Below are 72089 nucleotides of genomic sequence, written 5' to 3' on the forward strand. Positions count from 1 at the left end.
ACAGTAGTACAAATATGTACAAATATGTAGGCATCAATATCCCCAAAATTCTCAATAGCCCAATTAATTACAATAACAAAAAAAACACTATCATATTTCACATAAGTTGCTGCATGGCATTTTTAAAGAAACTGGATACTTGTCACAAGTTTTTCAGATGTAGCAATGTTTCAACTTGGCAAATATATTTAAACAAAGTAAAACTTATTTTGGGTCTAGAACATCATCAAGAAATCTAGATATCATTAAAAAATGTGGCAGAGGAGTCTAGGAAAAACTCAAACCTCTGTATTGTTGATGTTGGGTAAAGTGAGCTGAAGAATTATAAATGAGAGATGTTCCTCTTTGGGGAGTCATCCAGAAGGGTACAATGCCCTGGGATTAACTTCCCAGCTCCTTTGGTATGAGATTGTGATGTCCCATCCGTTCACATTTTTATAAATATGGGAGGTGGGGATTATAATTGTATTTCACTTCAGCTACTAAAATGGACCTTACCTCCTGTTAGGGGCAGGCAAAATGATCAGAGATTGTTGAAAAAAACTCTAAAAATCATGTCTAAAGGACCCCTTAAAATCAATTTGAGATATTTAGCTCATTAAATTTTTCCAAAGGTTGTTATACAATTGTAATTAGTTTTTTATGAAGTCTAGCCATCCTTGACAATTTACAAATTCAAAAATAGAAAAGGCTGTTTTTATATATGGGCTTATTCAATAATATTAGTTCAGTATAGTTATAGCGGAAAAGCAACAGAATATAACAGTAGTTAAAACCCAATACATTAAAACAATTCAGTGTAACAGAATAGTATTGAATGCATGAATATATGAACTTAAAACCAACAAAATTAAATCTTAAACAAAACAATCAGCAAAATGCAATAAAATACAGAGATTTTTATAAAACATTGGAGTTTGAAAAGCCTTAAGAATATAACCTCCAGTCTCTCTAAAGTTCATTGGTTTTTTAAATTAATTGTCCATTTAGATGCCTATTGTCAGAAGGCAGAAGATTGGTAAGGGATAGGCAATTGGGTTCAAATGACTTGCCCTGGGTCACACAGCTAGGAAGTGTCTGAGGCCAGATTTTAACCCAGGACCTCCCATTTCTAGGCCTGGCTCTCCATCCACTGAGCCACTGAGCTGCCTCCCCATATAGAGGGTGGGTTTTTGGAATCTCAAATTGGGCCAAAGAGTTGCAGGGAGCTGAATTTCTCTCCTGAATCTCAGGTGAGGTAAATAAAAGGACCAGTGCACTCAAAAGATATCCTTTTAACTAAGCCACGATCATAACTTCCTGTTTGGAAAAGTCTCTTCCTTCTCCTCATTCTCCCCCACTGTGGTCCCCTGCCATCTGCCACGTGGGGGCTAATTGTAGCCTAAGGAAAGAACACCCCTGTTTTTACCAACTGGGCTGTTTGTGAGTCCTGAAGAAACTGGGGCAGCTACCGCAGTGTGGGTCCTGGGGCTGGGCCTGGGGCAATCTGGCTTGGAGGCTGCAGATCAGCTGGGGCCAGGGCCAGGGGCAGGACCAGGAGAGCAATCTGGGTCAAGCAGGTTTGGATTGCTGGAGCACAGAAGCAGGCAGCAGTAGCCAGGTGGGCAGGGCTGGGACCAGGTGAGTGATCTGAATCAAGAAGGTTCAGAGCAGATGGCTGGAACGAGCTGAATTAGAAACAGCTTTTCGAGGGTAGGCAAAAAGCCTTGGCCAGAGAAACGTGGCTTAAAAAGAATTATCTAGGCTATCTTTGTTTAAAAAAATTGAGTTTTTCTCTCATCCCTTTTGGTTGCCAACTGTAAAAATTTAATTTAGTTTCTAGTAATAGAAATATTATATTGTATGATGTTTATTACAAATTATTAGAAATCAAGGATACAACAATAATAAGCCACGTGTCTAGGGCTGATTAGCCGCCATTCAAACCCTACTTACTACATGTTGCAATATTTCAAGTCGAAGAAGAGTGAGGATAGAAGAAGAAGAAGAGGCTCTTGGGAGGCAGAGAGCCCATTAAATACTAAATTGTGATCTTGCCCAGATGGCGACACAGGTGAAATTATAGGCAATTCTGGGAAGTACTAAAGACTTCTGGGGATTGAAGTCCAGGGTTCAAATCTCCATTTTACAAATGGGAATTTATTCTTTCTGATAAGCTTTTCAAACACATGGCCCAAGTCCACCTTTCCCTATGGCCCCTGGATGATGGTCAGTGTCATATCAGGTTGGCTACAAAGGCTATTGTCTTTGCATAACCAAGCCTTCATTATTGTTTTTCCCCCCTTGTTTCATCCAAGGGAGCTCTAGATAGACTATGGCCTGCATTAAATCAGTAACTATAATGATAATATAATTATATAATAAAATAATAGTAGCTAAAATGATAGAGCAATTTTTTTAACCCTCACCTTCCACTTTAGAATCAATACTATGTATTGGTTGTAAGGCAAAAGGGCAGTAAGGGTTTGGCAATGGGGGTTTAGTGACTTGCCCAAGGTCATACAACTAGGGAGTATCTGAGGCCAAATTTTAATCCAAGACCCTTCTGTCTCCAGGACTGGCTTTCTATCTACGAGCCACCCAGCTTCCCCCTGACAGAGCTAGTCTTCAGTGACTCAGACCAAAAACTCAGTCCACTCAGAGGTCTCAGATATCTTTAGAAGATGAAGTTTCAATGTCCCATTTTTTTTCTCTGCAAAATTAAATAGACATCATATTTCCCACCATCTACATGGCTTCTATATTATTTTGACCTGAGGCAGAGTCAAGATGGTGGCCTAGAAGGAGCAGAAGTTCAAACCTCTGAATACCCTTCGTTACCGATCACAAACTGAATGCTCCTAGGGGGCTGAAAATCAAACCTAATAACAAGACAGAGCCAAGGAACCCTCTTGCTGGACTCAATTCAAAAGGTATGCCCCCCCCCCCAAGCCAGAATCTGAGAACACTTGGGTTTAAGGGGAAGGCAAAAGGAAGGTTCCACAACCCTTCCCCTCTGCCCACCTAGAGCGCTGAGACTTGGCAGCGGGAACTTCTGGGCAGGCAAAGGTGTTGGTCTGGAGGGTGTACCTTGTGGGCAGGGCTGTGCCAAGCTCAGAGCTTCAAACACAGATGGCAGGGAAGGAGCTAAAGAGGGAACATAGAGCTGGCAGCCTGGCCAGAGCTGTGAAGATCCTCCAAATTTGCTCCAGCCTTACAGGAGATGTTGGCCTCAGAGCACACCCAGCCCAACTAAGCTGAACTTAATCCCATCAAAAGTCTTCAGAACTCAGGGAAGTCCAGGTTCCATACCCCTTCCTCATTGACTGCTGAACTTTAATTCAATCAAAAGCTTACAGAGGACAAGGAAGCTCAAACCCCCAAAAACCCTCCCCCAGAGACTGCACCCAGAAATCTTCTGTCAAAGCTCCAAGAGGGGCTGACAGGAGCCCCCAAAACCAAAAAAATGAAAGGAGCAAGAGCACAGACAAATACGGGGACCAAAGAAGGGGTGGGTATGAGCAAACAACAGAAAAAGAAGAAAGAAATTACAATAGCTTCTATACAGCAAACGGAACAGAGGGGGAGGGATCAGCAAACGATAAATCAGAAATCCCAGCGAATTGCATACAGGCTTTGGAAGAACTCAAAATGCAATTCAAAACACAATTAAGAGAGGCTGAAGACAACTATATTATTTGGACCTCTCCATTATGCCTTCCTTCCCCAGGAAACTCATCACTGGGAAATCCCATTATGCAAAAGATGAAATCTAGCTGATATATCTCATTAGTATCTTCTACTCCTCTAACTGGAAGGCAGGGACATGGGTTCCAGGGCCTCTGTTTAAGGAGGGAGCTCAACAGTTTTCCTCTCCACTTACAAGTAACTACATTGCTTTTTGGACTTCTTTGGAATTTTCCATCATCTCCTCACATCTGGTACCTTCTTCACCACCACTCCCTCACAAATTTCCAGTTCATTTTTGTTTATAATCTTCTCCTCTTCAAAGACTGTAAGTTCCTTGAGGGCAGGAACTGCCTGGCATACATTTATTTGTATCTCCAGCACTTAGCACAGTGCTTGGTACATGGTAGGCACTTGATAAATGTTTATTAACTAATGTTACCTCGGTGTCTAAGTGGCATAGTGACGGGAAGATGTGAGTTCAAATCTTGTCACTTCCTAGTTGTGTGACACTGGTCTCTGTGCCTCATGTTTTCTCATTCATTAAACAAAGGAATCAGATTCAAAGGGATGGCCTCAGATCTCTTCTAGCTCTAATTTTATAATCCTATTACAGAAAACTGAAATGCCTCCCCTGTTTTTCCACCATCACTTTCTGCTTCTCTCTTAATAACTTCACATGCATTTCTAGTTGAAGACAATCCATTTTTAAAAAATGTTTTTTGTAAAAATTTCTCAATATCTTCTTAATAGATCTCTGCATCATTGTCCTCTGTTTGGCATTTAAAGCCCTTGACAACTGAGCCCAAACCCATCTTTCCAGCACACCACCCAAACTGATGTTCTAGGGTAGTGTTTGCAGGATGCCTACCTTATATTTTAGAAAACAGGGCACAGTAAAGAAGCACATTCTAATCAATCATTCTTTCTAGCCTAGAATTCAAATAATCTGATCTTAAACAAGTAGACTGCTGTCTCCCATTTGTAAGCAATTATGGCTAATTAACAAACTAAAACATTTTTTAAAATCAATGCATTAGTGTCTATATGCATTAGAAATGCATAAATACTATATATTTTAGAAAAATATAGTCCAAAAAGCCATTAAACAAATGAGTGCAGGCAAGGCACCCGGCAAAGATGGGATGCCAACCGAGGTGTACAAGGCCTTAAATGGAAAGGCGCTCCAGGCATTCCACATAGTGCTGACCAGCATATGGGAAGAGGAAGACATGCTCCCAGAACTCAGAGATGCCTCCATCGTAGCCCTATACAAGAACAAAGGCGCACAAGCAGCCTGTGACAACTACAGAGGCATCTCACTACTCTCCACTGATGGAAAGATCCTCACCCATGTTATACTCAACAGACTCCTGTCATCTGTTTCAGACCAGAACCTGCCTGAATCACAATGTGGCTTCCGACCAGATCGCAGCACCATCGACATGGTCTTCACGGTGAGGCAAATGCAGGAAAAATGCCTTGAACAGAACCTGAGTCTCTATATTGTCTTCATAGACCTGACAAAGGTGTTCGACACAGTGAACAGGGATGCATTGTGGGTGATCCTTGGCAAGCTCAGTTGCCCAGCAAAATTCGTCAAACTGATCCAGCTCTTTCATGTCGATATGACAGGGGAAGTCCTATCTGGTGGAAAGACTTCTGATCGCTTCAACATCTCCAATGGCGTGAAACAAGGCTGTGTCCTCGCTCCGGTACTATTCAGCCTATCCTTCACCCAAGTATTATGACATGCTGTGATGGATCTAGACCTGGGCGTCTACATCAAATACCGACTGGATGGCTCACTATTCGACCTTCGTCGCCTGACTGCAAAAACAAAGACAACAGAGAGACTCATCCTGGAAGCTCTCTTTGCAGATGACTGTGCTCTCATGGCCCACCAAGAAAATCATCTTCAAACCATTTTGGACAGGTTCTCCACCGCAACAAAACTGCTTGACCTGACTATCAGCCTCAGCAAAACAGAGGTGCTGTTCCAACCTGCACCAGGGAGGCCAACTAACTAGCCATGCATTACAATCGACGGCATGCAGCTTTCTAACGTCAACACTTTCAAGTACCTGGGCAGCACCATCACCAACAACAGGTGCCTAGACCATGAGATCAATGCCAGGATCCAAAAGGCCAGCCAGGCACTCGGGCAGCTGCGCTGCAAAGTCCTCCAACACAGAGGTGTAAGCACTGCAACGAAGCTCAAAGTGTATAACGCAGTGGTCCTCAGCTCGCTCCTGTACGGTTGTGAGACATGGACACTGTACTGGAAGCACATGAAACAGCTGGAGCAATTCCACCAACACTCCCTCCAGTCAATCATGAGAATCCGATGGCAGGACCGAATCACCAACCAGGAAGTCCTCGACAGAGCCAACTCCACCAGCATTGAAGTAATGGTCCTCAAAATCCAGCTACGATGGTCTGGACACGTCATCTGCATGGACCCACAGTGAATACCAAGACAGGTATTCTATGGTGAACTGTCAGTTGGACTCAGGAAACAAGGCCGACCAAAGAAAAGATTCAAGGATCAGCTAAAGTCAAACTTGAAGTGGGCTGGCATTACACCAAAGCAACTAGAATTTGCTGCCTCTGACAGAAGCAGCTGGTGAACCCACATTAACCATGCCGCCACCACCTTTGAAGATGAATGACGTCGACATCTTGCCGCTGCGCATGAACGCCGACACCAGGCCACAACCACACCTCCCGTAACAACTGGCGTCCCATGCCCCATGTGCCACAAACTGTGCGCCTCAGCCTTTGGACTTCAAAGCCACATGAGGGTACATCAATAGATGATAATGCACAAAGACAATAGTCATTCTTGGTCACCGAGAGACTACCACTAGTCTCTATATATTAGAAAAATGAATTTTAAATGCCGTTTCAAAAAAGTAAACTTGAAAATATTTTAAAATAAAATAGACTTTTCTACTAGCAGCAATGCAATGACCCCGGACAATCCAGAGGAACTTATGAGAAAGAATGCTACCCACATCCAGAGAAAAAACTGTAGAAACAGAAATGCAGAAGAAAAATATATGATCGATCACATAGTTCAGTAGGGATATGATTGGGGTTTTGATGTTAAAAGATCACTCTCCTGCAAATAGAATAACATGGAAATAGGTTTTGAACAATGATAAATGTATAACCTAGTGGAAATGCTTGTCAGTTTTGAGAGGTGGGGAGGAAAGAGTGGAGGTCGGGGTGAATCATGAATCATGGAGCCATGGAAAAATATTCTAAATAAAAAAAAAAAACAAACATGTGTGTACATCTATATGCATGTGTACATATATTTTTATACATAAAAATAATTTTTGGTGATATTAAAAGGTTTTTGCAACTTAAAATTTATAAAATTAAAAATATCACTTCATCTTTAACTTTTATCTTCTGTATGTTTATAATATACATAATATTGGTATAGTATATCATCTAAACATATACATATTGGAAGGAAATGCTAAAAATGTGTTTACTGATATTTATTGTGTTTACATGCTTATAAAAGTTCTGAGATTACTGTACTAGAAGCCTTCTTCCAAACTGACATTCAACGTGACATTCCAGGGTCTGGCCAGTTCTAAATTTACCTATTAACATATAGCCTAAAGGTGTCAAACACATGAACAAGGTCAGCCAGCAACCTTCCCAAGTACAGCTGGAAACAGGTTAAAATGTATTTGGGACATATTTAACAAAATTTTTTAAAAACATAAGATGTTAATACATCATGATTTTCTAAGTCAATATGCAGCCCACAGAACTCTCTTTGTACAGTTTTGTAGCCCCCATTTCTACGAGTTTGACACCACTAATCTAACTCATATCTCTCCATCCTGTCACAAGAATATGATGAGATTTTGCCAAATACTTTGCTAAAATCTAAATAAACTGTATCTATGGTTCCCTATGATCTAGTAACTTTCTCAAAAGCAGAAATTAGGTTAGTTTAGCATGGTGTATTGAAAAAGCCACATTGGCTTTTTTTGGTCTAAACATTCACTAACCATCCCTTTAAAACTGAATAATAACCAGGAATTAAAGTCAAGCCCACTAGCCCACAAAATATAAACTTCATTCTCTTCCCTTAGAAAAAAATCAAGGCAGTGTTCCTTCCTTTCGTTTCATGATCTTTCCATGACCAACCTTATACATACACCCTACTTAAAAATACTCAAATAGTATTTGACTTCATTAATTTTGGAGTTTTTTCCAATCATACAAATCACATCTTCATTTCTGCATCTTTTGGCTATATTTTCTATTCAGTTTGCTACAGGAGAATCCTTCCTTGATTTCTTCCCTATTGCCAGGTACCGGTGAGCACTCTACCTGTATGTTGCCCCTCACTCTTGCCTCTTCTCTTCCTAACATATATTCCTTTGATGATTTCCTTTACTCCTATCTATCTTTGGAATTCTTCATTAGTTATATTGCAGTCTGCTAATGTCTACCATGTACCTCACCACTATCCTCTGTGGGAAATTCATTTTTAGTTCTTTAGTTCTTCCCGAACAATGATGTTTCATATCTCACTACCATGTAACAACACTAATAAGATGTTAACATTGAAAAGGTAAATCTTTGATTTCTTGTGAAGTTGGAATCAGTAAAAGTCTCACTTGCCCTCCTTCCTGTTCAACTCTGGACCCAACTCATTGTTTCTCTATACAATGTGAATATCAAACAAACTCTACTAAGGAAGGTATTCCTCCCAAGACACTGAAATCTGAGGCTTCAACAAACATTTATAAAATAAAATATGTAATACAAAGCAAGGAGGCCTGGCCATACCAGATCTCAAATTCTACTATAAAGCTGTAATCATCAAATAATCTAGTATTAGCTAAGAAATAATGGAATAGATTAGGTAATCAACACATGGCAGTTAATGTCCATAGCAACTTGGTGTCTGATAAACCCAAAGATCCAAGCTTTTGGGGAAAGAACTCACTATTTTGAGAAAACCTACTAGTAGTAGTCTCTCGGTAACCGAGGATGACAATTGTCTTTGTGCGTTTTTGTGCACAGAGATACTTGTGCGTGAAGATTTAAGTGGAAAAGTTGATGCACAGAGACAGTCCCACTCTCTTGGCGTTGGAAGCCTGGGTCCAGTGGCACGAAAAATCGTTACACCTGGAGACTTCCTCAGCTGCATTGGGTGGCCGTGTTGTCCTTTGTGCTCCAACACGCCCTAAGCGTGTTGTGCCTTGCTGTATCGCCATCTCAGCCGTTGAACCTTCTTGTTGGTTTCTTCCGCCTGTTCTGCCGAAGCAGTCTTCACATGCTGGGTGAGCAAGGCCCTGGTTCACCAGGGGTCAACAACCCAATGGCTAACCTCACAAGGTTTAGCAGGCTTGTTGAAGCCGTTGCCCAGGGTGTGGCTGCTGCTGCGTGCTAGCAGCTACTAGGAGCCACAAGTGAGAGCTGGGTGTCAGGTGAGGGTCAGAGGCTGGAGAGCTGCCCTAGAAAGGCACGACAAGCCCTCCATACCAAAGATATTACTCCTCCCTGAGGAGCACCTGCTAGAAAAATGGAAAAACAGTATGGCAAGCATTAGGCAAGGACCAACATGTCACACCATACACCAGGATAAAGTAAAAATAGATATTTGATCTATAAATAAAGGGTGACATTGTAAAAAAATTAGAAACATGGAAAAGTTTACTTATCAGGCTTATGAATAGGAACAGATTTATAACCAAATAAGACATAGAGAACATTACAAAAGATATAATAGATAATTTTGATTACATTACATTAAAAAGGGAATGTGCAAATAAAACCAAAGCAACCAAGATTAGAAGGAAAACAACACATTTGGAAAAAAACGTATAGCAAGTGTCTGACAAAAGCCTCATTTCTCAAATATATAGAAAATGGAGTCAATTTTATAAGAATACAAAACAATCCCCAACCAAAAGTTGGTCAAAGGATATGAACAAGTAGTTCTGAGGAAGAAATTAAAACTATCCAAAGTCATATGAAAAATGCTTCAAATCACTATTGATTGGAGAAATGCAAATTAAAACAACTCTGAGATGCCACATCATACTTACCAGATTGGTTAACATAACCAAAAAGGAAAATGGTAAGTGTTGGAGAAGATATGGAAAAACTAGGACATTAATCTATTGTTGGTGGAACTGTGTACTGAAAAAACCATTCTAGAGAGCATTGGATTCCAGGACCTAGGTTCAAAGAGTCACAAAACAAATCATATCCTTTGACCTAGCAATACTTCTACTGGTACTGAATCCCAAAGAGATCATTGACAAGGGGAAAAGATCTACCTGTACCAAAATATTTTAGCAGCCCTTTTTGTAGTGGCAAAGACCTAGAAACTAAGGTAGTGTCTATCACTTGTGGAATGGATGAACAAAATGTGGTATATTGTTGTAATAGAACACTATTGAGCCATAAGGAGTGATGAACAGGATGAATTCAGAAAAACCTACTGAACTGACTACTGAACTATATGAACTGACGCAAAACGAAGTGAGCAAAACCAGAACAATGTATACAGTAACAGAGGTATTATATGATGATCAACTGTGAAAGACTAAACTATTATCAGCAAAGCAAGTTTCCATAAGGGACTCATGATGAAAATGCTCTCACAGCCAAAGAAGGAACTACTGGCATCTGAATGCAAATCAAAGCATGCCATCTTCCACTATATTTCCTTCATGAGATTTCTACTGCATGTGTGATATGTGTCTTCTATCATGACATGAGAATATGGAAATATGTCTTACATGAAAGTAGGGATATAAACTATATTAAACTATTCACCACTTCAGGAAGCTAGGGGGAGAGCAGGGAGAAAATCTGAATTTTAAAATGTCAAAAAAAAATTGCCAAATACTGTTTCTTCATGTAACTAAAAAAAAAAATCTTGGGAAAAAATATGTACTATATTTCAGGCACTGTGCTAAGTCCTAGGGACAAACAGATATTCATTTGGGAGGGACAACATCTATGCATACAAAGTAAGCTGAGGGGTTAAGGAAAGCTCTGATATCTGGATCATGAAAGGTTTCATGTGAAGGGAACACAGAATTTTTAAGGAAACCAAGGATTCTAAGGCAAAGGTAAGAAGGGAATGTCTTTCCAGCTCTAGGGACAGTCAGTGCAAAGACACTGAGTTGGAAGATGGAGGAACAGAAAGGCCAGTAGCCTATGGCACATGAAGCATATACAAAGGTACTATAACTATGGCATGGAAAGGTATTATAATTTGGGGCCAGGTTCAAAGAACTTTAAAAATGAAAAGAGTTTATATTTTATTTTAGAGGTTACTTTCAAATATTAAAAATGTAAGAAGTTTTGGGTTTTTTAATTGAGGCAACAAATAACAAAGGCTCTCTATACTTCTCCCAATTTACCTGGATAAGCATAGTAAAATCACTAGATCCTGATCCCACAGGCCCTCAATTTTTAGAGATCATGATACTTTCTACAAGTCCTACTACCCATATTCTAATGACTATGTGTTAAGTGCAAGCAGAGACTCCAATTTATCTTCCTAGGTAGTAATAACCTCTGGGTACAACAGTAGTTACTAGGCAGGAAGGCCCATAAGGGCAGGGACCATATTTTAGATAAAGGTTTTATTGTTCTTCTTTCCCATTCTAGTGCCTAACATAGCACCAAAAAAGTAGATACTTAACACCATTGAATTTTTTTTTTTAATAAGCCAGCTAGTAATTTTACTTCCTATCACTTTCCAGTTCTAAATTCGATCATGCTTATTGTTAACAAATAAAGTATGCCCTATTTTAATGCCCTGGAACCTTAACTGACTTAAAAGCTATTGAACCAAGAAAAAGGAGCTGAAATATTCCTCCTAATTCAATTCTAGTTTGGACTTAACTGTTTTTCAAAGGGAGATAGTTACCTTCTGTCTCCTACCCTTCAATTAAAGTGTAGGTAGTGTAATGCAGTAAAATGAACACTAAATGTGAAATCAGTCTGAATCCCAACTCAGTCACTTACCATTAGAATGAACTTGGGCTAATTATTTCCCTCCTCCGAGGTTTGGTTTCCTTTAGCTGAGGTTGAACACAAAAATGACCTCTAGGGTCCCTTCTTTCCTGTGTTGCTCAGTTACTTTAAGAAGTTAGGAGGGGAGGGAGACAGAGTTGAACAGGACCAAGCATGGTTATGGAAGCTCCCGGGCCCCATTTTCCTCATCTTCCCTGTTTGTTCTGACGGGTCAGCTCTCTAGTGATCCCTTTGTATATCCCAGGCATCTTGGTGTAAAATCCAGCCTTTTTGTCTGAACATCTCAGTTGAGGCTGGGAAGGTATTTGTGGTGAACTACCACAGGGGAAAGCACTACTGGAAAGCAGAGAGAGGGAATCTATTTAGAGGAAAGAACAAATAAACAGGCCTGGAAAGGGAGAGGCCAAAACAAACCCAAAGTAAAAAGGCCCATGACCACCACCTCAGCTGGGTCTCAGCCAAGAAGAGAGGAAGAATGAGTCAAGGATACGGCTGCACATACGTGCAGGGAGACACACTGTTTACAGATTCAGAGATTTGGAGTTGGAAATGACTAGTACAGAGGATATACCTCCTTCATTTAAGAATAGGAAAACAAGTCCCAGAGAAATTAGGTGACTTACCCAAGATCACAAGCCTCATCAGTCAAAAAACATTTATTAAGCCCCTTAACTATGTGCTCAGCAAGGGGATTACAAATAGAAGTGGAAAGATAAATCTTTTGAGGCAGCTAGGTGAGGCCTAGAAATGGGAGGTCCTACGTTCAAGTAGGACAATTCCTAGCTATGTAACCCTGGGCAAGTCACTTAATTCCCATTGCCCAGTATTGGTTCTAAGACAGAAGGTATGGGTTTAAAAAAGAAAAAGAAAAAAGAAAGATAGTCTTTGCTCTCAAGGAATTTATATTCTAGTGGAGTAATTGGGCATAGAAGACATAGAAGGGAGCTGGGAAAGGTAGGGGGCATTCTGTAGGGGCATGATAGAGAAAGTTCTGTGGAGATGGATCAATGGATCAGCAGTGCAGTCACAAGAGGAATGGACATCTTTGGCCCAGTAAACAGACCTAGGAGTCACTTCATCTTCTGTCACCAAGTTCAGTGTTCTTACCACTCTCTTCCTGTCCCTTCTGTTCTCACCTCCTGAGAAAGGATTCTTCTGGGTCCTGGATCTGAGTGCCTTGTTTTTAGGACAGATTTATTCCTTTTTGAAGACAGTGAAACTTAGGTACTTGTAGCTGTCACTGGGGCAGAGTGGGAATAACAATTAGAGACTAATTATCTAAGAGAGACAGCAGGGTAAAAAGGGTGCTAGCTTTGGAGTCAAATGACATGAATTCCAAACTTACTCTGCTACTTTGTACTATCCCATATCACCTTAAGCAAGTCACTCACTTCTCTGAGTCAACTATAATTGATTTGGCCTCTGGATTTCTTTCCACTCTAAATCTTGTCACCATGTATCCATAGGGAAGTAGCAACAAGAAGATTTAGTTGTCAACTTTTTTTTCAGGCACTTGGACAAAAAGCAACCATTTTAAAACAAATTAGGCAGAAATATTTTACTTTTCTCAGAGTCCTATTTGATAAAAGAGGGGTCTGCATCACAGATTTTCATAGTTGAAAGGAAATTCAGGTCATCTAGTTAAATTATACCTAAATAAGAATGTCCTCTAGAACAGGGAAGAACCTGTGGCTCACAGATCCCCAAAGGGTCTACTGATAGATTTCAAGATATTAATGAACTTGGATAAGAAAAAGTATACATCTTTATTTTTACTAATCTTTGATTTTCTTTATTTTTTGCCACTGTTCTGTGAAAGGGACCATAGGCTTCACTAAACAGCAGTATGGTCTATGCTATAAGAAAAGTTAGGCGTACCTACATTAGAATGTATTCAACAGAGTGGTTATTCAGTCTCTGAAGATATCCATCCATGAGATAGGATTCACTGTCTCCTATAATAATAACACTGCCTTTTACAGTGTGAAGATGGGATTAACTCTCCCCTGCCCACTTTTAGATTTAATCATATACCCCCACATTTCCTTAAGTGAGGGGAAGTCTGCAACCCATGTGTTAAATGGGGTGACAATTTAGAAAGGACTGACTGCCCCCTGGGCAGTCCCAAGAAAGTTCTAAATTGCGACTGGTCCTTGTAAAGTGGAAGGAAGACACAGGAAGAAATGCAAAGAAGGGTCTTTAAAAGTAGTTGTAACTTCCTGTGACCACCTCTTTCTCCTTCGAACTTGGCCTTGGAGGAGTTCTGGCTTGGGACCTTGTACTGCTTCTGGTAGGACTGCTCTTGAATCTTCTCTTTGAACTACCATATGGGTGAATGAAAAGGCTGAATCTTTTCCTGGCTCCTGGAGGGACTAGCTTCTGGAGAGGCCTCTTCTTGGGGGCCTCATGGCTGGAACCCTTGCTTTATTCACCACCAGCCCCTTCCATCCATGGTCTTCCAGTGGAGTTAATGAGCCCTGCCTGGTTCCAACCAGGCCAGAGTAATTATCTATTGTGATAGGATAGATACCTTCTCTAACCTCTTTCTCATTTCTCTACTTTCACTCTTTTCTTCTAATTTATAAATAAAACTACTATAAAGTCATTTTGACTTGAGATATATTAATTTTGGCTACCACATTCTCATATATTTAGTTCAACCTTTATTTTTTAACCCTTCCAACAGTTCTTCTCTGCCCCTGAATTCTCCATCTCCTCCTTCTCAGGGGGTAAGTTGTCATGGTCCCTCTCCTAGCTAGCACTGGAATCTTGGTTAGTCTGGAGCTAGACAGATATAGAAAATTAAGGTGATAGTTAACTACCAGCTATGCCAATGGGTGAACTCTAGAGTTGAGTAAAGTAACTCCCTCTATAGGGTGGAGTTAAAAGAGGTGGGAGGGCAATGGGTAAGAAACATGTTGGTTAAGTCCCATATCCTGAAGGGATGGTTGGATAGGGTTCCCACTGAACCCACAAGGCCAAGAAGAAGTGGATCCAATTCTAGGCCAAAAGTATCTTTCTAGCTCATCTGTTACACTAAAGCCTGGCTAAGGATGCTGGTAGAATTTTCATAGCCCTGGGATTAACTTCCTTTCAGTGCACCTCTAAACATTTCTGTCAGCAGAACACTTCTCTCTTTAGGTATTTAGCCCTTTTTTCCCCTTTCAGAGGCCCAAGGTAGCTTTGGCTTTTAAACAAGAATTTATTCATTACAAGGGAAACAACAAAAATCTACAAAAGCAACCCAAAAAAATTACAAGCCCTGAGCATCTAGTCTCAGCCTCATTCAGTGTCATAATACATCAGGCAGTGTTCTGTGGCCATCTTTCTTTCAGGTAACAGTCCCTTCCTATATACCTACTTAGTCTCAAACCTCAAAAGTCTTTCTCCCCAAGCTCAGCAAAGGGGCAAGACAACAGCTCTATCCCTCTTTTTTTTTTAATTAAGTTTATTTATTTAATTTAGAAAATTTTTCCATGGTTACAAGATTCATGTTCTTTCCCTCCTCTCCTCCCACCCCCTCCTGCAGCCAACAGGCAATTTCACTGGATTTTACATGTGTCATTGATCAAGACCTATTTCCAAAATATTAATATTTGAACTAGGGTGATCATCTAGAGTCTACATCCCCAATCATACCCCCATCAAACCAGGTGATCAAGCAGTTGTTTTTCTTCTGTGTTTCTACTCCCACATTTCTGTCTCTGGATAGCATTCTTTCTCATATGTCCCTCAGAACTTTCTTGAATCATTGTATTGCTGCTAGTAGAGTCCATTACATTAAACTGTGCCACAGTGTATCTCTATCCCTCTTCCAAAAAAGAGCCAACAGCTCATATGGTGGCCCTTAACAAAGATTCAGATTTACAAAGCACCTTCCTTAGGACTCTGGAAAGTAGAGAATACAAATATTATAATCTCCATTTTACAGATGAGGAACATGAGGCTCAGTGTTTATAGATCTCGCAGTCATGTAACCACTATCACAGCTAGGATTTAAGTCTAAATTTCTCAACTCTAAACCTAAAGTTCTTTCCACTATGTTATACTGACCTAGCATATGGAATCCCCATGAATAAGTCAATAAAGATGCTAATAAAAATGATAGCATATTCATTCTAACTGCACCTAGACTTGGTTCCCACCAAAACACACACACACACACACACACACACACACACACACACACCATTTTATCATACTCTCAAAATGCCTGTTGCTGTATAAATCCATTTATGACCTTAATTCTAATATTCTCCAAGTAACCCTCTACGGCTACAAATGTAGGGAAACTACTATCTCAAAAAAAAAAATGACAAACCAGGGGATAATGAAGAGGTGCAAGAGAGATACACAGATGCAGCCAGTGAGGGGGTCTATTAACAATACCAGTAATAAGAGGAGTAAAGAGAAATTATCAGGAACTGTCTTGAAAGCCAGTTATGCAACAAAAATGAGTGATGAGATTTACAATGAAGGTGGTGTCCAATTCTTCCACGCAAACCCCAACAAATATCTGAAAACAGCCGCAGAAAGACAAATGATAAAGAAATATGAAAAGACACAAACTCTATCCATTCCATAATTGAATAAACTTCTAAAGAAGCAAGGGACAAGCTCTATAAAAACCAGAATGAACTCTAGTAATTGGGTATAAGTCAGCAAAGGTAAAGAAAAATAAGGAATTGGAGAGAACAAAACAGGCTTGAAGTCAGTCAGCATTTTGAACAGGGGTGTCTCAAGCCAGTGCCTAGACTGTCAAAATGGAAGTGGGAGACAGAATTAGATCTAGCACTCCGCAGGAAGAAAAATTCCAGCATGCACTACTCAGAGCACTAGAAGCCAAGGAAAAAGACAGAATCATGCCCATTCAGCTTCTGTGTGGGGAGGATTATGCATCTTCAACATTACATTAATATTCACTTGGGCAAAAGCAGAGGACAAAAGCAATTCTTGATGAAGACCATGGAAAAAAGACCACCCAAGGCCAGAACCCATACCAGACCACCAGGAAACAGATTCAGACACCAGAAATTGAGGCAAAGGGTGGGGCCTAATACTAGCCATTCATTCATCTAGATCAGCAGCAGCAATGGCATCCAGATTAGATTGTTGCTATTGTTTAATCATTTCAAACATGTCCAACTCTTCATGACTCTATCTGGGGTTTTCTTGGCAAAGATACTGGAGAAATTTGTCATTTCCTTCTCCAGTAGATTAGAGAGGGGACAATCAAACAACCTACCAAAACCATCCAATAGTGCCAGAGAAGATTGAGCTAAGCATAATATCCCAAACAATAATTGAGGTTAAAAATGAATGAAGAGAAAAAAAAATTGATCACAACTAAGTAATACATGGGTTATACAAAGCCTAAGTTGAGGCCAACCCAGAAGAGAATACACAAGTATAAGAAGAGCCCCAGTGGATAAAAATGGCTTGGCTTTAAGTACCACAAGAGTAGGTGGAAGGAAGTAAAGCAATAGATGAAATGAGAGGAAAAAAAAATTTTAAGTGTGGGAGGAAAAAAGAAGTGTAAAACCTTACCCTAATAGTAGAATCTCTAAAACATGGAATGGAGCAAATAGATTTCAAAAACTTTAAAATAAAAAGATTTTTAAATATAGAAGAAAATTGGGAGCAGCTGGGTGGCTCAGTGGATTGAGAGCCAGGCCTAGAGATGGAAGGTCCTAGGTTCAACTCTGGCCTCAGTCACTTCCTAGCTGTGTGACCTTGGGCAAGTCACTTGACCCCTATTGCCTAGCCCTTACCACTTTTCTGTCTTGGAACCAATATACAGTATTGATTCCAAGATGGAAGGTAAGGGTTTAAACAAATAAATAATAAAATGTAAGGTGTCTATAATAAAAATCTGACATAGAAAACAAGTTGAGGAAAGATAATTTAAGAATCATTGGACTCTGAAATCCAAACAAAATGAAAAGTGTGTGCTCCATATTTCAACTAATCATAATGGACAAATGCTCAAGTCTTTTAGAACCATGGAGCAAAGTAAAAATACTCCTAAAAGAAATCCCAAACTGATAATACTCATGAACTCCTCATCACTAAAATCCAGAGCTTCAAAGTGGGAAAACAAACAAAAACCTGCAAGCATACAGTATTTGAAGTCAGTTCCTTCAAGTACCAAGGAAGTGACCATAGTTGCACAAGACTCAGGTGGAATTACTAGAAAGAACTGGAGTACAATATTCCCAAATGCAAAAGACAAATGATTATAATAAAAATAGCATTGCAAAAATGAATAAAATCCCACAGGAAGAAAAAAATCCTAAAGAGAGAAAAATGGATCTTTAATAAAACATTCAAGCTTTCCTAATAAAAAAACAAACCTGAATGGAAATTTTTACATATAATCAATAATAGCTACCATTTATATAGTCACTACTATATGCCAGATTTGTACTAAGCCCTTTATAAACAACTCTTTTGAGTCTCACAATAATCTTGTGAGGTAGGTGCTATTATCCCCACTTTGCAGTTGAATAAACCCAGGTAAAGAGGTTAAGTGACTTGCCTAGTTTCAGACAGCTAGTAAGGGTCTAAAGGACACATTTAAACTCAGATCTTCCTGATGCCAGACCCAACACTGCCTCTATAAATGTATTTGAGCACTTGACAAGGGGCTAATGACAAAATACTCATAAAAGGGAGAGAAGATGCAAATGCTTTTCAGAATCTTAAATGTTTTTAAGGGTTGTAGAGAGAATTAAAAAAGAGAAACACAGGTGTTGGGTAGACTATTGTTCTGTTTTGTTGGTTTTAAGAAAAAAAGGAATATTCCAGTAAAGAACTGAGGAAAGAGAAAGCACTTATTACATCATGTAACTGGGATGAGAAAGAGAATGCAAAGACAAGGGATAGGTGAAACAAGTTTCTCATGCATGACTTCTCTTATCAGATCAAATAAAAGGAAGACTGAACACAAAGTTTGATGCAGAAATATATTGAACTCTAAGACAGTTACGGGGCTCAATGGATAGAAAGCCAGGTCTAGAGACAGGAGGTCCTGGCTTCAAATGTAGCCTAAGACACTTCGTAGCTGTGTGACCCTGGGCAAGTTACTTAACCCCAATTGCTTAGCCCTTATCACTCTTCTGCCTTGGAACTGATGCTTAATATTGATTCTAGAACAGAAAGTAACAAAAAAAAAAAAGAAATATATATATTGAAGTCTACCAGTACACAGTGAAAGCCAGGGAAAGAAGAGAGGAGAATTTATGAAAATGAGAGTAGTCATAGAGAAAATAGTTCCAAGTTTAAAAAATAGCTTCAATTTTGGAAGGTTGATCATAAGGGGTGATTTTTTTTTTTAAAAGCTGAGGAGTTTCTAGTGCCAAATTTGAACCTAAGACCCACTCCTCATTTCTAAACCTGGCTCTTAATTTACTTAGTCACCTAGCTATCCCATGAAGGATGATTTTAAAAAGTGAATGAAAGTCTAAGAACCAAAGATCAATGTCTGAACTTTGGTGATGATGGATGTGACAGAGGCTGGCACTGGGAAAAAGTGCCAGGCTGAAGAGTATGTGAAATTGATCACCTCGGTGGGGGAGGGGCCCGAGGAGTGGAATTGAGAGGAGGAAGAGACTCTGACAGAGAGAACAGTGAGGGTCTCTCAGTCTTGAGAAGCTGAAGAGAGAAGGTGGGACAAAGACTTTTTCCTGAGGGTTACCCACTTTTCCTGCTGGTAACTGGAAATCTTTCCCCCAAAAACTTCCCAAATGAAGGGACTTTCTGAAGAGAAACCTGAGCAGACTTTACCTCAGCTCCTGTTGCCCAGGGGTGAGTCAACCTGACTTTCTCTCAGGGGACTCAGGCTGCCAGGCCTCGAGGAGGTAGGGGAAAAGGGTTTAGAGACAGGGACCCCCTTTTTCTACTCTTCCCTGCCCGTTATTCCTTTTGTATTACCTGGTTGAGTTAACATTAAAAGTTATCTGTTCCGCAAGCTGAGTGTGAGTGAACGTATCAAGGAGAGACGAGTAGTGGAGGAGGGACAAGAGGGTCAAGAGTGAATTGGGGAGAACAGGTTTAGCTAAGGAGGGAAGGCAGAAGGGGGAAAATCTTCAAACCCCCTCTCCTCAATTTGAGCCAACCTGTTACATCTACTGTCTCCCCTGAGCCCCATTTTGAGAAGGGGATTCTCCTCTCTTTCCCCCTCTCCATACCAAAAGTCCAATCCCTTGGAGTACAAAACTTCCTCTTTTATTTTTTTAATACAGTTGGCACCCTGAATTTAAAAGAACCCCATTTATTAACCAAAAAAAAAAATTTAGTGACTGTCACCAACTGTCATCACCTGTCAGTTGTGAAAGTTTATCAATTACAACTCCTGAAGCTAGCAGCCTTTGTCATTGACTCTGCCTAGCAGTTTCCATACATGATCAAAAACATCTTGATTCCTGGTAGAGGGGGAGAACAAGTCAGTTACCAACTGCCACTCTGATCAATTACAAAATGGAGGGAGAGAGTCTGTTGTGAAAGTAAGGCTGTACTAGGGCTGTTAGCAATAGGATCTAGCTATCTTGGATCCTATCTATCTAGAAGCAAAGCTTGTGGGGACAACTACCATTTTCTAACTGTTAACTCCTGGCAGTTAGAGCCTAGAAAAGATCTAATGGGAAACACATTACAACTAATACTTTGGTTTTCTGTGCTAGGAATACTTGCCATTTATTGGGGCTCCTGTATCATTTATAATACAGTGGCAGGGATGATAGACAATGTTCTGGGGACATTAAGTTTGTCTTGATCCCAATATGATTATGGGATGGACACAGTTGCCAATGAATTATCTAGATGTAAATTACCTCTGGCAAATCATACTCCAAGTCTATGTTGTGTTCTTGGTAGTGATTAACATCTTAAAGAATATCAAAGCTGGTGCCAACCTGATTTTCCAAAGTACATGCTCTAGTCATTGATAATAGAGACATTGGTCAGATCCCTATTATAACTGAGATGTACCAAGATTATATGCAGAGAAATCAAGGCATGAGGAAGGGAACCAATGAGGAGACTGGGGATGCGACAGGACAGACTAATAAGGACGATGTAGTTACTAATCCTGGGAAACTATTAGGTGCAGTAGGGGGAAATGACCTTGCCAATAACATACAGGCACCAATTAATGCATCTGCTAAGAATCTTGCAAATGCATCAAAGGTTCAAAAGATTATACCTTTGCATGATATAGCTAAGGTCACTGATAACTCTGGCATTTTCCATAAAAAGGTTCATAAGTCATTCACCACACATGACTTCTTTATGTAAACATATGCCTAAATTTTTATTAGAGCTTCATCTGGCAATTGAAGAACTAAAGAGAGCATTTCGCCTCTAAACCAGATTTTGAGGATGTAGAAATTCTTTTATCTGAACTTTTTATACCCCAGGAACATAAAAATTTTATTGAGCAAACTAGAAAAGATTCCTCACTCATTAGCTGGCCAGAAGTTTTTGAGGATCTGGATTTTTCTAACCCAAGATCAATGGCTTATCTAAGAAAATGCCATGAAGATCTATTGCAGGGAATGAAGCAATTGTCAGAAAGACATTCCCTCTTTGGCTTCTCAGGACCAAAAGATGCTCACTGTTCTCCCCACCAGAGTCTCCTCCTCCTCTCAATTCCACTCCTTAGGTCCCTCCCCTGCCAAAGTGATCAATTTCACACTCTTCAGCCTGGCACTTTTTCCTAGTGCCAGCCTCTGTCACAGGAGCAAAGAAGTAGGAAGTAGTCAATTCAATTATGGATTACTAGTGATTACCTTATTCCCACTGCTCTTTGTAAAAAGGATTTGGTGAAGGGAAATATACAATAACATCAATCATAACTGAATATGAAAGAGGTAAACTCATCTATTAAATGGAATAGGACAGCAGAATGACAGATATCAGGAAAAATAAAACTGGAATTGGAAAGCAAAATGCAACAATATGTTATTCAGGAAAAACAAATCTGAAACAAATATTCATGTGGAATTAAAATAAAATGCTACAGAATTTATGCTTCAGGAAAAAATTTAAAAACAGAGTAGCAATCATGAACTTAGACATGGCAACACTAAAATTATTATTAAAGGCACTACAGATATCGGTACTTAATATATACACACTGAATGGAAAGGCATCTGAGTACTTGTAGGAAAAGTTAATGTATTACAGGAAGAAATTGATAGTGAAACTATTAATAGCTAAGGGCCTCTTTTCAGAGTTGAACAAAGTTAACAAAAAAGATAAATAATAAAGAAGCTAAGGCTTGGAAAAGTTAATAAAAAGATCTATGATAATTACTGAATGGGAATATAAAGGGCAGGACATTTTTTTTTATATTGTCCATGTGTTATATTAGGGCCTAAAACTGCACAAATACAGAATAGCTGAAAAATTAATATTTACTGACCACTATTTACTAATATTTGCTGACCACAATAAAAATTATAATCAGTAAAAAAAACTTCTGAAAAGTTATAACTTAGAGGCTCATTAATTTAATTCTAAAGAACTGATTTGATTAAAAGAATAAATCAGAGAAATGATAATTAATTTCTTCCAAAGAAAAAAGACAACAATGAGACATCAATACCAAAACTTCTCAGATGCAAAGTAATACTTATGGGAAGATGTATATCACTAAAGTTTTATTAACAAAAAGGGAAAAAGAAGAGATAAATGAATTGAGCAACTAAAAAAAGAGGAAAGGAACACACAAAAATAGAAATACTGAAAATCAGAAAAGAAAATGAAAAAAATTGAAATTTGGGTTTGGTTTTATGAAAAAAAAGACAAAACATTAGCTAATATATTTTTTAAAATGAAAACCAAATTACCAATACCAAAAGTAATTAGAAATATTGTGCCCAATTATATGCCAGAAAATCCGAGATGGATAAACTGGTCCATCCATTTGGGACAAGTATTTGGAATCCATGCATATTCTTTGACAAAGAGATACAATAGGCCTACTCAAAAGGTATCAAGGAAAGGACCTATATTTACAAAAATATGAATACCAATACTTTTTTTGTTGTACTAAAGAAACTAAGGGAGTGTCCTTCAACTGAAAGAGATGAACAAATTGTAGTATATAAATGCATAATAAGTGATGGCAGCTACTGATCAAAAGCTAAGAAAACTTGTTTTAATTGATGCAGGAAAGTGAGAACAATTTTTATGACATAACTTTAGAAAGGAAAATGACTTCAAAAGAGTTAAGAATATTTTAACAATGCAATGATCAACCATGATTCCTAAAGATTAATGAGGCATGCCCCTCATTTCCTTCTGGTGAAAAAATAAACTAAAGGTGAAGAATGGAACCTACTTGTCTGGATGCAATCCCAAATTTGTTCTGACTATATTTTTGCTACAAAGAAAGGCAAAGAAGAGTTGGGAGGAAAAGTTGGAGGAGCAATAAATGCCCTCCACCCTAAAATAAGAGGTCAGAAAGAAAAGAGGATCAATGAAATCTTTTTAAAATAAGGGGAACAAGGGGCAGCTGGGTGGCCCAGTGGATTGAGAGCCAGGCCTGGGGGGGGGGGGGTCCTAGGTTCAAATATGACCTCAGACACTTCTTTGGCTGTGTGACCCTGGACAAGTCACTTAATTCCCATTGCTTAGCCCTTACCACTCTTTCTACCTGGGAACCAATACATAGTATTGATTCTAAGACAGAAGGTAAGGGTTTAAAAAAAAACGAGAAGAGTAAGGTTCAGAGGGAGAAAATAAACAACCATAGAGTGTTAATATTACCACACTAAATTTAATATACATCTTTAAAAAAAGAACTCTATGTAGGAGAGTATTTCATACACAACCCCCATTTTCTGGACTTACTTCCTTGAATATAAGAAGTGGTCATGATTTCTTAATTAACAATCATTTTTGAAAAGCAAATGACAAGAGATGGGAAATGCCAGTATTAATACCCCTGAGACACACAAAAGCTTCCAGCATATTGGGGATGTCTTTATCTGTACTGTTGCTGAATGGGCCTTTCCATCTGTACTTCACTGAATTCTCCAATGTGTTGTCTCCGTCTTGGAATGTGAATGTAAGAGGTTCTCTCACTTTTATGTCCCTGGCACTTAGCACAAAGATTTGTATATCATAAGAGCTTACTCAATGTTTTTTCATTCATTTATCATCTGTGGAAGATTTATAGAAAATCATAGACAAGAAGCAGAATGAGAAAGTAACTGGGAAAAACTATGGATCTATCACTCTCTAGCAAATGGGTTCTATCAGAAGGAGGACTTCATAGGCAGGAAAAGAAGCATTCCATTCCCTTCCAGTAGCCAGAATTCTTGTTGAACAGGGTAGGGACATACACTGTGGGGCAACAGATAGTAACACAGCAATGGGTGAAGGTCAAAAAGATGATTGTAGAACATCCTGGCTTTTGAAAAAACACACTATTTGGGCCCAAACAAGAAAGAAACATAAACTTATATAACATAAAGACCTCACAGTCTTTTTTTATTTCAAAAGCCTAAATCAATGACCAAGGGCCAGTGGCAGAAAACTGGAAAACCTGGATAAGACTTATCCTTAAGAGCCTGAAAGAAGGGGAGGGAACTGAGATCCACAAGAGCCCAAAGTATGAAAAATGAAAAGGTCCAGTATAAATGTAGAGAGGAAAGTACAGTTGATCAACTGAGGAAGCAGTAGAATTCTACTCCAGCTACTTAGGTGTAACACGGAAGACCCGAATGTGGATGGCAGAGTTATTTCTGGTTCGGGTTAGTGGCTCCCGAGTGTTAGTCTCTGGCTCCAGCTCATCCACCAGCTCCACAGTGGAAGTGTTGGCAGCTACTTGTAAGGCCCCAAAGCTGCCAGCTTGCAACTGTAGGGCAATGTTGATGGCCCGATTGATGGCCAGGCCCAGGCCATGAATATAAATCTCAGGACAGCCACCCTGTCCCCTAGCCCCTCCACTACCCTCCAGAAGCTTCTGACATCGAGCCAGTTGGGCCTTGAAGTCAGTCTTCATGTTAACATAGATGTCATTTGGTCTTCGGGGGAGGCGGTGGGGAAGTCGTTTTCGAAGAGTATATTCTACTGGATCCAGTTCAGCCTCACTGGCTCCCCAAGGTTCTCCATTCTCGGCCATAATTCCTATGTCCTGTGGATACATGGAAGGAAAGGGGTGAGCTACACTGGATCCTATGCATCTATGACTTTTCCTTCCTTGATCCTCTAAATAACATAAGAATGTGAGATGTAGAAGATACCTCCAAATAAAGAGTTCTTCACCTTTTTTGTGTAAGGGCCTCTCTGGCAAAGCCTATGTATCCCTTCTCAGAATAATGCTTTTAAGTGTAATATATAACAAAATGCATAGGATTACAAAAGAAGCCAATTATGTTAAGATGCAGTTATGAAAATACTTTTTAAAGCTTATGGCTCCCAGATTCTAGACCAACTGACTTATTTTACAGGTAAGAAAACTCTGGCTTAGAAGAATCTTGCCAACGATCACACAGATATTTAATATTAAGGTTTGTCAGCCACCCAATGTCACAGCCCAATCTAGTTTTCATTATGGCAGAGTAGCAGCTACTAATGAATATGTAGCACTTTATGGTACAAAGTACTTGATCTATCTTTCAGTCTCACAATGACTACCACCATCTCCATACAAAAGGAGGTGATGCAAAGTGTTGAGACCTGGCTACGGACTAGAGCCCCTCCTTCCTACTAGACTCCCCCAAATTCCTAAGACTGATTGAGAGATAATAGATACAGACATGTAGATCTATCTATATTATCTATAAACTTCATTCATTAGCACTCACTCATCTACACACACACATCCACGCATATACCACATACATATCATCCATACATCACACATACCTACCCATCACATACATGTACACAAACCAGAAAGATCAAGCACATCTCACACACACTACACACACCCTCTCTCCATCACATGTACCACATGTGCCACACACACCTCCCACACCCCCACCACACACATCCACTATCCCCCACAAACCACGCACCGGTTCCCATCTGTTTCCCACTTGCCCCAAACTTACACCCCGCACCGCACCCCACCACACCCCCGGTTCTCATACGCTGGAGAAGAGAGCGTCTTCTTCCCAGGGGGCCGGGGCAGCCGGCTCTTCAAGGACAGAAGCAGCTCAGCTGAGAGTTGCTCTGGGAAAGGTAGGAATGTGGCTTGCAGCCACAGCAGCACTGAAGGCCAGCACCCGAAGCTTGGACTACAATGCGCATGTGCACCAAGAGCCAGAGGGTTAAACCCCTTAAGCTCTACACCAATCATCTTCCTTCTTCTGGGATTTCCCAGCCCCCCGCCCTTTTCTCGCTCTCCTCCCTTGGCTGGTTAGATCGTATTTTGGAGTCTCGCGAGGTTTTTAAGAGTGTCAGGATCTATTGCGTGTAAGAGAATACCACGTGAATGAGGTGGGGCTCAAAAGAAGAGGGCGGGAGCTAGGGAAGGGAGGGATCATTTAAGGGACATGAATTTAAGAGAGGATAGTGTGGAGCCTAACAGTTGGAGGGCGGGTGTTCCTTGGCTTCTAGGGAGACTCTTGGCGGCGTTGCAGAGCCCAGCTAATGGGGTCAGGCTTCCTGGAAGGGGATACACTTTTGTGATAGTGGAGCGCTCTTAAATGGCAGACCCAGGTAGTTAGGCTTGATTGGGACCTATCTCCCAGGGTTGTTGTGAGGATCAAATGAGGTTATTGTAAAACCCCTGACACATAGTAGGCACTACATAAATGTTAGCTATTAGGTAAGCAGAGTGGATGTTTTCATTCCCATTTTATTTCAATTAACAGAGACCACTTCTCCAAAGTGACCCAAATATTCTCTGTCATGATAATGATACTCTCCATTCCCACTTTGTTTCCTTATTGGGAAAAACACAGAACTACTAAAGTGGTCAGAAGGTAAACTAAGTCTTTAATCAGGAGATAGTTCCAATAATCAGCAGGTATACAGAGCCAGGCACCAAGATACTATACAGAGTAAACAGCCTGGAGCTCTGGGAGACTGCACCCTGCTAGATGATTCTCTGAAGAGTGACTGGACCTAGGGGGTCTTCTATACCCTCCGGAGAACTTCCTACTGCAAGCATGCATAGACAAGCTGCAAAGAGGTTGCAGCCAGCAGCTGGGGCATCAGGGAGAGGTCAACTACAATGAATACAAAAGGAAAGGGTCAAGCCGAGAGCTGGGCTTCCTAAGAGGTCTTTAATATAATGGGAGAAGCTATTAAAATAAATAAGGGTACTCAACATTTTACTATACCTACTAATCCCACCCAAAATGGGGTCTCCAAACACTTCAAGTTCTATAATTCAGTCCCAAACAAATGTGCCTCATACTTGAGTTCTTAAGGGACAGGGGCAATCTTAAAATTTGCAAAAAACCCAGTTGAGACTGAAAATCCATACAATTCTGAAAGAGAAGTCATTTAAACAATCCCCCTCATTTTACAGATTAAATGCAAAGAAATTCTGTGTTATTTCCAAGTTAACGGCAACCACAACAATTTTAAAAATTAATATTACATTTAATATTATACTTTCATTATTATAGATGTTGTTAACTTGGAAATAACACAGAACTATATTAAATAATCAGAAAAACCAAGTCTTTAATCAGAATAGGGATAAATACAATTTGGCCCTTTACTCAGAGTTCAGCGCCACAACCTTTTCAGGGTATAAACTCTGGACTCTGGGAATGTTATCCCTAGGGAGCACCACAATACTAGATGACTACTCCAAGGAACAAAAGAATTTGGGGAACTTATATGCCATTTGGGAAATCCAGGGGCAGGGAAAGATGATTGACATTACTATGGCTACAAGGAAAATGGGAGTGTTCATACTACACTGACAAGATACAATCAAGCTTGGGGAAAGACTCATAGCTAGAGGCTAGGGTGTAAGAGAAGGGGGCTGCTTACAATAGTTACTAAAGGATGGTTCCTGCCCAGGTGTGGATCTTCCTGAGAAAGGTTCTAATACAATAGAACCTAAATAATACCTAAAACAAAGAATGTCATTAGCATATGCTTATCTCACCCATCCAGGATTCTCATTTCCCTGAGGGTCCCCCACTCAGTCTGAAACTTCTAATTTGGGATTCCCTTCGGGGTAGATTCCCAAGGGAACAGGGAACAAGTACAAGCTTTGGGGTCTCCAATCTACAAGCTAAATGTGAGAATTGGGGTTCATCAGATCCCACTAGGCCACAAGTTTGGGATTCCTAAATTCCATGTTGACACCATTTATAAAATTAACTCTTAAGTCTCAAGTCTGTTAACAGCTCTTAACAATTTTTAATCAAAATAGAGACAAAGCAAAAAGAGAAAAATGTACAGAGACAGAAAATACCTAACTAAAATACCCTAAGCTGAATCAGGAAGCACAAATCCAAAGCCCGCTAAACCACCAAAGTCCTCAAAAACCTTGAGCTCACAGCAGGCACCGGAGCTTCCACAACAGACCCTGGCCCACCCCAGCACCAACCAAGAGAGAGTGCTCCCTGTTCCGCACCACACCTTTTTCTTTCTGTCCCCCTCCATCATATAATGTATGCTCACAAAATGGGATGTGGGGTAGGAAGAGCTTGGGGAGGAAGAGCCTGGGGAGTGGATTCTATCTACACACATCTAAGGTCATTTTATTACTGGGCCTTTTCAGAACTTTGTCTCCTTTGAATTTCTGAATGACTTTACTGCTAATCTTCTTATTTTATAGCTTGCTTTCTGATATATAACCTAATGGTTATGTGAAAGGATTTTTTTTTTTTTAATAAAAAAATCCTTTCAGTTATGAAAGGGTAGTTTTATCTCTCCCCTTCCTTTTTAGCTCAAAGCACTTTTGATTAATTCTATTAACTATTATATATAAAATATAATTATATATTTTATGTATTTAGCTTGCTTTGCATATATTTATATTTTTTCTTCCTCTTTAGATTGTAAGCTCCTTGAAGAAAGGAACTGTCCTTTGCCTCTTTTTGCCCAGGGCTTAACAGAGTGCCTAGCATATATTGGGTGCTTTGAAAGTGTCAACTGGAAAAAACACAGAACCATTAAATAGTCAAAAATCACTCTTTAATGGGCTAAAGAGATTCAGCCCTAAAAGACCTCAACACTAATAGGCCATGACAACAGAGTCCAGATTGAATTCTGGCCTCTCTGTTCACTGACCCCTGGGAGTGCCACCGACTCAGGATGGACTCTGGGGAACAAAAGAACTTGGGGAACCTATATACCATTTGTGGAGTCCAGGGGCAGGGAAAGATGATTGACATCACTATAGCTACAAAGAAAATGGGAATGTTCAAACTACACTGACACAATCAAGCCTGGGAAAGGAATCATAGGTAAAGGCCAGGGTGTAAGAGAAGGGGCTACTTACAATGGATACTAAAGGATCCTTAGCATATGCTTAGTTTCACCCAACTAGGATTGTCATTCCCCAGAGGGTCCCCCACTCAGTCTAGTCTGCTAGCCTGGGATTCCCTTCAGGGTAGATTCCCTTGGGAACAGGGAACAAGTACAAACTTTGGGGTATCCAACTTGTAAGCTAGTCCTAAAACTTGGGGTTCATGAGATCCCACTAGGCCACAAGTTTGGGATTCCTAAATTCCATGTTGACAAAAGACACAGAACTGACAAATATACAGAAGAGATTTATAGATAAACTGCAGACATGCAGAAAAGTAACAGTAAATGCTGCTGGAATAGAACAGGATAACTGATTATATGGATGAGGATTAGACCAGTAAAACCTAACATCAGGTCATTTTGATCATTGAGATCCCAAGTAGACAAAACTGGAGCTTGAATCAGACTTCTACAAGTGAGTTTTAAGAACAGATCACCCACTATGCAAGGAGCATTCAGAATTGAGTGTCTAACTTTGGAAACACTTCTCAACATGGGAAAACAGATCATATAAAAATATATCTTTCCTGGGAAAGGCCAACATTGAAATGTTGCATTCACAAGTGAAACTTCACTTTTATCTCAACCAGACAAAGGAGAGCTGAGCACACACAGGCACATGCATTCACACAAAGCTTGGTGTAAAAATAAACTTAAAAAGAGGGAACTGGGAAAGGAGAAGTGAGGATTAAGAGGGAGAGAAAAGTTCAGGATAGAAAAGCATAAGCAAAATAAACTCAGACCACATAAAGTAGATTGTGAACCAAGATTTAAAAGGGAAAAAAGGATAAGAACTTACGATCTGTCTGGGCAAGAAGAATAAAAATGGAACAGTGAAATTGACATGGGCACAGTACCCCAGAAACCCAGGGGAACTATTACCAGGGAAACTCCCTTGCCTTTGCATCCTTGTGACTCTTAACCTAGAAAGACCCAATGACACCACCTAGGGTCCTGAGATGTTTACCCTCTTTTGTCCTCTAGATTTAAGGTGGACAAAGAAATGAATCTTTATGCCTCCAAGCAGACCCCAGTCAGATGACCACCTCACCCCACCAAATGCCTGAGGCACTAACACTCTATAGGTCAAGTCCACACCATGACATAGCATCTGTTGTAAAGAGAATAAAGGCCCCAGAACTGATGTCGTCTGGGGGTCAGCCTTTCCATCCATGCTGTCCCCATGGAGGGACAACCTTTCCTTTCATGCTGTCCTCCCAGGAACTGCTCCCCATCTTGATGTCCCACCTTGCTATCCTCCTGGCCATTCTCAACATTACTTTCTAAATGAATAAATTTCTCTTTTTATTTTTAAGCTAAGTTTTGGAGTCTTGCATTCTTGCAAAAGGTATCCTTCCCGAACTCCAAAAGGTATCCTTCTCGCCCATAACGAAATGAAAACAAATTTCATCAAATACAGATCCCCAGTGCCTCATATGGAGCACACTCTTTTCTCCACACTTTATTCTTTGTAAAGAGTAGGCTAGAAGAGGAGAGGGGGATATTACAAGAAGATAGGATAGAGAGAAATATGCAACTATATTAATTGTTAGAGTGAATGTGATGAACTCACCCATTAAAAGAGAAAAGAAAGGCATATTAGAAATAAAATGTCCATACTTTTTGACCCTGAGATTCCACTACTAGGTATATACCACAAGTAGGTCATTAATAAAAAGGAAAACTGTATAAAAAAAAATTTACTGCAGTACTTTTTGTGGCATCAAAGAACTGGAAATAAAGTCGATTCCCATAAATTGTGGAATGGCTGGACAAATGGTGGTATATAAATGTATTGAAATATTACTGTGCTATAAGAAATTATAATCACAATGAATAAAGTGAAGCAAGAAAAGGCTGACATGAACTGAAGCAAAATAAAATAAACAAGATTAGGAAAACCATATGCAAATTGACCAAACAATGTAAGTGGGAGAAAAATTACCACAAATAATCTAAACTGAATGTTGTGAAAGTAGAAGAATAAGGATTCACAGGGATGGAGCCAAGATGGTTCAGTAAAGTAGAGAAATCCCCACAAGAATCCTCTCCAACAAATATTAAAATAATACCACAAAATGAATACTGGAGAGAAAGAACTATCAACTGTATTTTTAAAAACTTAAAGTTTGCCCTTGTCACTTGGGAACTTGCCTTAAGGGAAGTCCCAAACTGACCTTGTATTAGATTGAACAATGAACCACCAAGCATCCATTAAGTGTCCTGAAAAGGAAAGATAGAAATGCTCAAATTCTCAATCAACCTCTTTTGTCTTAGAATTTTCTCCCATTGTATCAGAGATCCATTCCCAGGAAGACTAGCACCTGCCTAGAACCATCCTTTTGTATCCATTGTAGGTTAGGCCACTCCCTGATACCCCAGCCTTTGGCTATAGCCTTTTTCCAGGTCTACTTATATCCAGTCAATATGTGTTTTCTGTCCTTAATTCCCTGAAAGGTACATAAGACCCCTATGCTCTATTATTCCTTGGAAAATCGTCTTTGGTGGTGTGTTTTCCCAGAGACACTGAGACTAAAGTGCCAGAATTTGTATGGTATTAAGCATTGACTCTGTGTGGTGACCAAATATTGAGCACTGTCTCTTGTTCTGATTAAAGATTTGGTCTTTCTGACTACTTTAGTGGTTCTTTGTTTTTCCAAGTTGACAGAACCAACAAGGAGACAGAAGGAAACAACTTTCAAGAAAAGAAAAACCCAAAAGATAGGCAGAGAACATCTGGGGTACTGGAGGGAGAGTGAAGCACAGTCAGCAGGAGACTATAACAAGGAGTGAAGAGCAAACCATATACCCCAACCACACATCTGCTGTTCCAAGTATGGAACTTGAGCCCAAACCAACATTCAGATCCTGAGATCCTGCTTGGGCAAATAGAGGTCCAATCAACTCACACCCCTTGAAATTCTAAACTTGTGGGGAAGTCTGAAATTCCAGCCCAAGGCAGTCTGTGCTGAAGTAAGCTGATCTGTGTGGGCCCAGAGTGAAGCTAGAAGTCCCAGTATGAACTTGTGATGAGGATATTGATCCTAGTTTGGAGTAGGTGGTAACCTAAAAATGGGTCTGTATCTTTTTGTGGAAAGCTCAGGGTGGATCTCCAGGACAGAGCAATTAACTGTGTGTCTAATTAGATCAATACTCTGTGAGAACAAAAAAGCTTACACCTGAGCCTGAGACTCAGTTTTGAGCAGTTCCTGACCTGATCAAGCTCAGAGACCAAAAAGCTTGTCCAAGCCTGAGGCAAATCTTTAAGTTATTAGCACCTCTATGGTTAATTGAATCACCAGTGGGAGGTGGCTTTCAGAGCTTTCAGTCCCCAGGTCATCATACCATATTTGAAAAACTAAAACTGGCTGAAACCCAGCAAAAAAAAAGCTAAGAGTAGCATCAAGGAAGGTCTGAAGTTCAAGAAGATACCCTAACCTCCCAGAAAACAGAACCTCCATGTAAAAAGAAAGAAAAAAAGAGCAAACAACCAAGAAAAGAACCTAACTCTAATGTATTTTTATGGATACAAAGAGAAAGGTACAAACACAGAAGGGGACAGTGAAAACAAAGCAAACACATGCAAAGTCCAAAAGAAAACACAGATTCTGGAAGAGCTAAAAAAAAAAATTCAAAAACCAGTTAAAAGAGGCAGAGGGAAAGTAGGGAAGAGAAATAGAAGAAATGCAAGAAGAAATTAAAAAGAAAAACCAAAAGAAAATCAGGCCTTAAAAATTAGAACTGAGTAACTAGAAACTAATGATTTCAAGAGAAATCAAAACACAATAAAACAAAACCAAAAGAATGGGGAAAAAAAAACAGAAGAAAACATGAAATATCTTATTGAAAAAACAACTGACCTAGAATGCAGTGAACCATTCATGATCTCATGGAATAGAATTCCTCTTCCCAGGTGTTTGTGACATACCATTCCTGCTAAGTACGCCAAAACATAGAAATCTTAGTTCAAGACTGCATAAACAGTTTCAAGATGTCCTAGGAATGGGTTAACTCCCTGTTCACATTCTGGGAAGGATTGGGGAGGATAGATTGTGTCTCTCAAGAAGAGCTTTAAATCTGGTGTGCTGCTTTCAATAAACGTTCATTATCCTTTCTTTGATAATGTTCCAGTCTTGCTTTCTTGGGACTCTGTAGCTATTCTCAGACAGCTCTAAGCTGTCCCCCTACAGTTCTAAGCTGTCCTATATTGCGACTCCGTAGATGTCCCTGACACTAGAAAATAGATCTAGGAGATAATTTAAGAATTACTGGATTTCCTGAAAGCCATGATAAGAAAAAAAAATCTTGGACATCATAATAATAGAAATTATCAAAGAAAACTACACAGATATCCTCAAACAAGAAAATAAAATTGAAGTTGAAAGAATTCATAGAAAGAAATACTCAAATGACAACTTCCAGGAATATAATAGCTAAATTTAAGACACCCCCCCCCCCCAATCCAAAGAGAAAATACTACAAGCAGCCAGAAAATAACAATTCAAATACCAGGAAGTACAATCAGAATCACACAGGACTTAGTGACTTCTACATTAAAGGATTGGAAGGCATGGAATATGTTATTCGGGAAGGCAAAAGATCTAGATTTACAACCCAGAGTCACCTCTCTAGCAAAACTTAGTATATTCTTTCAGGTGAAAAAATGGACTTTCAGTAACAGAAGATTTCCAAGCATTCCTTAGTAAGTCAGAAAAAAATGCTGCTGTGTCGATAAATTTCATTAAGAAAAAACCTCTGAATAAGTTATCACCCTTTTAGGTTTAAGTAGTTTACAAGTTGCCCCACCTATATGGGTACCTAGTATCCCATTGTATCAATTTTAAAAACAGGCATGACTCAAAGAACTTCCTGTCCTTTCCATAAGCATGGGTCAAAGCACTTTCATTGTTCAGCAAGGAGCCCTCTGTCCCAAAGCAGTCTTAAGTAGGGTGGAGTAGGGATACTCCCAAGGCAAGGAGCCTTCACATTCAAGTAGAATTCTCACTATCTGCTAGGGAATTCTTCCAAGTAGAAGATTCCCCAATGGGGAAATTTCCAACATTCATAAGTCTGAGAAATTTTATGGTTTACACTGGGAAGGGTGGGCATGGCACTTGGTCTGGGGGTTGGGTTGAGGTGGGGCCTGGCACACCATCTCCAAAACGTTTGCATTACTGCTATAGTACTTGGGTATTTCAATGTATTTTTCTCTGACACAGGCACTTTCAATCAAAAGATAAAAAAGAAAAAAGTTAAGAACCTGAATAGAATTTTAGAAGTTATATAGGATAGGTCTTTGAGGGGAATTAGAAAGAAATAAACATTTTTCTCAGCTATCCATGGCACCTTTACCAAAATTTACCAGCATATAAACCTTTCAAACAATGCAGAAAAGTAGAAATATTAAACACATCTTTTATTGACTACAAAATTTGTTGAAAGTTAAACAAAATAATGCTACAGAATTGGTAGATCAAAGAACAAATCACAGAAACAAAAAATAATACAATCAAAGGAAATAAAAATGATAAGACAACATATGAAAACTTTTGGAATGCAAACAAATTATATCTCTAAACACTTTCATAAACAAAAAAGAAAGGGACCAGAACAACTAATTGTCCATGCAAATAAAAAAGTAGAAAACCAATAAATTGGGGGGAAGGGGGAAGCACTAAAATACAAATTCAGAGAATGAAGCTTAATAAAATTGGAGATAGTATTAAATTCCTAAAACTAGAAGTAAATTTTCTTTTTAAAATTAAATGAATAAATTATTAGTCTGATTTTTTTTAAGAAAGGAAAATCAAATTGCTAGTATCAAAAATGTAAAAGGAGAAACTGCAAGTGTACAAAATTCTTAGAAACTATTTTGTTCAATTATGTGTAAACCAAACTAAACATTTTAATAAAATGGTTGAGTATCTACCAAAAAAAAAAATAGAGATAACTCGGTCTCCAAAACAGAAATTTAATAAACCAAAAATGAGGTTCCAAATAATTTTTTTAAAAAACAACTAGAAGGATTTACAAATAACTCTATCAAATATTCTGTGAAGATAGGATTAACTTTCCCCTTGCCTATTTTTAGCTAAACAAATCAAGAATTCAAAGCACCCTTACTTAACACTAAGAGAATCCATGAGTCACTTAATAGAGTAAGATCATACATCCAAAGGCTACTGCCACCCCTCCTGGGCAGTGCTAGGCAAATTGAAAGACTGCAATTGGTTCTCATAAAGTAGGGAAGTATAACAGGCGTCCAGCGGCTGTTATAAAAAGAATTTTCCATTGTGGGTTGAGACTCGAGAAGGAGCAAGGAGTCTGAGAAAATAGGTGAAGAATAAGGGACACAGACAAGTCAATATTTTTTGGAAGGGAAGGCGTGAATCCCTGAGGACATTTTCCTTGGAAAGATAATTAAAGGAAAATGTGAGAAGTAATGCAGACACGTGGAAGTAAGAATTCTGAGATAGAAAGCACGTGGCCAAGAGTGGTCTTAGGAAAGATAAAGAGAAAGACAGTAGTGAGAACTTCAAGGTTGCAGGAAACAAGAGGAGGAATCACGCCTTCACCCCAGGCTTTATTGTGGATAGTGAAGATGAATGAATATGTAACAAAGCATAGTTGATTCTCATTGGTAGCATAGATAATGATAAGATCAGAGTAGGTGGGGATTCACCTGACATGGACTTTTCAGAGGAATGAGGTTTGACAAGGTGAGGGCAAAGCTTTTGTGGCTTAGGTCCAGGAATTCTCTTGCCCTTAGAACTGCCTATACATTGATCATTAACTGCTCTGATCAAGTATTTAATACATCAACCATACTTCCATGCCTGGTGTGCTACAGGAAGAGACAGGAAGTGATGTGGAAAAAAGGACTATAAAAAGTCCTGAACTTCCTGTCTAAGAGACTTCTTGGAACTTCTCCTTTGGAATTTGTCTTTGAACACTTTGCATTGGTGAGCTGGACTGAAGGAGGAGACTCTTTCCTTGGATCCTGTATGGCTAACTGGGTGAGTAGCTGGCCTTTCTTTCCTGGATCTGGAGAGACTGGTTCTGGAGAGGCCTTCCTTTCCTGGAGGAGGCTGCATTGGTGGAGCCCTTGCTGAAGACACCACCAGGACTCCTGGCTTGAAAGACTACCACGACTCTATGTGGAGGTCAGGACTCAAGAGCCCTTTCCAAGTGGTGAGCTGGACTTCTTCGGACAGAAATTGTAGGATATCTAGCTAGGTAATACTTTCTACTTCCTTCCTACATTTCTTTCTTTTACCATATCTCTATTAAACTAAATTGTTAAGAGTGGTTAGCAGACTTGTGACTTAGGAATTAATTTTTTAAACTGAAGACCACAATATTACTTTGGAACTTTCATATTTAGCTTAAAAACCTAAATTTAATTTCTTACAATTCAATGAATCATTAATTTAAACTATTTAAGCTGTTGACAAAAGTAGTAGAAGATATTCTAGAATCTCAATGAGTCAAATTTTTAAAAAGGCAAACTATAACAATCTGTAAAATTTAAATAAAATACTAGCAAAAAGAAAGGAACTGGAGTGAAAAATATTTTTATGGGAAAAGAAGAAAAATTACTTGTAAATTTGGAAATTTTACTCCTAATCTCCTAGTAAGAAAGTTATGCAATGGATGTGAAATACATAATAAAATTGTGCTAATCTGAAAGAAAAAAAGACAGGTTTGGTGGGGAAGAAAAGTAGGTCTAAAACATAATTTGAAAATTTTAAACATGAAAGGAAATATTGAATCAATTCAAAGAGGAATATAATTCTGACTTGTAAGGATCAATTTGGGTTCATCAGAATCAATAACTGGGAAAATAATTTGAAGAATTTTAAAGTATTTTGAAGTGGCACACTGTAGATTCTAAGTTTAATTAAAATACAATGAGAAATATATAGAGATGCTCTGAAAACCAGACTTTTAAAAAGGCAACTAAGAGGGGCAGCTAGGCAGTGTAAAGATTAAAATTTAGGAATATGGGGAGACTGAGGCAGGTAGAAATTAGTTTCTCTCTGCAAGGAGTATTATATTTTTTAGAGGTTTATTAAGGATTAAGGATTAAAGAATATACAAGTAAGAAACATGTGCCTAGGCCAGAGGCCTAGACAAAATAACCTCACATCATGGAAGAGACACCTCTACTCCAAAACAGAAGTCCAAAAGAGCCAGAAACCTTTGCCACCAGTTTAAATCCTTCCTCCATCTCGGCCCACCTCAGAATTCCCATGAGATTACAAAGCATTTTGGGGAAGTGGAGCAAAGGCTTGTGGGGATTGTAGTCCTGTATTCGAGTCTATTTTTTACAGCAGCTGAGTCGATTAAGTAAGACCTAGAGATGGGAGGTCCTGGGCTCAAATCTGGCCTCAGACACTTCCTAGCTATGTGACCCTGAGCAAGTCACTTGACCCCCATTGTCTAGCCCTTACCACTCTTCTGCCTTAGAACCAATATTGGTTCTAAGACAGAAGATAAGGGTTATTTTTTTAAAAATAATAAAAGGCAACTAAGCATATAGCAAACATTAACTGATCTAGGCTGAGACAAGTGATTCCAATTCTTGTTTCTCCAATGTTAGAAAAATAGAAATAGTGACTTTTCTCTTAAAGAAAGACTAACACAAATGTCTTCATTTTTATACCAGCTATAAAGAGTTTCTACCAAAGACCAAGTAAAAAGCAGAATGAAAAAGGAAAGAAAATCTAGGTTGCAAATAAATGACAACATGAGTCAAAGAAAGTTTTAAGATGTCTTTAAGGTGAAAAGAGAAAGCAAGATAGACAAAGAGAGTTTTGAATTACACTTGGAGAAATGTTTGTTATAAATATGGAATACTTTGCCTACAAATATCCTATATACAACCCTATCCCTGATAATAAAAGTTCACATTGAACTCAATCAATTCATGTAGAATTCCAGAGCCAAAGAAGCAATAAATAATGTAAAAATTAAATTATAATCTCTAATAATACAAATATTATATTTTATGAGGTTTATTAAATGATCCTTAGAAATCAAGGAATAAAGAGGATACAAAATAAAAACCATGTGCCTATGGCTGCTTAGCCATTTTTCAAAATTTCCTCACCTTACCACCATCACAGCTGATTCTACATCATGCCCAAGAGAGTCTGTGGGTGGAGTTACCGCCAGTTAAATACCAATAATGTGATCCTGCCAAGGTAGAGATGCAGGAGAGATTATATAGGGATTATATAGATTATATAATATAGGGAATTCTGGGAAATACCAAGGACTTCTGGGGAATGAAGTCTATGGTTCAAAATCTCCATTTATACAAGAAAATCTGGAAAAGACTGGAAAAGAATAGACCAGCAAAAAAGACATTTGCCTCAGGAAACCTATCTCCTAGAACCTGCCTAGAACAGGAAACAGTCTGAAGAGACATTTCCTCCACAGGGAGTTGAAATTAGGAGATATATGAAGATCCTTATACCAATTCTCACTTTCATAGACTCGAATACAGGACTACAATCCCCACAAGCCTTTGCTCCACTTCCCCAAAATGCTTTGTAATCTCATGGGAATTCTGAGGTGGGCCGAGATGGAGGAAGGATTTAAACTGGTGGCAAAGGTTTTTGGCTCTTTTGGACTTCTGTTTTGGAGTAGAGGTGTCTCTTCCATGATGTGAGGTTATTTTGTCTAGGCCTCTGGCCTAGGCACATGTTTCTTACTTGTATATTCTTTAATCCTTAATCCTTAATAAACCTCTAAAAAATATAATACTCCTTGCAGAGAGAAACTAATTTCTACCTGCCTCAGTCTCCCCATATTCCTAAATTTTAATCTTTACAGTTTGGTGACCTAATGGGAAAAAAAATTCTCAATCTTCTGATTGCTTTTCTGATCTTTAGTTAATCTTTAATAGCTAGTACCTAGAATTTTTTTTTAGCCACATCTCTCTGGCCAAGGTTTTTTTTTTTTTACCCTCGCAAAGCTGCAGTCCCCGATCCAGACCTGTTGCGTTTGCTGCCCACCTGGCCCCTGGCTGCTAAGTTCTCCCTGCCTGCTTTTCCTGCTTCTGCTCCTGGCCTCTCACCTGGTGCCCGAGCTCCCGGCCCTCTTTGTCTGCGCTCCGGCTCCCGGCCCTGCCCACCCTGCAGTCTTTCTCTCGATCACCTGGCCCACCTGATTCAACCAAGATTGCAATCACCTAGTGACCTGCCTGCCCAACAAACCCAGTTCCTTGGAGCAGATCCCTCAGGACTCATTTCTATCAGCTGGTAACAAAACGGGGTATTGGCTCCACATGGGCGGCCTGGGCTCCACGTGGACTGGGGCAGGAGGAGGTATCAGAGCAGGGGAGAGAGAAAAGGGAGAGGAGAAGAAGCAGATTTTTTCAAACAGAAACTTAAAAAGCAATGGACTGTTTAAAAGGATACCTTTTGACCCTTCTGGTAATTTCATTGATTTTACCTGCCTGTCAGGGAGCAGATTCAGCCCAAAGATTCAACTTTAACTTTGAAGGGGCAAATGGGTGGCTCAATGAACTGGGAGCCAGACCTGAGGACATGCAGTCCTGGGTTAAAATCTGGCCTCAGATACTTCCCAGCTGTGGGGCCCTGAGCAGACCCCTTAGACCCCACTGCTTAGCCCTTACCACTCTGCCTTCTGACAATAGACATTTAAATGGATAAGAACCCAAGGAACTTTGAAGAGACTAAAGGCTATATTCTAAGGCATTTCAGACTCCAATGGTTTATAAAAATCTCTGTATTCTATTGCATTTTTTGTTATGGTTTAACTTTGTGATTTTAAGTTCATATATTACTGGATTCAATATTATTCTGCTTGAACTGAAGGTTGATTAAATTTATTTTGAATGTACTGAGTTTTGAAATTTTGTTGGTTTCCCCCTATAACTGTGCTGAACAAATACTATTGTAATTAAGCCCATATTAAAAAAAAAAACAGCCTTTCTATTTTGACTTTGTAAATTATCACATAGATGGACTTCAGAACTGGTTATAATTGTACTAATAACCTTGGAAAAATTTAATGTGCTAAATACCTCAAGTTTTTTTAAATATGATTTTTGGAATTTTTTTTTTAACAATCTCTGGTTATTTTTGCCTACCCCTACTGCGAGGTAAGGCCAATAGTAGCTGAAGTGAAATACATTTTATAACCCCCAACCTTTCCACATTTCTAAATATGTGAATAGAAGTTGGGCAGTTAATCTCAGGGCATTTGTATCTCTATAAGCCTCCAAAAAAAGGAGCATCCCTTTATTTATACTCTTCAGCTCACTACTTTACTTGCACCAGAATGATATCTAGATTTCTTGATTATGTTCTTAACCCAAGATGAGTTTTACTTTGTTTAAAAAATATGTTTAAATACCAAGGTTGAAAGATTGCTATTAATTGGTACATAAATCTTCACCAAAAGTTTAGAAAAATAGAAATATTAAATATATCACTTATTGATCTAATTACTCATCTAATAAAATTATATTCAATAAAGGGTCCCTAAAGAGAGAATTTAAAAGTAATTGGATAGACAGAAGGTGGAAAAATGGATAGAGCCTCAAATCAAGAGCACCTGGATTTAGATCTGGTCTCAGTTACTTCCTAGCTGTATGACCCTGGGCAAGTCATTTAACCCCATTTGCCTTGCCTTCTACCTTAGAGTTGTTACTAGAAGAAAAATTAAGGGTTTTTTAAAAGTAATTGGAGATAAAATAACAATTCTAAAGAATTAGTACATCAAAGAATACATTATAAAAACAATAGAAAATTTCATTTAAAAAATGACAACAATAAGTACCAAAACTTATGGGATGTAGTTAAAGAAGTTCAAGAATAATAAGAGTGAAGAGAATTATGTATCTAAATATTTTCATAACAAAAAAGACAGAAAAAACAAATCAATGAGTTGAGCATGCAATTTTTAAGAATTTTAATAACAAATCAATAAACTCCAACTAAATATAAAAGTAGAAATTTTGAAAATTAGAGATGAATAAAACTGAAAAAAAGAACATTGTATTGATAAAAATAGGAAGTTTTTTCACTCTACTAAAATAGATAACAATTAGATAACCTGATTTTTAAAGAGAAAAAACAAAATTATTCATATCAAAAATTTTAAAGAATTTGCAATGATTGAAAAGAAAATAGAAGAAATTATTAGAAATTATTTTGCCCAATTATATGCTAAGAAAATAGAAAACTAAGAGGAAATAAATGAATACTGATGAAAAATATAAAATACCTAGAATAACAAAAAATAAACTAACCCAATATTAGCAAAGGAAATTGAGCAAGACATAAGTAAATTTCCAAATGAAAAAAAATCTAATTCTAGATGGATTTATATATATTAAAATTCAGAAACAATTCCAATAAAGAGAAGGAATCGTTCCAGTCTCTTTCAACGTCACAAATATTGTTTTGAGATCTAAACAGGGAGAGACAAAGCAAAAAAAGAAAAGTACAGATCAATATCTCTAATAAACATTGCTGCAAAAAAATTTTTAATATGAATAAGTAGGTTACAGCTGCATTTCAGAAAGGTCACAACCCAACTGGGCTTATATCAGGAATGTGGGGTTAGTTCAACATAAGGAAGGCCATAAATATAATAAGCCATCTTGATAATATAAATAATAAAAACCATATGAATATGTTAATAAATGCTGAACAAGCTTTTTACAAAATCCAGCACTAATTTCTATTAAAAACTCAGGGATAGTCAGCTAGGAGGCTCAGTGAATTGAGAGCCAGGCCTAGAGGCAGGAGATCCTGGATTCAAATTTGATTTCAGATACTTCCTCACTGTGTGATCCTGGGCAACACTTAACCTCAGTTGCCTAGCCCTTACTGCTCTTCTACCTTGGAACCAATACTTAGTATTTATGCTAAGAGAGAGGTAAGTGTTTTAAAAAAATATTCTAGGAAGGATAGGCATAAGTGAACCTTTCCTTAATATAACAAATATATTTATCTAAATTTTAGAGCAAATGTTATTTGGAATTTAGAAAAGTCAGAGTCCTTTCCAATAAAGATATTAGGTAAAGAAAAAAGCCTATTATCACATATTATATAACATAGTCTTAGATATCTGAACTATAGAAACAAGAAGAGAAAAAAATTGACAGAAAACAAAAGTATTGCTTTTTTTTGCAGATCATATTATCTTAGATAATTTTAGAGAATAAAAAATTATGTAAATAATTATTAACTTTAGCAAAGTTGGATATAAGATAAATCCACATAAACTATCAGTTTTCCTATATATAATCACAAAATTCAAAAAGAAGAGCTGGAAAGGGAAATTCCATTCAACATAACTATAGAAATCTTCTCCCTTCTCCATTATTTTTAGTTTAAAGCCTTTTTGAATTATTACTTTTTCAGTTATTTCTACTTTAAGAATTTCATCCCATATACCTTCAGATAGCTACAGAGACTGATATATTTCTACAGTCTCTACATCCCTTTTCCTAGTTTAAAAAAATTGCACTCCAGAACAATTATATGGAGTACATTTAAATGTTTATAATTTATATAATTAACATGATGAGAAACATCAGAAATTATTATATAACAAAATTATATCTGAACTGTACATATTGTACTTTACAAGGTAACATTGTTATATTGTATATAATTAACATAAGTAACATGTATAATGTATTGTGTCCATACTGTTTAATCCAAACAAAATTCTCAGGCAATAATAGCACAGCATATATCTGATACATTCATAACTTTTAATATTAGTATGTCATAACTTTGAATATATTATGTATAGCAATGAAACATGATTCAAGCAATTTATATATGATACCATACTAACAATGGGTATTAACTGGCTACTTGAGTAGTCACTTATCTTTTCTCCTGAAACAGCCTAAGTAAATCAAGTTATTAAGTATAAGCCTGGCCACTTGAATTCATTCTCAGACCTACTATTGCCCTGTAGTTCCAATCCTGAAGTTGTAGATGACCCAAAGTCTACGAAGGTTTTCTGTTCCTTTGGGTCCTCATCTACATGGCAAGAAAGAGACTGACTCTGGGTTTACCCTTTTCCTCTTTTTGAACATTGGATCCCTTGATATGGAATAAATTCCTGCGGAATGTTCTTACTCAACAACACTCAAATTGGGTATACACCAACACTAAGATTCTTCCTCATTGGAATAATCATTTTGCTCAAATAATTTCTCCTGACAAGTTAGCAAGTTCTTCTCCTTAGAGACCATTTTACTCTATATCCTCTCACATACCAGGGATTCCAGCTAACTCTCCAATGGTTAACCGATTACTTTGGTGCATTGTCTTCATGGGTTCTCAGCCATTCCCAGGGCTACTTTATTAACTGGCAAGTTTCCTAATGTTTCTTAAGTTGATATGTAGTGATTTTTTCCAAATGCTTACTTTTTTTTTGTAGTCCTTTCTTGAACCCCATGATTTCTTAGCAGATCTCTATACTATTACTGAAAATCTTGACCATGGACTCAAGCATAAGGACCTTGTTTTCTATCAGTGATTTTCAGGATTCAGGTTACAGTGAAGCAACATAACTCCTTCAGTTGATCTTAGCCAAAAGATGGAAAGATAATGAGTCTCTACAAATGCATCTTCTGTAACTCCAAGATGTAATCTAATAAATAAATATAGCACTCAACCAAATGTCAATTTATAAGGTATAAAGTCTATGGTAGTACTATATGCATAAACCATTAGTTAACTAGTGCTGCTATACATCAATCTCTGGCAGGTAGCATGCAACTTGGTGCTGATCAAAATGTATTGTTTTCCATCCATATTTTAAATTTATTTCCATACACTTAGTTGTTAAATTAGTCAATGAGAGCTTACTTAAGAATTTTAGAACAAGATTCATTCTGAGTAAGTCCTTTGAAGGCAATTAATATCTGGTGGCTTTCACTCTCTTGATACGAATATCCCAAATCTTCAGAAAGTCAATTTGGATGCAGTCAGTTGCTGATAAACATTTTTCTTTCTTCTCTGAATTAGTACTCACTCCTTGCTGAGATGCAATGTGATCTACATACTTGACAGTGACAGTAACAGAAGCCTTACAAAACTTTTACTTGTTATAGCTTCAGATCAGCCAATATAATACTTTCATAAGTCTTACCAGTGTCTTTCCAAAGACAATGAAGCCCCCTTTTTAAACCCTTACCCTTTGTCTTAGAATCAATACTAAGAATCAGTTCTAAGAGAAAAGCAGTAAGGGCTAGGAGTGCTGGGTCCCCCTCCCCCCCAAACTGAATGCTGAGCTGCCCCATCCCTTACCCTACATAGGGGAGGGAGGAAGCACTCCCATTGGGCTGCTGGGCAGAGGTGTGGGGTTGAAGTAAAAAAATATCATCAGGGACAGTGGAGAAGGGGAGGGGAGCCTGAGACCCTCTAGTAATGAAATCTGGGGGCAGGGGAGGGAGAGAGGCTGAGTGCCCACAGAAAGCTCTCTGTGTGCCATCTTTGGGAATGGTGCCATAGGTCTGCCATCACCAGGCTAGGAAATCGGGATTAAGTGACTTGCTCGGAGTCATACAGCTAGACATTGTCTGAGGTCAAATTTGAACCCAGGACCTCGAGTCTCTAGGCCTGGTTCTTTATTCACTGAGCCACCTTGCTGCCCCTGACAATGAAGTCTTACACTAATACTTCCATGCAATTCATGTGTCCAACCACTTTCTCTATTAGTCATTGAAAAGTAATAGGTACCTCCAAGAAACCAAGGAAAGCTATCATTTTCTTGTCTTCTTTCTACCATCAGGATCTGATAGTGTCCACTGTATGAGTACAATACTGAAACCCACAACTACCTAGTAACTGGCCAGAACATCTTGATTTCTTGGAATAGGATATTCTTCTATTATGCTAATTTTAAAACATTTTTTAAAAATTCACTGAAGTTGCTTCATTTCAGTGAAAAATTTATACAATTAGAAATAGTTTTAAAACATTTTCATTTCTGCATAGTTTTGTTGCACATCTTTTTTTTTTAATTTGTTGTTTTCTAAACCCTTACCTTCTGTCTTAGGCAGAAGAGTAGTAAGAGCTAAGAAATCGGATTTATGTAAATTGCCCAAGGTCATATGGCTGGGAAGTTTCAGAGGCCAGATTGAAGCCAGGACCTCCTGCCTCCAGGACTTGGTTCTCCATGGAGCCCCCTACCCATCCAAAGAAGATGCTATTATCATTCCCTGTGGTTCCAGAGACACTGGTTTGTTTGTTTGTTTGTTTGTTTAAGCCTATAGTTTCTGTCTCAGTATTAATTCTACTACAGAAGAGTGGTAAGGGCTGGGCAATAGGGGTTGAATGACTTGCCCTGAGTCACACAGCTAGTGAGTGTCTGAGGCCAGATTTGAACCCAGGTCTTTCCTAACTGCCCTGCATATCATTCTTAATGACAAGTGCAACACTTAGCAGTAAGCTTTACATATTATAAGCACTTGATACATATATTTTCTTTTTTTAATATTTTAAAAAGATTTTTATTGTCATGCAAAGTACACTTCCATATTGGTCATTGTTGTAAGACCACATTCATACATAACCCAAATCCCAAAATAAAACTGTAAATAACTGTGAAAGATGACCCCAACAGTTCTTTTTCTGGAGATGGACAGCATTTCCCTGCCATAAATCTTTCAGGATTGCCCCAGATCACTGCATTGCTAAGAGTACACAAGTTTTTGTAGATAATCATTGTCCAATACTGCTGTTATTGTATACAATATTCTCCCAATTCTGCTTATTTCATTCTGTTTCAGTTCCTGTAGATCTCTCCAGCTTTTTCTGAAATCATCTTGCTTATCATTTCTTATAGCACAATAGTATTCCATTACCAACATATACCACAATTTGTTCAGCCATTCTCCAATTGGTGGACATCCCCTCAATTTCCAGTTCTTTGCCATCAATAAATATACTTTCTAGCTATCTGGTATAGATCATTCAAAAATTCACAAGATAGTGACAGTAAATAATAACTGGGAATTGGTTTCCATAGTGCCCTATGAGAAGGAAGAGTTGATTGAAAAACTGGAATATTTTGTGGGTATTGGAGGTTTTCCAATGAAAAACTGAGAGGTTTGTTTAAATCAGAAGATACCTTACCTTTACCCAGAGAGTGCTGAATATTGACCTCTCTTTTCACAGAGATATCATAGATCCAATTTGGGAACATTCTCTAGAAAAGGATCAATGCCCCATTAGGAAGAAATAATAGAAACTTGCACTAATCATGCCATGTAATGTTTGCAAGTATCTGGTCCAAAATATTGAAATGGTATATTTATAATGTAACATTAATTACTGTGGCCCTTATTTCCTGAAAGGTCAGGCAGATTCTATTTCATTCTAACCCCAAGGTTCTACAGTATACAAGGGGGCATAGGGTGTTTAGGTTCTCTGCAAATAACTCTAACTCATACCAGTGATGTTCCCCCAAGTGGAGGCGAGGTCCCCTGCATCTTAGTTCCATTTAGTCACTAATGGCTTTTAGAAATATTTACTTCAAAAGATATACTCACAAATATACCAACTTACTCCCTCAATACCTGGAGAAGCATACTTTCTACACCATTCTTCTCACCACTAATACCACCTTAATGCATTGGGAGGGAGATGGAAAGTGATTATTAGGTTAATGACTTAGCTCACTTTCTACAGAACATAGTCCTAGTTACAAGTCCCAAACTCCCCTTCAGGTCTGATTCCTAGGATCCCTTGTTTCTCCAGGATCTCCTTGTTTTTCCTTCTGACTACAATACCCCACCTGGAATCCTGACTCCAAGATCACAATGCTTCCAAGTCCCCTCCCAGTGATCTATCACTGGCACCTAAGTCTGAAAGGGAGAAATGAAACAGAACAGAAACAAACACCAAGAGTCCCATTTCTCAGAGATGAGGTACAAGAAAGAGATTAGGAGAAGGAAATCTTTCTCTTCTCACAGGTTCAGTTCAGCTGTCCTAGATGAAGTAGGAAAAATTCCAGAAAGAGTGATTACTTTAGTGTCTCCACTTTTAAAGATTCAGCCTTTTCCATTCTTTTCAGTCTACCCATCAAATAGAAGGAGGCTACACTCATTTACATGGTAGGAACAAAGAGTGACACCATATTAAGATAGTTGGGCATGCTCTAAAGACCCTGTCACATTAAGAATGCTTACAAAAGCTGGAAAGGACTTATTAAGGAGTTAGAAGGCATGGAAAATATATGCCAAGTTTCCTTTTACCATCAAGCACAAAGGTGAAAGACCCAAAGAAATTTAGGCAAGGCCTACTATGGAAGCTGCTAGCAACTCAAGAATGTGGACACTATCATACAAGTGCAAATAGGCAGAGGTCTTCAATCCCTTAAGGATAATGTGAGAAGTTGCTAAGACAAATGGAAAAACTTTATAGCCTGATTTGAGAATAGAAAAGCTAACCAACCTCAAAAAAATTCAAATTCACCTCATCACAAAAGCAAGAGATCATCACTGATTGTTGAGTTCAAAGGAAGAAGCCTATAAAAAAAAAAAAAAACCACACACATTAATAGATAGAATGGCTATAGAGAGATAGAAAACTATTCTACTTCTAAAGCAAATAATCAAGGAAGCAGAGATCCTAATGACATGGACACTGTACCCCAGAAACCCAGGGGAACTATTATCAGGGAAACTCCCTTGCCTTTGCATCCTTGTGACTCTTAACCTAGAAACATCCAATGACACCACCCAGGGTCCTGAGATGTTTACCCTCTTTTGTCCTCTAGATTTAAGGTGGACAAAGAAGTGAATCTTTATGCCTCCAGGCAGACCCCAGTCAGATGATCACCTCACCCCACCAAATGCCTGAGGCACTAACACTCTATAGGTCAAGTCCACACCATGACATAGCATCTGTTGTAAAGAGAATAAAGGCCCCAGAACTGATGTCGTCTGGGGGACAGCCTTTCCATCCATGCTTTCCTCCCAAGGAACTGCTCCCCATCTTGCTGTTCCACCTTGCTATCCTCCTGGCCACTCTCAACATTACTTTCTAAATTAATCACTTTTTTGTTTTTAAGCTAAGTTTTGGAGTCTTGCAAGCTTGCAAAAGGTATCCTTCCCAAACCTCAAGGGTATCCTCTCCCGCCCATAACACTAACAGTGTGATACAAGAACACTACCTGAAGAGTATGACCAAACCAGTAGGACTATCTTCTGCTACCACCATGGTTTGGATGAACACATGTAAGTTGGATGCATCCAAGGTAAGAAATTAGAATTGGTGTCCTAGAGGTTGATTCCAAAAGAAAAGACTTTTTAAAAACCTTTTCTTGACATTTAACTTAGTATCAATTCTAAGCCAGAAGAAAGATAGGACAGGAAATGGGGGTTAAGTGACTTATTCACAGTCACAGCTAACAAGTGTCTAAAGCCATAGTTGAACCTCCCAACTCCAGTCTGATAGTCTATCTCCTGTGCTGTGCTACCTAGCTGCCTCTGAAGAATAGACTTCTAGAGAAGGAGTACAGGTCATTAGATTTAGGACAGGAATTATTTTTCATTCCTTTTGTATCCCTAGCACTAAATACAGTGGCTAGCACATTTGTTGTTCAGTTATTTTTTCATTGTCTCTGGCTTTGTGATTTGGTATTTTCTTGGCAAAGATACCAGAGTGGTTTGTCATTTCTTCTTGTGATCAGATTTTTTTTTTAACAGATGAGGACCTGAGGCAAATAGGGTTAAGGGACTTGCCCAGGGTCACATAGATAGTAAGGGTCTGAGGCCAGATTTGAACTCATGAAGATTAGCCTTCCTGATTCTAGGCCCTGCAGTCTATCCACTATATTACTTAGCTGCTCCTAAGCTGGAACATGCCAAATGATAATTGAAAGGACCAGAAACAAATCAGCCTGGACCCCAAAGCAGTAGGCCTGACCTCATTAGCAGTTGCTTATGATTCAATCTCTTCTGGACTCATAAAAGCCCATGCAGAAGTGAAAGCAAAGATCAAGAATATGGATGGTATTCAGAAGTATGCTAGAGCCAAGTATAACCAGGGCTGGTTGCTAAATAGTCATCATGAACTTTAATTAGAAAACATTACAAATCAGGACTTGACTTATTGTTAATAATGCAGATTTAATTTAAAAGTATATTGTATGTACATTTCTTTTCTGATTGTTAAACTTTTATTTTTTATTTATTTTATTTTTATATTTTATATTCCTCTGTTCTACAATTGCTCTCAAGTGATCAAAGTTCAAAGTATTTGAGGAAAATCCCTTTATATTTATTTGAAAGCTTCTTTACAATCATCTTCTTTTGTTGTGTTACAGTTTTATGGTTACTATACAAATTGCCTATGAATGAAGTCATACCTGTAGGTTTGTGAATAAAAAAGGAAAGTGAAGAATGAGAAGAAAAATGAGAAATGGGAAATGGAGATGTGTACTTGAGAGAAGAGATAAGAATTTTCCTAAATTTAGTTTACATTTTTTAGGTTATGCCCCTAGATTCACAGGAATCCAGGCAGACTTCATGCTTCTAATAAGCCCATTAGAGCTCTGGCTAATGGGAAAAGGGTGTAGTTCACTTCTGTGTAGATGGACTGACCTCTGGTGGCCAAAATATATCCTATAGCCCCGGCTGCCAGCCTGATTCTCTGTTGATCTCAAAAAGTGTGTAGCTGTCACATAAATGAAGACTCCTCATGTGGAAGAGGTATTAAAAGTTGTTCTGCTTGATCCCAAGGACAAGAACAAGAAACAATGAATGAAAGTTCAAGGTGGGCAGATTTTAGCTCAATTTTTAAAAATGCAGACACCCTCAGGAAATCATTTTCATAGGCAAAGAACACAAAAGAGGATTCTACAGGAAACGGGGAATCTCCATTTCACATTGCTTGTTGTGTTAAAAACATATAATAAATTCTACTTTCAAAACTATCCTACTTATATCTGTTTCCTTCTGAACTTTTTCTTGCAAATTAAAAAAAAATATTTCAATGGCCCTCTTTTTTGAGGGAGGGCATCACTGTTGCTAGCCTTCCTCCAATCCTTAGAAAGGAGGGAGGGGGGGGGGAATTGCAATGAATTAGCAGTGTGAAGCAAAATAGATCCACATAGGGGGCAGCTGGGTAGCTCAGTGGATTGAGAGCCAGGCCTAGAGATGGGAGGTCCTAGGTTCAAATGTGGCCTCAGCCACTTCCTAGCTGTGTGACCTTGGGCAAGTCACTTGACCCCCATTGCCTAACCCTTACCACTCTTCTGCCTTGGAGTCAATACACAGTATTGACTCCAAGATGGAAGGTAAGGGTTTAAAAAAAAAATAGATCCACACTGTGACACTGTCCAAAAATATGTGCCTCTACACCTTGTATTCATGACCCCTTAAGTTTTTCCAAGTTGTTTTTATTTACCATGTTGGTGTTCTTAAATAAAATGTTCTGATTTGTCTCATTTTACTCTGCACCAGTTCATGCTACCCAGGATTTTCTGAAAAAAAAGTCTCTTGTCATTTCCTATGGCTCAGTGATACTTAATTGTATTCATTCATACACCATAATTTGTTTAGCCATTCCCTAATTGTTCAAGAGATACTCTAAGAGTGCCCATTATTCTTTTTTTCTTTTCTTCCCACTCTACTCCCCCACCCTTTAATTTCCCCTTTAAAGGAGGAAATTTGTTTTGTTTCTAACTATTCCCTCCCCAGCATCTTCCCTCTTCAACTCCCCATACTATCTTCACTTGTTTATATTTCTTATTTAACTCCTTCAGTATCCTTTTGTAATTGTGGTCCCCTCTAACCATACTATTTCAGAACTGTGAAATTGAGATTTGAACTCTGGACTTCAATCCCCACAAGTCCTTGCTCCACTTCCCCAAAATGCTTTGTAATCTCACGGAATTCTGAGGTGGGCGAGATGGAGAAGGTACTTAAGCTGATTGCAAAGGCTTTTGAGGCTCTCTCTTTTTGGACTTCCGTTTTGGAGCAGATGTGGCTCTTTCCATAATGTAGGTGAGGTCTTGTCTAGGCCTCTGGTCTAGGCACGTTTTCCTTATCCTGTATTTTCTTTAATCCTTAATCCTTAATAAACCTCTAAAAAATATAATACTCCTTGCAGAGAGAAACTAATTTCTACCTGCCTCAGTCTCCCCATATTCCTAAATTTTAATCTTTACAGAACCAGATCTGCTACCTTTCCCTTCAGGATTCTAGAGTACCCTGAGGTATTACTAATATCTCTCCTCTACTACTATTGTCTGGAGTTTCCACCTGCTACATTTTCTACCTTCTCTCTCCCATATATTAGTTATCAGTATCCATTCTACTAAATATTTAACATTGAGTAACTTTTACAAAGAAATAAAAATATGATAAGAATAAATATACAAATATTCCCTCTAATTCCTCCAGTGCATACTTTCCCCTATACCACTTCAGGCTCTCTTAGCTCAGTTCCTACACATCTTTGGTCCCACTAAACTCATCTCCAAATGCTGCATGCTTACTGGATGAATCATTCCGCTGGTCTGGAGTCCCAAAGGCCACTCTCAAAGATCACTCCTTGTTCTGTGGGGCTTTGACGCTGGACTGGCTACAACACTTGACTGAGATTCTGATTTTAGGATTCCTATAGCTCCCATGGTCAAAGACTCCCTATACTTAGAATGGAAAATAATGAACAAGGAGGCCCTGTTTCTCAGCAGACAGATGACTTGGGTTGGGGGAGTCCTTGCTAGCAACTGCACAAATAAATCAGCATGATTACAAACAGATAGATATACTTCAGTTTAGTCATCCACTCAAGCATGACACACCCCATCAGTAGGTGATAGACATGTGTGTTTCATAATTCCACAGATGACAGATATAAATATAGTTTCTCCTCTCAAGCTGCATGACCCAGAGTTTGAGTAAAATAAGGTAGATTGCATAGGTAGGCTTATAAAACAATTTGGGGGTAAGATTTTTTAGGACTCTTAGAAAAAGGCAAATTTTTAGCAAAAGAAAAAGGATACTTAATCTATTTGAAAAGTCTTTAGTAACCATTTTTACACTAGGCCTAAGAAGATGTATTTTATTTATTAGTCAGTTAATTATCATTTGTTACACTTCTATTCTATTGTTGGGTAAAATTTTTAAAAGTGGGCAAGTCCCTGGAAACTATTCAAAGTTATAAAGTACTTCCCGAGAATAACCCAGTGAGGGGGTCAACTGGGTAGCTCAGTGGATTGAGAGTAAGGCCTAGAGACAGGAGGTCCTAGGTTCAAATTTGGCCTCAGACACTTCCCAGCTGTGTGACCTTGGGCAAGTCACTTGACCACCATTGCCTAGTGTAGGATTCCAGGCATATACATCTGGAAAATGTGGTTGATGTATAAATATTATGTTATACTTGGTCAGAGCAGTTAATGAGACAGCTCAGAGGCCAGAAGAATCTCTGGGCCTGAGCCACAGAGGACTTAGCTCTGGCCTGGTCAAACAGCATTCCAATGCATGATTTATGAGCTGGCCATGCGGTCTTTATTCTAAGAGTTTGGAAAGAATGGACTGAATTTACTCATGCCTCTAGCTTGTATGTCATTAATATGTCAAACCAATGTGAATCCAATATGTGTTGTTACATATGTATTATGTACCTCATAGTCATTGCCATAATAAAAGAACGACACTGCCCCTCCTTCTCTCTCTCTCTGACTCTGGCTTTCTGACATCTGGATAGCACCTTCTCTGGAGCCCCACTATGGTCTCTAAAGACCTTACCCTTTGTTTCCTCCTGCTTGGAAGCTTCTCCCTGTAACTCTGATTTCTACCCTCACGCTTGATTTCTATTCCTATCTAGGAATTCTTCATTCCACATATTCTTGGTTATTTATATCTTCCTTTACTGAATACCCTACAAGGGAAGGTATCAGGAACTAGCGCTGTTCCTTCCCATGCTCTGATCTGTGTTCCTCAGTTTATCAACCCTTTCTCCCAACTTCTGTTCTCCTCCTCAAATTACTACCCGTTAGGAATTCTTTTTGTGCAGCGGTTGCTGGCCAGCTGCTGTACCTAGCCCTTACCACTCTTCTACCTTGGAGCCAATACACAGTATTGACTCCAAGACAAAAGGTAAGGGTTAAAGAGAGAGAGAGAGAGAGAGAGAATAGCCCAGTGAGGTAGATAGTGTAAGTATTATTTGTATTTTACCAATTATTAAATTGACAAGAGTGGTTGGTAATGGCAAAGGAACACAGAGGAAGGACAAACTGATTAGATGTGTGAAGTAGGAAAAGAGTCAAAGCTTAGGTAAGTGACAAAATATCAAAAACGATGAATTTGGTCTCTTATTTACCTTCTGTTAGCACTTCAGAATATCTTTATCCTTATAGCTATCTCTTTGCTTCTTCCCTGCTACTTCCCCCTATCTTAAAACTGGCATTTATATTTAAAACCCTCTTTAGAATTTATCTTTCCATCTGGTCTTCATTTCTCTGACTCTCTGACAATTTCAACCCCTTTTCCATTTTCCATTTTTTGGCTGCTTTAAGACCATTCAGACTCTGAAATGTTAGATGGACATAAAGCTGATCCATAAGTACATATACAGCATCTCTAAGAGATATATCTTAGAGATACTATAGATAGATGGAAAGTGAACTAGCTTATAATTGAGAAGGAAGAGAATAAACAGGAAATTCACAGTGCTTTTAATGATATACCCCCCCTCCCTCCCCAGTCTATCCCTCAAACACCAGGGTAATTTTCTTTCTAGAGTTAACTCCCCCAACTACTATTAACTCTTATTAGCAGATAAGGTCTCTAGAGAGTAACTAACTACTTCTACCTTTGAAATTCTAGTGGTAACCCAGAGGGACTGGAGTTTCTAGTATTGTCATTCATGAGCTCCCATTGGTATATGCTTCATGATCAGTCAACCACATGAATTCCACTAACTTTTAGAAAAAGGATTTACTAAAAAGATACAGTAAGAACAATAATAATAACAGCTAACATTTATATAACACTATGTAGCAAGCCCTATGCTAAGCACTTTATAATTTTTCTCACTTTATAATTATTATCTTTTTTGATCCTCACAGCAACTCTGAGAGGTAGGTGCTATTATTATTTCCATTTTACAGATGAGGAAACTGAGATAAACATGAAAAATTATTTTCCCAGGATTACACAGCTAGTAAGTGTCTGAGGTTAGATTTGAATTCAGGTCTTCTTGAATCCTAGTCTAGCCCTCTATCTACTGTACCACCTAGCTGCTCCAAAAATACACCCTACAAACTGGGGTCTCCTCCTCCCCTTGCCCACACAAAGTCTCTGGGGAAAATGGGCTCAAACTTAAAGAACAATGGTAACACCAGGGCCTCTTGACTCCTGACCCAGAAAGTTCTTTTCTCTCATAATGATTCCATTCTCATGTTTTCCTTAGATATGCTTCTTTGCTGGACTGGGCTACTCTTCCTGTGAGCTATTGCTGGTATTCTCTCCCCCACTGTTGTTCAGGTGTCTGGGAAGGGGAAGACACTCACCCAGCTGCTGCATTGGCTTCTTGTCAGGCTTGGTTAATGCTGGGTTAGGTCACTCAGTTGGTACCTGGAACTCTCTCAATAACTTTCTGTCATCACTGCCTATGCACTTCCTTCTCAAGATTACTCAATCACCTCCCAAATACTATACTCTCTTTGCCAGTGGCTCTAGTTACTAATGGGACCTTTGTATTTCCTAAACTCATATGATTGATGTCTGAACATATTTGCATTCGAGTACTTATTCACTTAATAGTAAGAAAGAATAAACATAAAGAGGCAGAGATAGCCATGTGTTTTCAAACATCACTGGCTCCAGAGGTGGAAGAGGAAGGGATATGAAGAAGCTGCTCCTACCCAGCTCTCAGCTCAAAGCATTTCTTCCTCCAAGCAACTGCAAAGGAAAGAGACCAAGATGAGCAGATCATCCCTTTTACATTTTGGTTCAGAATCACCTGAGTCATTAATGTTCTTACAGCTACATAGTCAATGAGAAGACTTTTTATTATCTTGGAGTACCAAATTCTGCATCATCATGGCCAGAAAATAACTTCCCAAAATTCCCACATGGTCTCTTAAATTGAAACCAGGTGGGGAATATCTATGCATGTTTGAAGAACTGAATCTCATAATCCAATCCACCCATGCTAGTTCAATCTGAAGAAATAAAGTTATAGGTCATGCAAAGGCAATGGAAAGACCTTAGGTGAATGGACTGAGTAGGCTCGAGCATTTTACTATTGAAGATTTCTACAGGAAAAGAGGTATAAATGATATTATGATATAGGTTTATAATGGGGAAAGGAGATGGACCAATTATGTAGTAAGACTGATGGACAGTCTGAATGCTGCATGGTTATCCAGACAATGTTAAGAGATCTAAAGAAAGTTCCCCAGAATATTAAATGGATCCCCTCTGGAGGATTTTCAGGGAAAAAACTGACAAAGGTCAGAGTGGAGGAGGTATAAATGGATTGTTTAAGTTTTTCTCCAAACACACAATGATAGAGGTATTCAAAATCATCCCTTTACCTTGTTGCCATTTCCATGTCCATATGTCCTTAAGACAGCAAAACTTCTCATATGGGTGATCTTTATTTGCTGTCTTCATTTCTTTATCACTCACTCCTTTCTTCATCACAAAATTATTCTGTTAATGTCCTGTTGTCTGATTTTATGTTCTGAGATTACCATGATGATTGTGAGAGGGGTGCAAACTATGGATGTAATTCATGTATCTCCCATATGAAGCAATGAATTACTAGAGCAGTAGTGGCCCACACTAGAAGATGTTCTAATTTCATTAAGCCCAAGCAAGATAGGGTATCATTTTACATGCAGTTAACCAAAGAAGGGTATATTAAAATATAAATTTGCCCACCAGGTGGTGTTAGACTTAAGCTGTCAAGAGCTGGCTGGTCCAGAAGATTCTGCAAAACATAAGTCACCGGGCCAAGCTAATTTCTAGGGGTGTATCTATCTAGTACATGCATAACAAAAATATACTTATATATATTTATATATGACCTTCAAAGGCTACACATGAAAGAAAACCTTGCTGACCAAGTTTTAAATTCTATCCTTTGGGGTTGATATAAAATATTGCTTAGAATTTTAAAAATAAGATGATCTATAGCTCTAATTCTCTCATCCTGACTGAAAAATATCATTCAGTCTTAGCCCCTAAATATTTGTCACACAAGCAATCAATTTTCTGTAGCTATTCATTGCACAAATCAAAAACACAAAGAAAACTATTAGACACACCTGTTACAAATTGCTTCACCCAATCATTTCCCCAAATGACTTCCTGAAACTGAGGCAACGAGTTGGTGCTGTGAACAGAGTTTGAGGCCCGGAGTCAGGAAGTTCTGAGTTGATATCCAGCCTCAAATACTACTATGTGATCCAAGGCTTCATTTGTTTGCCTCAACTGTAAAATGAGCTAGAAAAGAAAATGGCAAGCCATTCTAGTATCTGGCAAGAAAACCCCAAATAGAGTTATGAAGGACTGGACAGGACTGAAATGACCGAATAACAACAGCTTCCAGCAACACTTCCCAGAGTTTACTCTCAAGATTTGAGGGAATCTGAAGCAGTTCCCATCTCTGCAGGTCATAGGAAAGAAGGGATAAAGTATCTGAGACCTACCTCTGGTCAGATATGAAAACGAGAGAATGGGAGAAAGGGCCATAATGTAAATCATTTTTCCCTAATATGTCAGCAGCTTAGAAGGAGTTCCAGCAGTGGCCAGTGTTGCTCCAATCCAATCCCATCTGTCAGACACTAATCACATGAATCACTATTTTCTCTAGTATCAGAATCCATTTGTTGACATTCTTACTGCAGTAAGAATATATTTGATCTCAGAGTAGTTTCTGCCCCTAGCCAGAACTGTTTCTGGTACCATACCACTTTGTGGCCTCTTGACAGTTCCATGTCTCTGTCTCTGACTGTGTTCCTTTTACCTGAAAGGAAGAAAAGTCCATTCCACAGCCAACTATCCCAGCTTCAGATGCTAAGTATCTCATTTCTCTTCCTGGTGATCATGGAGAAATTCAAATGTGAAGACCAATGGGAGGAACAATAAATGTCTAATCCAGTATACTCATATAATATTCTGCCCCATTTGCATGGTTTCTTCCTAGTGAACAGGCAACAGTATGGCAAGGCAGCTAGGTAGTGCAGTAGATAGAGCACTGGGCCTGCAGTCAGGAAGCCTAGAGTTCAAATCCAGTTTCAGACACTTACTATGTGACCTTGAGCAAGCCACTTAACCTCTATTTGCTTTAGTTTCCTCAAATGTATCACCTACCTTCCAGGGTTTTGTGAGGATCAAATGAATTAATATTTAGTTAGTACAACACCTAGAACATAATAAATACTATAAAAATGCTAACTATTATCAAAATAATTATTATCACAGTGCTGGACCTATAGTAAGAACTCAATTTTTTTTCATTCATTCATCTCCTCCCCTACTGCAAACTCCTTTTCACTAAATAATTATTTTCTCCCCCAGAGTCTAAGGCAATGGAAATTTGGGAATAGAAGTGATAATAGGGAATTAACCACCATAATTTTTAAGGATTAATAATATTTATGGCCAATTCCCTATTACTATTGTTGCTGATAATCAATTATAGTTATTACTAATAATAATAATCATAATAGATGGCTAGTTCCTTATTATTTCTCCCATTGTCTTGGGCTCTGGGGAAAATAATAATTGGTGGGGAGGAGAGTAGTTAAAGGAGAAAAGATGAATGAATGAAAGAAAAGAATTTAAGTGCTTACTATGTCCCCCAGCATGGTGCTAAGTATTAGAGCAATGATGGTAAATGTATAAATGGAGATTTTGAACCCTAGACTTCAATCCCAAGAAGTCCTTGGTATTTCCCAGAATTCCCTATAATCTCTCCTGAGTCTCCACGTTGGCAAGATCACAATTGGTATTTAACTGGCAGTAATGCCCACGCTTGCTTCCTTTGCAATGATGCATCAAGTATAGTGGTAAGCTAAGTGCTGGGATTTTAAATGAGCTAATCAGCCATGGGCACATGGTTCTTATTTTGTATCTTCTTTATTCCTTGATTTCTAATGAGCCTTAATAAACCTCATAAAACATAATATTTTTATTATTAGAGGTATAATTTAATTTTTACACAAACCTATGGCATACATACCACAAAGGGCATGCAGAGCCCTCTCTGTAGGCATACCTGCAGTCACCCACCAGAGTTTGTTACTAGAAAGCCAGAGGGACTTGGGGCAGAGCTGTTCCCCTCCCTTTCTCCGTTTGCCTAAGGACATTCCTCACTTTCCCCGCCCCTCTTCCCAGCAGCCCAATAGGAGTGCTCTCTCCCTCCCCTCTCTGGGGTAAGGTGCTGGGGGTGAGAGGGACAAGTAGGGGGTGTGGGGTACAGCACTAAGTCTGGGGGGGGAGGCTTGGCACTCCATCTCTAAAAGGTTTGTTATCACTGTACTAGGGATAAATAAGCAAGGTAGTCCCTGTACTCAAGGAACTTACACTCTAATAGAGGAAGACAACAAATATAGGAGAAGGGTAGCTCGGGAGGAATAGTTCTAGGAATGGTGACTGGAGTCATAGGCAATTCACTGGCATGCCCTTTCCAAGGAATGGCAGTGTGGATTTAATAACTTTCCTGAGACTAGAAAGTTAGAGATTTATAGTATACAGATAGTCAGGAAGTGTTGTGGGAGAGCTAGAGATAACCTGGGCCAGGAAAGGTTGCTCCCTTCCAGAATTACAGGCTCCAATGATTATCTTAAAAATAGAGAAATGTATTATGTTGAATGAAAATTATATTATTGAGTTGAATGGCCAGGAGGCAGGTGCAGGTGAAATACTACCTTCTCAAAGAGATGGGGCTTTGGATTATTATATCCTTTTGACAACAAGGGCTATGTGACTAGAGGTGGGTTAGTGGTGCAATGTTACTATGTGACCAGGGATGGGTGATATTGTTATGGTTTCTGGGGTACAGTGCCCATGTCAATATGATGTGCCTTGAAGACAGAAAGGGGTGATCTGTGTGCAGTTCAGGGGATGATTAGGTATCTTAGATACAAACAGATGCTTATCAAAATAGAATTAGCAGATGTCTATCTGTGCTCATCCAAAGAGCTAGGGGAGAGACCAAAGGGAGTGTCTTTCAGCTCAAAGCGACCTTTCGTTGGCACTGCAGGAAAGCAAGGGGAAAAGAACTGGGATACCTCTTGGAGTTTGGGGTGTCCAGGGGAAACTCTGAATCCCATGCCAGAAGCAGTACAATGAATTTGGGTCTCACCTCAATAGGGTTATTTCTGCTGCTTCTTCAAATAGTGATTTGGCTACTGGGGTGTTAAACATCCATGTGTGGAGGTTATAGTGTCATGAATATCAGAAGCAATAGCAAATCTTTTGTTACCCACTTCTACTCTGTTTCCCTCTTTCAAATTTCATTTAAAACTGTGAGTATGGAGTCAGCCAGATGGATTCAGTGAATTGAAAGCCACACCTAGAGATGGGGGGCTCTGGGTTCAAATATGACCTTAGATACCACCTAGTTGTTTGACCCTGGGCAAGGCACTTAACCCCCATTGCCTAACCCTTATCACTCTTCTGTCTTGGAACCAATACACAGTATTACAAACAAACAAACAATAAAGAAGTAATGAAGCACAGGGAGATGCAAGTGGCTTATTATGGACTCTATTTACATATTCATCACCAATGACCACTTCCTTACTAAATACAATAGTATTTTTCACTCCTCATCCTCCTTAAACTTTCATCTCTATTTGGTCCTGCTAGTTCATCCCTCTTGGCAATTAGGTAGTCAATGAATAAAGCTCTAAGCCTAAAATCAGGAGGACCTGATTTCAAATATAACCTCACACACTCATGTGTCCTTGGGCAAGTCACTTGACTCTGTTTGCCTCGGGTTCCTCATCTGTAAAAGGAGGTGGAGAAGGAAATGGCAAACTACTCCAGTATCTTTGCCAAGAAAACCTCAAATGGGGACCACAGTCAAACATGACTGAAACAATTAAAAAACAATAAAAGTCACTCATTCCTTGAAACTTCTTCCCTTTGCTGCTGTGATACTTTTCTTGCACTTTGATAATTACTTCTGTGGCTCCTCTGCCACTTTTAGATACAGAGCTGAGTGTGTCTCTAAAAATATGTCTTTAGGATTTTCTACCACATCCCCCTACTCTGACTTGAGCGCCGTCTTGCACTCAGTGCCCACCAATGACAAGCTGATACTACTGGGAGACTTTAACGCCCACATTGGCCAGGACCATGAAAGATGGAAAGGAGTGCTGTACAGTTGTGAGACATGGACACTGTACCGGAAGCACATGAAATAGCTGGAGCAATTCCACCAACACTCCCTCCAGTCAATCATGAGAATCCGATGGCAGGACCGAATCACCAACCAGGAAGTCCTCGACAGAGCCAACTCCACCAGCATCGAAGTCATGGTCCTCAAAACCCAGCTACAATGGTCTGGACACGTCATTCGCATGGACCCACAGTGAATACCAAGACAGGTATTCTATGGCGAACTGTCAGCTGGACTCAGGAAACAAGGCCGACCAAAGAAAAGATACAAGGATCAGCTAAAGTCCAACTTGAAGTGGGCTGGCATTACACCAAAGCAACTAGAACTTGCTGCCTCTGACAGAAGCAGCTGGCATACCCACATTAACCATGTCGCCACTACCTTTAAAGATGAATGACATCGACGTCTTGCCTGACACTAGGCCACAACCGCACCTCCCGTAACAACTGGCGTCCCATGCCCCATGTGTCACAAACTTTGCGCCTCAGTCTTTGGACTTCATAGCCACATGAGGGTACATCAATAGATAATAATGCACAAAGACAATCGTCATTCTCGGCTTCCGAGAGACTACTACTACCACATCCCCTTGGATATTCCACTCAAAAATGACTTCATTGTCTTCATCGTCATCATCATATCTTTCTTGCTCTTTAAAGTTTACACATTCTATCATTATCTTAACAGTAACTTTGTGAAAGTGGCACTACAGGTATCATTAACCTCATTTTACAGTTGAGAAACCAAATTCAGTAAGGATTTTGAGGGCCATCTTTACCAGTTTAACTCCAAGTCCAGAGCTCTTTCTACAATGCAACATTCCACTACTACTCACATGCCCTTATATTTTGTTATATAATTACCTTTTTATTCTTTTACTTCAAGTGATTATTAATAAACTTTATAAAATATAATAATTGGAGTATTGGACATTGATTTAAATCCTACAAAAGAAAAATGATAAAATATCATTTAAATTATATTTATTGTTTTTTAGAAAATTATATAATATAGAAAATGTTTTATAATTATACATTATATATTATTAGTAAATAATCATAGAATCACATGATGATTATATTATTATATATATAATATATAATAATCATATATCATATAACATATATCTGACAACCTTGTTTTATGAAACTCCAAATTTACCCTTGTCCCATGGGAATTTGCCTTCAAGAAACTCCCTGGCTGACCCCAATCCTAGACTGAATAATAGGCCATCAAGCACCCATTGAGCACCCTGGATTTGAGTGGTGGTCAAGTCTTTTGTCTTCTTAGTTTCTCTTATTGTAGTTAGGCAGTTCATGGTGGTTCTCTGGTACAACCTCTTTCCCAAGCCTCTATGTAACCAGTCAGTTATCCTTCATTTCACATATTCCCTAAGGTATAAATATAAGAGACAGTATTCTCAGAATCCCAAGCTTGACTCTTTGTGGTTTGTGTATGACTTTTTGTGGTGGTCATAAAAGCATTGTCTCCTTTTCCCCAACTTAAGACATGTTCTTTTGTAGTTGTTTTGGTGGTTCTGTGATTTTTCAGGTTGCCACTTCATTACATATTTATATTTCTTCATCATGCCCTCAAGCCAAGCTAGGTATTTTCCTTTCTTCCGTTCTCCTTTCTCTTTTTCAGTGTCCTTTTATATGTTGTCTTTCCCTATTAGAGTTTAACAAGAACAGCAAATGGTAAGCACTTAATAAATGTTTGTTGCTTGCTTGATTGTCTCTAAGGCCAGCTTTCTATGCACTCTCCTATGTTGTCTTTGTTTAATTCAGTTCAATTCAGTGTCCCAATGTGACAGTACTGTGTAGTTTAAAATGTACTTAATTTGGAATCAGGAGTTTGGTTTTGAGTACTGCCTCAGACACAAACTAGCAATATGACTGTGGGAGAGTTACCACTTTGCCAAGTATCTATTTCTTCATTTGTAAAAGAGAGAAAATAATATTTTTATAATGTATTTTATAATGTTTTGCACAAAGTACTTTGTGAACCTTGGAGCGCTATGAAAACATGAACTGAACCATCTTCAGCTTGGTGTATTTAATACCAAATTCACTTCTCCTTTCATATTTGTTCTCCTTTCTTCATTCTATTTGCCAGACTGCCAACATAACCACTACTTGGCTTAGACTGGCTTCCTTATTATCCTCATGCTCATTGCCAGGTATGGGGTGTTCAGAGAAGACTAACACCTCTGGTGTAAGGGCTTGCTGAGCCCTTTTCATGACTGATTTCCAAATCACCTGCCACCCAACTCTTGTCTATGGCTCCAAGAAGCTGTTGCATGCCCAGTGGCCACACCCAATAAAACCATCTCAGCAGATAGGCTAAACCAGGTTGAGGATAATGGAGAGGCCTCAAACCCCTGGGTGAGTTAGGAGAGTATCTACCTCAGGCAGGTGAAGACTTTCAGGGTGGAAGGGACAAATGAGAACAATTTCTTCTACCTTGAAGGTGGTAGAAGCAGGTGCTTGTGGAGCACTTAGAAACTGGGTTAGACATTGAAAAAGTAAAGGTCATCCACTGCATCCTGAGCCATCATTATGATATGGGCATTGTACCCCCAGAAACTCAGGCAAACTATTATGGACAGAGAGATGCACCTCCAGGCTACACCTCGATCCTATCAGGCTACATAAGGAATCTTTATGTCTCCAGGTAGACCCCAGTCAGATGACCACCTCACCCCACCAAATGCCTGAGCGACTAGCACTCTAGATCATGTCCACAACATGACATAGCATCTGTTGTAAAGAGTACAAAATTCCCAGAACTGATGTCATCTGGGGGACAGTTTTTCCATCCATGCTGTCCTCATGGGGAACGGCTTTTCTATTCATGCTGTCCTCTCAAGGAACTGCTCCCCATCTTGATGTCCCACCTTGCTATCCTCCTGGCCATTCTCAACATTACTTTCTAAATTAATAAATTTCTCTTTTTGTTTTTAAGCTAAGTTTTGGAGTCTTGCATTCTTGCAAAAGGTATCCTTCCCATCTGGCCCCATAACATCTTGGCGCCCAACATTTTTGGCTCTCCTGAAAGCTACTCCTATACCCCGGATGATCCATGAGGACACAGTTTCTCAGGTAGGAAGGAACCTTTTCTTTGACTCCTGAAACCCCCATCTTTTGGGTGATATCTTTGTGGGACCTCTTTCATGCTCTTTCTCCCATTGACCCCAGATCAGTCTGGCCGCTGGGTTTTGGGATCTGTCTGTCTGCTTCCGCTTCTGATACTGGAAGACGTTCTGGTGTGTGGGAAGTCTTGCCTCAGTGTTAAACTGAGTGCTCTTGGTCGGGCAATGTCTGTGGATGCACAGTTGTTGATCCTCGGTGTGGAATTGACCATTCTGCATCTAAATGGGACAGAGACAGAGAGAGAACCCTGAGATTCGCCTTTGGGGTATATACTTAAAAATTGGGAAAAATTGGCACTAAACAGCTTAAAGAAAAAAGCAACAAATTTCTTTTTGTAATGTTGACTGGCCACATTACATCCTTGGTAAGCAAGAGGCATGGCCTATCCATGGCACCCTAAAATTGTAATACCATCCTCTACTTACAATTGAATTTTTTTTTTCTCAGCCTGAGGTCAAGCCAGATAGGGAGTAGCCAACCCAATTAAGATAAAGGGAGAAGCATGCTTGCAGGCCTCTCCTGTTGGGAAGAGATCTAGTCTAAGCAGCCTGAGAGAAATTTCAGTTGGATTTTTGTTTGTTTGTTTTCTCTCATGTTAAATAGCTGAGCACAATCAAGGGGAAAAATGAGGAAATTGGCTTTTTGTTACCCTAAATTCTAACACCAGGTGGCAATTGGACATATTTTATGGACAGAAGCTCCTTACCTTTTAGCTTTTATCCCCTCACTGGGATCCCAGTTCTCTAAACTCTACTCTTTACTTGGATTTTAAGGCAAGGGCCCACTGAGAAATCCAGGTGGAGATGGGGAAAAGGAAACCGGGAAGCTATCAGTTCACTGATCAGATCTGCCTTCTCCTCTACTGCAGGGAGGAAGGGGGTTGATTCTGAACAGAAAAACTGGTGAGAAAGCCCTATTTTGGGATTTTTTAATGTCTTACACTTTTAAAACTAAGGGTTTTGTTCAACTTGTAGAACAACCTATTAATTATCTTCTTGGGGTTTTCTTGACAGATACTAGAATGGTTTGCCATTTTCTTTTCTAGCTCATTTTATAGTTGAGGCAAACAAATGAAGCCTTGGATCACATAGTAGTATTTGAGGCTGGATATCAAGAAGAGGGCATGCCATCCTTATCTATCTTTCTATCATGAGGTTTAATGGGGGGGGGTAAGTGTTTAAACTTACCAAAAATGGGTTTTTGTTTAAAATTATCAAATGGTTTTCATCTCAATGGTTTTCATCCCAGTATATTAAAGTTGGAATAACTTTATTATTACATTTAACTTATTGGTCTCGAAAATAGATAATCAGCCAGCTTGCTTTAAGGTTTACTATTCTTAAAAGGTTTCAAATCTCTAAATTTAAAATAAATCCTGTAATACTAAATGCTTTATGAATTTTAAAAAATGTTTGGTTGACTTATGATGGTAAAAACAAGTCAGAGAAGATGAAGAAAGTATGTTGGATTTGAATTCAGAAGAAAAAAAGTCCATAAAGCTTGAGTATGCAGGTTTGTGAGGGAAGAATGTAAGTTATGTTCTGCTTTTTAAGCAGAGGGTTTTGAAGGAAGAGAGAGAGAGAGAAGGTGAAAGAGAACAGATAGATGTTCTGTTCTCATAATTGGATCTTTAACTTAGGGATAATTTCTAGAATTGATGTATATGGAAAATCACAAATAATTCTGGAAGTTCTCTGAAAATTCCTTAGAGAGATTCCTGACTGATCTTATCTTCTTTCTTTCACATAGCCTAAGGCCAGGATATGATCTAGCCCTGATTCGTATTTACTGTAGAGATGATGAATTCAACATTCCCATTCAGGTTTTGTGACTAAATTGTGATAAATTAATTATTGCCAAAATATGTAAGAATAATTGCTATAATGTAGACTCATAGGCTTTAAGGAATCCTTAGAGAGGGCAAAGGGTCAGAAAATCTTGTTTGAGGTTATGGAAATTTGTTTCTGGTCTGTTGATAAGCAGAATTTCTCTGAGCTGTAATGGGTGAGACTTGTCCTTTAAGGAAAAAGAAGGCTTCTGGGATCTAATGGTGACAAAGTACACAAAGGACAGAGAACATCCTGGGATGGTTACAGAGGCATATTCTGGGCTCACCTGGGAATGAACCTCTTCTGAGCATCTAGGTTGCTAATCCTTGAGTGAAACAATAATGGCATGAACTAGTGACAGCCTTGGTACATGAAGCCACTCACTGTGTCCTTTGTGACTTGAGGAAATATTTTCCCTGTCTGCTCTTCCTTCATAACAAATTCCCATAATCAGCACATAATGCAAATTGTAAAATTAAAGTTTCCATTTCTCCAAACAACATATTAGGTTAATAATTGAAAATTCTCAAATTGTTAGGGAACATACTTTGAGAAGTAGGTGAAGTTTATTAATTGATGGCTTGTATTTGTAACCTTAATTTACCACAGTTGAAATTTGGATCTTGAGCTTGGAAGAGCTCAGAGCTTTCTTGAATTTTCCCCCAGAATCTAGGGTATAGAAATTCATCTGTAAAATATTGTTACTCAAGTATTTATAGATGTTATAGTTAATGTGTACTTTGCAAAAGGATATTCTTTAACAGAAACATCACATACCAATTCTGCAAACAACTCTGGAATCCAATTTCTGAAAGGGATCTATACCTGACAGAAGATTTCTGAAGATGGAGTCTGTTGACTAAGATACCCAAATGCAAATGTGTAATGCCAATTGCTATTGTACTAATTTTCCCTGTTTCTATCTGGTGTTCTAGTGTTTGCCCTAGTTCTGGTTTCTACACATCTATCTTAGGGGCTGACTCTCCCCCTTGTGACCTGTCTGCCAATCAGGGGAAGCAGTCGCTGGACATCCTTCACATCTCCAAGCAGGTTCCCAGCTACCTAGGACCCAGGCATTCACTGAGGACATGCCCCTAAAGACCCTGTGCCCACAGCCTTTCCCTTCCTGCTATCTTAACCCCTTTTACTTTAGCTCTTAACTACCTGACCATAACTATTTCTTTCCTTAAATTTTCGGTCTTCTATATTTTAAATCACGCTTCCTAGCCTGAAGCCCTGGACAATTGCCTACAGTCAATACCTCTCTCTCCTAATGTTAGGCAGGGACAACTCTACACCCACTCTCAGCTCTGACGAAGTTACAGAATACTGAGACCATCGCCCCTTTTCCCTTATATATTTGGAGAAGAGGGAGATATGGGCATTGTACCCCCAGAAACTCAGGCAAACTATTATGGACAGAGAGATGCACCTCCAGGCTACACCTCGATCCTATCAGGCTACATCTCAAGATATCTGTTTGTTAAAGAATCCTTATGCCTCCAGGCAGACCCCAATCAGATGACCACCTCACCCCACCAAATGCCTGAGTGACTAGCACTCTAGGTCACGTCCATACCATGGCATGTTGTAAAGAGTACAAAATTCCCAGAACTGATGTCATCTGGGGGACAGCTTTTCCATCCATACTGTCCTCATGGAGAACAGCCTTTCTATTCATCTTAAATCCCCCATCTTGCTGTTCCTCCTGGCTATCTTGCTATCCTCCTGGCCATTCTCAACATTACTTTCTAAATTAATAAATTTCTCTTTTTGTTTTTAAGCTAAGTTTTGGAGTCTTGCATTCTTGCAAAAGGTATCCTTCCCAAACTCCAGGGGTACACATCTAAGCCCCACAACAATTAGTCATCTTGACTTTTGTGTGGCCTCTGGACTTTGATGACTCTGGAAGAGAGAGTAAAACTGACAACTTTGTGCAACTCTGCCTCTTTAAATAAAATTAAATCAAAAGACATCACTAGTGAAGTCATTTTGTCATTTTGATCTTCTTGGAACAGTGATGGAAAACTTTTTAGAGATAGAGTTCCAGGTTCCCCTCCATCCCCCCCTATACCACCAAGTGTCATGCCAGCCCCCCACCAAAGCCTGGATGTCACACCATGCCTGCTTCCCCTTATCCAGACAGTCGAGGGAGGAAGTACTCCCATTAGGCTTCTGGGCAGAGAGGTGAATGATGAGAAGCATATGTGGAGAGGGAAAGGGTAGGGGAGAAGCAGCCTCATGCCCACAAAGATTGCTCTTTGATGGTTTGTCATCACTGTCTTAGAGTGTGAAGTACAACAGATTCAAATTGGACTTATTCTTTATGTTCTAGGTTAAGTCTCAGATTTCTTTGTCTCACTCCATCCCACAATGGTCTTCTCTTTTCTAAAATTTCTGTAGCACTTCTGATTTGTATCATATAGGTTCACATTTGTTTAATCACATAATAATGTTACTACTTGTAAAAGATCAGATTCTCAGCAATAAAACCACCTGAAATGTGATTTTCAGATGTAGGTAAAAAAGGTTTTACTGTCTAAAACGTCTCACTATAACAAATCTCTTACAATAGTGAACGGGCATTCTGCTTTCTAGGAAAGTACCATAAATTCCCCAATCAGAGATTGTTCATTTTATTTTTTAAATTTTATTTTAAATTTATTTTTTAAAATTCAATTTTATTTTATTTTTAGTTCCAAATTTTCTAACTTTCACCTTTTCTTTCCCCAGCCATTAAGAAGGAAAGAAAAACTAACCCACTACAAATAAATATACAGTAGGACCTTTTTTTACTCAATACATTCCAAGACCCTTCAAGTAAGTTGAAAATCACACATAATGATAAACTCCATTATTTAAGAAGAATTTCTCATACAAACACACCTGTCCACTTTACAATTTTTCTTAGACATCAAATCTACCAGCATCACTACTCATACTTTAGGGCCATTATTAATAAATAAATATCATTAATGAAACAAAGAAAAGCACTGCTTTGACATGGACATGGCTTGTTAAAAGTGAGAACTCCAGATAAAGACTGATGTAGGAACAAATGCTTGGTGCAAAACATTGTAATGGCTCACACTACCACTTCTTAGAGTGAGAATGAGTGTTATTGGGTGAACTGCTGTGATAGTTTAACATTGCTTGAGAAAATGGTGCAGATTTAGCATGTAATTAAAATGTTTTATTTTAGGTATTTTTCTGCCTTTATTATTTTGTTGTTGCTGTTGTTGCTAATTGTGTATGCATCAATTCATGTGTGTTACATTTATATCAAACTAGGTCTTACTGCGGTCAAGTACAACTTAAGTCCCAAAGTCCATTGGTATGGAACTTTCCTAATTGATGGAGATCAATGCCCCACACCTGTGTGAGCTGTATGGTAGAAGAGAGATCCAGTCTCTTTAGTTTCTTCTAATTTCTTTGAGCTCTTCAATCTTGGCAGGTTTGGCAGTTGCTTCAGGCACTTGATAATTCTAGCTCCAAAATAAAATGGACAATGACAATTCCACTTCAGATTGCTGAAGGGAGATAGCAGTATCTGTTATGTCCCTTTCTTGGGCTTGATGCACTAGAGACTTCAAGGACTTTTCCCTTTGGGGACATCTAGAACTCTACAACTTGACTTGGTTGAGTCGAGTTATCTTACTCACAATGGGAGAACTCCTTCACTCATTTCACCTCGGAACAAATTCTCCTACATATACTTTTTTTTAAATTTCTGCTTGGCTCTCAACTTGAATAAATGGGTTTCTTTGCCATTTGCTACATATGTGTTCTTAATGGAATTGTCATTTGGTGGGAAAGGGGTCAAGCCTTGGATATAGAGCTTGGGAGTCATCCTTTCTCTATTAATGACTAATGATCAGAAGTTTAGCTTTAACATGAAAACTAGATCCCCTAGACCCATGTTGGCAAAGGCACGTGTGCCCCAGCTTGCTGGAGGGGGCTGCTCTGCTCCCTCTCTCCATGGGGCCTAAGGACACTTTTTGCATGTCCCACCCCTCTACCCAACAGCCCAATTCAAGTACTTCCTCCCTCTGCTCTCTGGGGTAATGGGGGGGTGGGGTGCTCACTGGTAGCTTGAAGGTGCAGTTTGGGCACATGGATCTCTAAAAGTTTGCCAATACTACCCTAGAATAATAATTTTTTTTAAACTCTTGCCTTCCCTCTTGGAATCAATACTGTGTATTTGTTTCAAGGCAGAAGAGTGGTAAGGGCTAGGCAATGGGGGCTAAGTGACTTGCCCAGGGTCACATAGCTAGGAAGTATCTGAGGGCAGATTTGAACCCAGGACCTCCTATCTCTGGGCTTGGCTTTCAATCCACTGAGCCACCTAACTGCCCTCCTAGACTAATAATTTTTAAGGGAGCGTGTATATATATATATACATATATATATATATATATACATATATATACAATTCTAGTCTTCTACTCTTTCTAGTCTTGAGTTCCAGACAATGGAAAAAGGCTGTTCCTAGACATATGATTGGTTGGCTCAACTATTCAGCTCTGATGGAACCACACTGACAAGGACATGATCTTGGAGAGATACGTTGAACAGTTTCATAATATTCTCAACAGATTGTCATCAATCAGTGCTTAAGCCACTGACCATATATGTCAGGTTGAAGTCAATCTCTCTCTAGCCAAACTTCCAACTAAAGAGGTTTTGAATCACATGGCAAAGCACCTGGTGCTGATCCATCCCAGCAGAGATTTACAAGGCAGGGAGTCCATTGCTCATACAAAAGCTGACTGAAATCTTTCAAGTTATATGGAAAGAGGAAGCTATCCCTCCAGGAGATTAAGGATGCCTCCAATGTCCATCTCTATAAAGGAAAAATAAATAGGTTATCCTGTGACAATCACAGTACCATCTCTCTCTTAGTCATTGATGACAAGATTCTTGCCAGATCCTCCTTCATAGGCTGATCCTTCACCTGGAAGACGGTCACCTACCTGAGAGCCTGTGTGGCTTCAGAAAGGGCTAAGGAATGGTTGATATAGTGTTCATTGTCCAACAGCTCCAGGAAAACCACCAGGAACAAAATAGAGGTCTATACAAAATGTTCTTTGACACTGTCAGCTGTGAAGGCTTGTGAAAGATCATGGCAAAAATATGGTTGTCTGGAGAAGTTCATCAGTATTGTACAACAAATGCATGATGGCATGTTTGCATGGCTTCTGGATAATGGATGATGCTCTCACACTTTCCTGGTTACCAAGGAGTGAAGCAGGGATGTGTACTTGTTCCCAAGCTTTTTAACATGATATTTGTTGTTAGGCACCTCTGATGATGCTGAAAACAGTATCAAGGTCAGCTACTACATTGAAAGTAAATTATTGAATATGACAAGGCTATAAACCAAAACTAAAGTGGAGGGAGAGTTGGTACTCTATTTTTTGTTTACAGATGATTGTGTACTCAATGCAGCCTCTGAGACACATGATAGGTCAGTGCAGAATGCCCATGTATATCCAATTCTTCTTTCTCAGAAGTAGGTTCCCAGTATCTCCATGTGGGTAATACCATCTTAGGTGATCTGGACATGCACAAAACCCCCATTACAAAATAATTACAGAATTAGAGGATTAAAAGATTTACTTCAATCTACCCAACAAGTAGTTGTCCAGCCTCTTCCTGAAGATTTCCAAGGAAAGGGACCCTACCAACCATGGAGGCAGATCAATTCACTTTGGGATAGCTTGACATGACAGGACATTTTTTCTCATATTAAGTCTAAATTTACTTCTTGAACTTCCACCCACTGCTCTTGGTTCTGTGTTTTGAAGACAAATAAAACAAGACCAACCCTTTCTCTAAGTGATAGCCCTTCAAATCCTTGAAAACAACTATCATGGCCTTTTGAGTCTCCTCTTCTCCAAGTTAAACATGATCAGTTCCTTCAACCATACTCATATAACATGTACTCAAAGCCCTTCACCATCTACACTGCCTACCTTGGACATAGTTCAGCTTACTCTTTCCAGGGACTGTCTGATAAGGACAGAGTACAATGGGTTTACTATCTTCTTATTCCTGGAAGCTCTGCTCCATTTAATGTAGGCCAAGTTCATTTTAGCTTCTTTAGCTGAATCACACTACTGACTCATATGGAACTTGTAGGCCACCAACTCCCCCCACCCCCATCTTTACCTTTTCCAAGAAACTGCTATGCCTCCCCCATCTTATACTTGTGAAGTTGATTTTTGTGCCCAAGTGCAAGATTACTTTTATCACTGTTGAGTTGCATCTTACTAGTTGAATAATCAACAATTAGACTAAATAATCACCAACTGACTGAATCTAGTAAGATATAATTTAATACAGCCAGTCCTCAATATTTATATTTAACTTTCCTTACTTCAAGCAAATGATGATAAACCTCATTTTCATTTTTGAGTTGAAAACTGTGCATATTTGGGGCTATGTGCAGTAGATAAAAATATGAGAGGAGAGATGAGTAAAAGTTTGTGGAACAACTAGTATCCTACCAAGTATTTCACTGGTCTTGTTCACCCTAGTATTAAGAACAGAGTGTAGGAGAT

The 72089-nt window shown here is 38.9% G+C and overlaps 1 protein-coding gene across 2 annotated transcripts; it reads right to left on the minus strand.

The window, feature by feature from the left end:
* Nucleotides 1-23465: 23465 nt before the first annotated feature.
* On the minus strand, nt 23466-25982 carry POP7 (POP7 homolog, ribonuclease P/MRP subunit). 2 transcript variants are annotated; one of them, XM_007483285.2, is made up of 2 exons: nt 25809-25982; nt 23466-24847 (listed from the first exon to the last, which is right to left on the minus strand). In XM_007483285.2, the coding sequence occupies exon 2, from the start codon at nt 24833-24835 to the stop codon at nt 24407-24409; it is 429 nt and encodes a 142-aa protein (XP_007483347.1). In that variant the 5' UTR covers nt 24836-24847; nt 25809-25982; the 3' UTR covers nt 23466-24406. The 2 variants fall into 2 exon arrangements, with proteins under 2 accessions (XP_007483347.1, XP_007483348.1); XM_007483286.2 differs by having other exon boundaries at nt 25770-25978.
* Between the last annotated feature and the right edge of the window lie 46107 nt (nt 25983-72089).

The sequence above is a fragment of the Monodelphis domestica genome, chromosome 2, assembly GCF_027887165.1.
Source record: "Monodelphis domestica isolate mMonDom1 chromosome 2, mMonDom1.pri, whole genome shotgun sequence".
Classification (NCBI taxonomy): domain Eukaryota; kingdom Metazoa; phylum Chordata; class Mammalia; order Didelphimorphia; family Didelphidae; genus Monodelphis; species Monodelphis domestica.

Excerpts from the sequence above, each read along its gene's own strand:
- POP7 (XM_007483285.2), bottom strand. The coding sequence starts at position 24,835 with ATGGCCGAGAATGGAGAACCTTGGGGAGCCAGTGAGGCTGAACTGGAT.